Genomic DNA, 68432 nt, shown 5'->3' with positions numbered 1-68432 from the left:
TTATTATCATCATTATTATTGTTGTTGTTGTTATTATTATTATTATTGTATTTAATCGTTCTGGGGTTTATTTCTGTTTTAGTGAAACCAGGACTATCTCACGCACATATAGGCTACGTGGGCGCGCGCACAACATTTTCGTTCACGCCTCCCATCGCACTCATTCACCCCACCTCCACACACACACACACACACACACACACACACACACACACACACACACACACACACACACACACTGTTGCCTGCAGTGCATCGATGCCAAAAGCAGCGTGTTGTAGACACACCCACCTCCAACACACGAGGCGATTTTTCGCGCGTAAAAATACCCCAAAAAACATAAATTACAACCTTTTTCCAAACAATTAACAGCTATAAAATATATTCAACTCGTTTTTTTTTTCAGACACTGCTGATAATACTCTGCACCAAAATGAGCTTTAAAAAGAGCTAAACGACGTGTTTGAAACATCTGAGCTGTAAATTGAATTTCTGTTGCAGCTTTAAAATCATTTCGATGCTTTTCTGTGTTTCTATGAGACGTTTAGGTGTGAATCTGCTGCTGCAGCGCGCCAAACCCTCACAGCAGCCAATCACACGGCAACAATTAGAATAAAAAATACATATATATATATAAACGAAAAAGATTAAATAACAAACTGAGGATTTAGATGCAAAAACACAACGAGCTCCAGTCTGCGGGACGCTGAGGGTCTGTTTAATATAAAGACCAATTCATCGATTTATTTCGATTCTTCTCTGTGTAAAAAATAATAAAAACGAAATAATCAAACTGTGAAATAATTCAGCAGATTTTTCGCTTCAGATTTGATTTAAAAAACATCTAAACGACCCAAAAACAGACACATTTCTCTTTATTTTTCATCTAATTCCGCGTCTATTGTTTCTATTTTCAACATGATTTCTCCCGCTCAGTCTTCTCTCTCTCTCTCTCTCTCTCTCTCTCTCTCTCTCTCTCTCTCTCTCTCTAACAATAGCACCGAGGAGGATTCTGCGTCTTGAATAATTCAGTATATTCTCTGAAGCACAGATACACACTCACAGCTACACATCCGGAGCCCTCCTCCTCCTCCACACAGCGTCGTTATGCAATGCAACAGCAGAAGACAACAAGCAGCAGCGACCATCTTCAAAATCTCTCTGCTTTCATCACCTCAGATATTTGCAGCTTTTTTTTTTATTTCGTCCTCTCCAGATATTAGACGGATCCACGCAGAGGGGAGTTTTTCTCCTGCAGCGTTAAACCCACATCCAAACGACACGGCTGTTAAAAGCTGATCCTGATTTTATTATATAGTCTATATAAAAATAAAAATAAAAATGTGCAGGTTTTATTTTCTGCGGTGCACGAGCCGCTTTTTTTCACGCGTGCACACCGGAAATTAACCCTCTATAAATGAGCTTTTTCGATCTTGTTTCTGTTTTTTCGTTCTGCTTGTTTTTTTTTAATAAATCAAAGCAGCAGATATCCGGATAAAAATAAGGATAAAAAATGAATCACGTGATGATTGTTTTCTCTCTTCGTCCTTCCAGCGCGGGTGTGACGGTGCTGCTGCTGCTGCCGCCCCGCAGCTCCGCGCACTGCGGCGGGAAGAGGACGCATCCCGCAGAAAAAAAACAACAAAAAAACAGACATTTTTAACGTCTTCTTCGCTATTTTTTATTCAGGTTTAACAAACACCTGCACACATTCAAACAGGCCTCTGTAGCTGCTGCTGAAGGAAACACTGACAAACATGAAATGTGACCCGCGTGGAACCGAAACAACTGCGACGTTTTTAATAATAATAAAACCGCAAAATAAATCTAATTATAAAGGTGTAAAAAAAAATGCATCAAATGTCTCCAGTTTGGGACAAGTGAGGTGCAGAGAGGGAGGGAGTGAGGAGGGGGGGGAGGATGAGAGGGGGGCTGAGGGGAGGGGGAGGTGGGGGTGGTGGGGGGGCATTCCCCTTGTTAGCACACACACACACACACACACACACACACACATATGCACACGCACGCACTCGTGTCACACACACACACTAAACGTGAAGTGTAGCCCCGTTAAAGTGCTGCTGCTGCTGCTCACATGCCTCCACTGCAAAACCATCAACTGACTGCAAGAATAATATGAAGCATCATTAGAAAATGTTTACGCTCATTTAAAACCAATTAAAGTTTTTTAAAGCTTAAAAAAAACACCTGAATTAAATGTGATAATTAAATAAAACAGTTGGTTTTTTTTCTGGCGCTAAATTATAAATACGGTAAATAAAATAAATGATTTCTAGTAAAAACATAAAACACATTCATGCATCTGAATGAGCGACAGTTCAGCTTATAAAACGGGATTTTTAACCTTTTAAAATCATCTGAACAACACAAGAAAATTACATATTTTTTTTTTACGTAAAAAGATATTTTTTCTGCACACAAGCGGCGCGGGAAAAAAAAAACACAAGAAAAGGAGGATGGGAAAGCTCTCCTCCTCCTCCTCCTCCTCCTCCTGTCAGCTGTGATAAATAAAACAGACTCACCTATGTGTAGAGCTAGAAAGAGTGCGAGGCATTTGGAGGACCAGGTTACTCCCATCCTCTGCGTCCTCCTCTCACCATGAGAGCAGAGATTCAGAAAGTTGGAGAGCAGCTGAGGAGGAGCCGCACATTCCCCGCAAAACACCCGCAAACCTGCTACATCCAACAGCCCCCCGAGTCCTCCACCTGCTCGTCCCTCTCCTTCTTCTTCTTCTTCTCCTTCTCCTTCTCCTTCTTATTCTTCTTCTTCTTCTCCTCTATTCTTTCTTTAGTTCTGCTCTGCTGGTCTTCTTCTCTGCCTCCCTGCTCTCTGCCGCGCTCCGCTCTGCGCTTCCTGCCTGTTTTTACGCGTCTGGAGAGAAAAAGGAGAGAGAGAGAGAGAGAGAGAGAGAGAGAGAGAGAGAGAGAGAGAGAGAGAGAGAGAGAGAGAGAAAGCCCCTCCTCTCTCTCTCTCTCCTCCTTTTTATCAGGCCCGTTATTGTAGTGATTTCAGCCACATGTTTTATTTTTACCTGTATTTAGATATTATTTAGATAAATGGATCATTTATTAATATCTAGAAACTGAGAAACTTCTGGTTGCCCCTGCACAATAATAATAATAATAATAATAATAATAATAATAATAATAATAATAATAATAATAATAATAAAAACTTTATTTACTCCACCTCCAGCAGCTACAACAGTAACATGCTGCTCTAACACTGATGCTTCACTATTAATAATCTAATGATGTCATATATAATAATATATCAGTCAGAGGGACCAAACCACTACTTTTACTGCAATACTTTAACTACATCAAGCTCATAATACTTATGTACTTTTACTGCAATACTTTAACTACATCAAGCTCATAATACTTATGTACTTTTACTGCAATACTTTAACTACATCAAGCTCATAATACTTATGTACTTTTACTGCAATACTTTAACTACATCAAGCTCATAATACTTATGTACTTTTACTGCAATACTTTAACTACATCAAGCTCATAATACTTATGTACTTTTACTGCAGTAAAGTATCTGAATACTTCTTCCACTACTGAAGATAAATCTTTTCTTATCTGTCACTAGTTTTATATGTTTATGTTATGTTTTCTTTTCTTTCTTTTATTGAGTAATTTTTGGGGTACATTTATCTAATAATTCACAGGATGAAGATTAGAGGAAACTCTGATGAATTAAACATCATTTTGTCCGGCAGAAATATGTTTTTAATGCTCTTAATTATCTTTAGGGATCAGACGGCCTTCACCAGACTGCCAGGAGTGAAATTCTAGTGCAACAACTTTATTTTTTTGTTTGCCTTAAAACCATCAGATGAATAGTTTTTATTGGGCCGGAGAGACGGCCTGCAGCTATATACTCCAAACACAAACATACAGATAAACACACAATACATGAAATACATACTAATCTAGATGTACAAACACTAAAATACTAAAATCATGTTTAACTCTGAAGCTAACATGACAAACTATCTGCTGATGAAGATTGTGTGATATGACTGAAAGCTCCAGGACAGCTACTAAATGGACCTTCAGATGAGGTTGTTTTGTCAGATTCTGTTTCTGTAGAACGGATGTTGGGCTCCATGTTCACTGTGTTTTAACCTGAAATGATGAACAGTGAGGTCACTTTGGCAGCTCGGGGGTTAATCCAACGCTGCGTCTCTGTGTCGGTTTCCTCAGAGAGAATCATGAAAAACACAAAACGTTCTGTTCAGACGATTAACTCTGTTTGCTTGCAGAGGTTTCGTCATTTTTGCCTTTTTTTATTTATTCCTAATATTTGTTTTTGTTTATAGTCTCAACCAACCTGAAGGTTTAATAACAGCTGCAGGAGGGTCTCCAAATGTGTGACTGACCTTTGACCTTTACAGGAGAAACACACACAGCTCCAGTTATCCTGTAATAAACGCTACAGTATAAAGATATTAAAAGCCGGGAAATATCAGTCCAACTCTGTGAACGTGAATAATAATATTGTAAGAAAGAAGAGAAGCAGTTTAAAGTCAGACTCACCACAGAAACGTTACAGGAACATGAAGACGTTCATCAGGAGCAGGACCACACCTCAATTACACCACTTCCTGCATTCCTATAAATACCACCTAACCCTCTCCGCCCCTCCCTCCCGCCATATTCCTCACTTCCTGTTTCTTCATGATTCCTTCGTAGGGTCCTGAGGGGGTCTGCTGCTTCCCCACAACGCGGTCAGCAACTGGAAGAACTTTGCACATTAATTGTTTTCCTCAATAAATCATCCAAACACATCTGGTTGATGATGTGGTCCTTGCTAGTGAAATAATAATCATCGGTTCATCTCTCAGGAAAACATGTAAAAAGCTGCTGATTCACATTAAAACTAGTTGTTACGAAATATTTACAGCTACTAAGTGCCAGGTTAGTTAGGAAGAAGAAGTAACACAACATACATCACATTACTAAACCAATAACATGAGACTGAATGGCCAAATAGCATCAGTTAGCTTAGCATAATCAGATATCTCCTTCCCACTGTAAACATGAACACTACGAATATTAAATAACATCATACTGGATCAAATCTGCTTTCAATGGAAGTGATGGAGGTCAAAGTGTTGAACTGCAGGTGGAAGTATAGTAATAAAAAGACTGTAACGTTGAAAGATATCTACTGGATTTGATTCATTTGGATGCTGAAGCCTTCAGTGGGTTTTATATCTGACAGCACGTCTTGTTTTCTGGTTAAATATAGATGTAATATAGACGTATCTCAGTGCGGTTATGATCCGTATGAACACATGTTAGTGTTTGAACGTAGTAAAACGTGTAAAATGTGCTGCAGATCCACAGAGTTTCGTTTGCTGGTTTGTGTTTCATAATTGTTTTAAGGTGTGGACTCGGTATTGATCAGTGCAGGTAAGCCGATCATTAAAAGAAAAACATAATGACGGTGGAGAAGATGAAGGTCGACCGTGTGGATGTGGAAGTTCTTCAGTCTTAAAACACTGTTGAGTGTGAACATCAATTATTGATTATTCTTTGAGGGAAACTGTAAAAAGGAATCTGCACACTGAGGAGAGGCAGAGGATTTAATGTGTGTGTGTGTGTGTGTGTGTGTGTGTGTGTGTGTGCGTGTGTGTGTGTGTGTGTGTGTGTGTGTGTGTGTGTGTGTGTGTGTGTGTGTAAAAGAAAAAAAAAGGGGGGATCTCATCTCGTCTTCTCCTCCTCCTGCTGACGTCAGCTGAATCTGAAACAAACCAACTCTCTCTCTCTCCTGCATATTAACACAGATGTTTCCCTGAGGCGATGCAGTGCTGCAGCAGGAGAACACACACACACACACACACACACACACACACACACACACACACACACACACACACACATATACACACCACACACACACACCATACACACACACACACACAGAGTAATTGGGTCCCTGGATAGTTTTACAGCAACTCAAATCTGAAAACATTTAACTCCTGGACACACAAAGTGCTCAGCTGTGTGTGTGTGTGTGTGTGTGTGTGTGTGTGTGTGTGTTGTGTGTGTGTGTGTGTGTGTGTGTGTGACCTCTCTGTTTGACTTTGACTTTGACCTTCAAACACGACCGTCCTCCTCTCGTCCAATCAGATGCAGACACAGAGATGGACTCGCTTATTATTCTTTAAACAGGTTTTTTAGTGTGATCAGCGCCCCCTGCTGCTGACTGCTGGGAAACCTCCAACACGTCACCTGCTGGGTTTTTATTATTTCTTCTTTGTTGTGATTTAAACTTTAATCTTTAGACTTTTAAACATATATTTTACAGCATTGTCTGTTCTCTCAGCTGCTTGAGCCACAAACTGGAGGCGTGTAGTTGTCTATGTGAGCATTTATCATGTCTTATAATGAGATGCTGTAGAGAGTTGCATTATGGGAAATGTAGGATCCACATTCTTTCTTTGCCTCTTGTGAATTGTAATCTTATTTTTCTGAGTTTTTGTTTTCTTACAGCACTTATAATGAATGATGTAATCAATTTGATCTATATTTATCTTAATCTAATTTATCTATGAACAGTCAGTGGTGGAAGAAGTATTCAGATTCTTTCACTTGTCTCTTGCAAGTAACCAAACTAAATGGAAACATACTCGTCTTTTTCTTTGCACAACAAAGCGAGCTTTCATTGAAGTGCTTCACTTCCCGGCCTTCGCTTTACTGTCACCTCTGCAGATGAACCTGCTCGTGATCTTCTGCTGGGGTTTTAACCTCTAAGATTGCATCATTTGGATGTTTTCCCAGAGTGCTTTCTAAGACTGAGAGGTCTCTAAAGCGTGTAAATCACCACTAAAGTTGCAGCAGTTTGCAGCTGTATGTCTGTAAACTCGTCTCCTCCTGTCAGTGAAGCAGCACCGAGCGAGACGCTGGTCCCACTGGGATAATAAGGACACACCGTATATAAAACACCATAACTATAGATTCTAGTGGGGGGGGGGGGGGGGGGGGTGTGTGTGTGTGTGTGGGGGGGGGGGGGGGGGAGTGTGTCATCGACGGCTCGTTCAGCTGGAGCAGAATGAAGAAGGAGGGATGACGTCACAGGAGCGAATTCTTCAATGGGCCCGTGTGTGTGTGTGTGTGTGTGTGTGTGTGTGTGTGTGTGTGTGCAGGCTGCAGCATCATTTATCATCGCTGCCTCTGGTTGTTTTCTCGGTCGGTGGCGCCCTCTGGTGGCAGAAATACACCACAGCAGCAGCAGCATTAATGAGAGCAGCACTCATTCATGTTCCACTTTTATGCACTTTTAACACTTTGTTTATGTTGCTGTTTGTTGTTTATGTTGTTTATTACATAAGCAGTTGGGTTACAGAGCCCCTAAAGTCCCCAAAAAGGTGATACTCTTTTGTTTATTCATACAAAAAGCCAAAAGTTTAACCACAGTTTCTCATTCAAGGGTCTTTCTTTATTTTTTCTACATTGTGGAAAAACACTGAAGACATTGAAATTATAAAATAACACACATGGAATTATGTGGTAAACAAACCAAAATATCTTTCATGATGATTTGATAATATCTGAACCAGCTTCATGACATCATCACCTGGATGGTTATCAATTAACAGCTGAGCCTCGTTAGAAGTTAATTTGTGGATGTTTGTGTGTTTGAGAGCATCAGTCGTGTTGGTACTAGGGATGTGCAAAACCCAGTATTTGTATTTGTATTCAAATAAATTTGGAAAGAGGCTTAAAAATCCTCTTTTTTTGCTTTTATTAGGCTTTTAATTTTAGAAATTGTTCATGAAGCGTGTGTCAGTAGTTCAGCTTTATCTCTGGGGAACACTCCCAACTCCAGGAGTGATGTCCAAATTAGGAAATGTGCGTCATGTAGCAGGTGGATGTGACTCCCCTCGTTGAGACCTGCTGACAGATGTACCAGCAGAGCAGAGGAGAGACACTGAGTGATGTAACTGATCTGTGTGCTGGTATTTGACATGTTGTTTTGACATGTTAATCATTTTTGTATTCAGGCACACTCCTAGTTGGTACACAGCAAACAGCTCTATTACACTCCTGTAACTGCTCAGCTAAGACAAACTACAGTCCATCATTACTTTAAGACATGAAGAGTTCAGTCAGTCTGGGAAAAACTTTCTTCAAGCGCCGTCACAAAAAAAACCCATCAAACGCTGTGATGAAAGTGTCTCTCATGAGGACCGAACCAGGAAATGAAGACCTGAGTTCCTCTGCTGCAGAAGAGAGTTCATTAGAGTTTTACAGCCTCACAAATCAATTAAACAGCATCTCAGATTAGAGCCCACATCGATGCTTCCCAGAGTTCAAGCAGCAGACACGTCTCAACACCGACTGTTCAGAGGAGACTGAACAAAAGAAACTAAATAAAAGTGTTCAACAAACCAATACTTTAGTAAGAAGAAGTAAGTCAGCTGATTAATGTGTTTTATTCTTCACTTTTAGCAAATAATTTAGGCTTTTTGGGGGGAAAAAACTTTCACACTACTTTGTTGGACAGTTTTTTACCCTTTTCATTTTCCTTTAGCAGCAAAAATTACTTTCTTCTTCATCTCTTCTTTGCTCTTGTTTAATCTCCTTTTCTTCTTCTCTCTTTTTATTCCAGGGTCACAGGAACAGCTCCAGGCTTCATTTGACCTGTGACCTTTGCCCTCACCTCAGTGCTCAGTATGAGTAATACTCAAAAATATGCTTTATTAATTGTTGATAAATGTGTTTTTCCTCCCGTCTCTTCAGCAAATCTGTTATCACTCCAAGGTCAAAGGTCACAGCAGCCTGACAAAACTCCTTTCTTTACTGTTTATTTGTAGGAACTTGATTCTGCCACAGAAAATCATGAAATATACAGAAATACAATCCAAGCATTCATTTGTATACTTGTCATCACAAAAAAGTCAATAGAGTGAAAAAGTACATTAAATTATATTTTACATTTACACCTCCTGGCTGATGATTGATCAAAAAACTTTTTGTTAAACTCACAGAATTTAACCTTCAGAATGGATTTGTTGTCACTTGAGACTGAGAACAGCAATCATGTCGTCTCTTATTTATCAATTAGCCGTGTCTGTGTGTGCAGGAGGGTTTGATAATCCCTGCAGGATAATTACAGGGCTGCCTCGGCACAAAGCGCCTCTTGAGGCTGTAATTGGTTTGCGGGCCGGCGGCGGTGGCGGCGACGCTGACTCACTGCTGGGTATTGACTCGTACTCCCGTGGTGGCGATGTGCCTTTTTGTTTCTGCTTGCTCTGAGACGCTCGGCTCGTTCCTGGAACAAACCTCTGAGGACATTTCTGAAGTTGTTTTCTTGTAACGTGGACGTCCTTGGAAGGGGAGGTTGACTCTGCTGCTAAATGTGCAAACTACCAACAAGTTCTCCAAATTAAACATCCAGATACCTGGTTTGACCATCTGACTCCAGAGCAACACATGGAAGCGAATCAGCAGGACGACATCATCTGTCTGTGTTTTATAAAACCGTCACACATCACTGTTAATCAATAATGATGTTTTATGATGTGACAGCGCTGTGGTTCAGGTCTGGTTAAGTTTAAAGATGATGGTTTGTTTAGGTTAGAGGAACATGTGGTGGGTTCAAGTTACTACTTCCTTCAAGTTAGGCCGACTTCATCGTCATGGCTACAATAATAATAATAATAATAATAATGTTGGTTTGGTTTCAAGCGAACCAAAATGCATCAGTAAAAGCCAGATGAGAACATTCTGTCCTCTCATTGGTCAGATAAGCAAGAATGTAAACAAAGGTCTGTCTGCCCAAATATCAAGAAGATGACGTATGTCTAGTAGTCGGTCAGATGGAGACGTTCCCACCACAAACAAACTGCTGCAGAGTTTGTTTGTGACCAGACTGAGACTACTTCCTCCATAGGGCCTCTGCATGGTTGTTTTGGTCTGATTGGTACGATTGCTGTGTTCACATCTGCCCAAATTGCATCGAGAAGGAAAACCAACCAGACTAAACAACTCGCCAAAAGTTCCCCTAAATTACAAAAAAAGTGGTACGTTTAGTCAAATACTACACTCAAACCTGCAATAACTGAGTTTTTGTCCACAAGTTTTCCTCAGAAACAAGAAGTCAACTCAACACTGACACATCATCAGCTTTTAAGTTGACATGTTGAACTTGTTAGCAAACAGTTGCTTGTTTCCACATCCAGCAGTTACAACATGATCATCACATTGATAATGTCAATAATTACTTGTGGGGTTCCTCAGGGTTCTATTCTTGATCCTTTGTAGTTTCACTCTGGTTAAAGCTGCTTGAAATGATGTTTTTTTGTCCACTTGTTTTCAGCAGAATAGTCTCTAAACATGACTTCTGTCAAATTATCAGCTTATAGAGTAGTTGTGGCTAACATGTTAGCAAACAGTTGCTTTATTTCCACATCCAGCAGTTACGGAGCAACATTATCATTCATTTGGAGTCGTGTTTCTGTCCACCTGGTGAATGTGAGTTCAATATTCACTCTCTTTTAGCTCTGTTTTTACTCTCTACCAACTCCTGAGGGAAATATCTGGCTCTTTAGCTGCTAAATGCTCCACTATGTTCACCAGCTAGTCTACAGCTAACTGTGTCTGTTTGGTGCTGAGCAGGTAGTGTACAGCGACTTTTTACAGCTTTTTATCTGAAAACTATGCTATGAGACGCTGAGAGTGAACCAGAACGGTACTCAGTCTCCTTCTGTGCAAACAGAAAACCTTGTTGGATATAAATAATGTAAATTTCTAACTTTTTAGCCAATAATCACTATAGTTTAACTTGTGTATTTATCTTTTCTCATGAAAAACTGAAATGGAGTTCTGATCTTTAGAACATCAACATGTCAGAGTGTTTTCTGTCTTTAGATCACTGTGACCTTTTCTGCTCTCAATTCCTCTTTTAAAGCTTCCTCCAGCGGTTCAGACACACGTTGATTAACCAAATTATGTCAAATAAGACATTAGAGAGATGTGACTTTTCCGTGTCCTGTCATTTTGCCTCGTTATCTTCTCTGGTACATCCTGTCTTGTCCTTTTGTTCCTTTGAGTCCCTTTCTTGTCCGTACTTTTTTATTTTCTCTAAGGGACGTTTACAATTTCTCATGTGTGTCTTAAAACAACAGTCAGGAGCCTAAATGAACATTTAAACATGTTTTTCTTGCTGTAATAAGTAAGTGTGGACACACTGTGGGTTTTGGCCTCCATCACTTACATTGAAAGCACATTTGATTGATTTAATATCCAGTATGAACAGTTCACATGGACACCTGACTGATGGTTTAACACACACTGGAAATATTGTGAACCTGCCCTTTAACGAGCTTTATTATTTTTTACAGCCTTGTTTTGTCAATTAAACTCTGTCCTGTCCTTTTTATTTCCTCTCTCATCATGTCTTTATTTAATCCTTACGTCCTCTCCTTGTTGTCCTTGTTAGTTTTTGAAAACAGTGAGCTGGCAGGAAATCAGGGGAGAGATGAAAACAACAGTCACCAGGAGTCTTTTCTGTCCGTTCTGTCCTTCTTTTGGCTCATTTCCTTCCCTTATTCTTCTTGTCCTCCTCTCTACCTTCATCTCCTGCTGCCTGTTTGTCCATTTTTCTGTCCTGCTGGGTTTTTTCTTTGTATTTCTCTGGTCTTGTACCGCACAGTAAGAGACGAGAGCAGATCTGCTGACAGACCATAATAACCCTCAGTCGGTCCTGATGAGTCAGACAGATTAAAGTCGGTTGGAGGTGAGAGACAGTGACTCGTCCTCTGTAGGGGGGGGGGAGTCATCCTGAAACCTGAAGACTTTGGTTTAAAGAAGAGTCTGGCTCTCAGCCCAGAAAGTAAAGAAAAAAACACCTGATATTTCATCATGTGCTCCGGTGACACATCGGATGTCGCAGCAGAGGAGAGAGATGATTCACAGAGACTGACCTGATGAACAGAGGAGAAAACTTACCACCAGGTTCATCATACTTTGTTTCTTAACAACGGGAGATATCAGCGGGTTTTGGCAGTAGACGTACGTCAGCGTGTCTGGTCAGCCTGCTCGCCAGAATAAAACGTTGGCACTGGACGTTTCTGCAAACCACAGAAATGTTGAATATTTACGTTTCAACAATACGTATCATGTCAACATTTCTAAAGTGACGTAGTTCACATGTGATCTATATGAGTTGATCTTTGCTATATAGGAGGAGGAGGAGCAGGTGGATGGTTAGTAAGTTTCTTGGCAGCAAGTTGGAAATCAGCAGAGAACACGGTTCGAGACCACCTTGAAACCGAAACCTTTTTCTGGCGAGAAAACCGGCTTTTTTTAGTGAGACATTTGAGACATCGGCCATTTTTAACCCTAACGCTAAACCTAACCCCAACCCTGGCCCTAACCCTAGCCAAGCGGTCTTTGTGCCTAAACCTAACCAGACCTTAACCACAGCGTTGTCACACCATAAAACATCATTATTCAACGGGTAGAAATGTTAATATGCTACGTTTGTAGATATGTAATTCACATGTTGAAACGTAGATATTCAACGTTTCTGTGGTTTGCAGAAACGTTCAATGCCGACGTTTTATTCTGGTGACTGGGTTGGTCTGGTGCATCTGGTGTGTTCAGTCCACTAGAGCAGAAATTACATTTATTTACTACAAATTTACCACTGGTTGCCAGGTAAATTAGGTAAACAGGTAACAGTAGTTTTAGGGGGACTTGTGCGTTGTAAGTATTCAGCGCACAACTCCCCCTAAATCTACTGTTGAAGAAATCATCCAAAGTCCTGTTCAGAAGTCTGCTTATTATTGCGGCGGTTTCATTGTGTATGCTGGTAAACAGTGAGCTTACAGACACAGAGTGGGTGAGACTATGTCCATTCTGAGTAAACTAAATTCGTAAAATGCATCTTCTTCTTTCCGTTTTGTTCCTCTGTCCAGATTTAAACATCCAGTTTTTCTCCACGGTGTGTAAAGTGAAAACGCCGGTTTGGTGTTGTAGTGTGTTTGGGGAAAAACGAAGCTTTGTAGAAACGCTGTCATATCGGTTTCATTGGAAGAGGAAGAAGAAGAAACACAACAACTTAATCTACTTTGTTCTTTTCTATTCGATTGTATTCTGAACAGAGATGCCAGTCGGCAAACAGGAAGAAGAACACTGGGTCACGTGTCAGGATGACCTCACAGCTTGACGGTCGAGGTCAGAGGAAGTTAATTTAGCGAAAACAGCACACAAAGATAAAAAGCTACACTATGATGTTTTTAATGTTGTTGTTTTTTTAAATAAATTCTCAGGAGTTAAACCTGCATTAGTGCCTTTCTCATAGGATTTATCACATTATGCAACTTTATGTTTTAAGTTTAAAATGAGAATCTGCACAGTAACCAGAGACTCCAGCAGTCAGATAAATGTAGTCAAAAGTACAATATGTCCTTATAAAATGCTGAAAGTTGCACATTAAATATAAAGTGTAGTATCTCAACATTATACATGAGTACAAATCTTAGTTGTTAAGTTACTTTCTTGCTGTTTGATAGAAGAAGCTGAATGTCCAGAGATCAAAAACAAACATTTACTGTCAGTCCAGTTTGTCATCAAGTTAAACCAGACTGCATCAACACTCTGAGCTCATAAAGATGATTCAGCGAGATTAAAAACATTTATCACATTTCCTGAGATGATGACGCATTGTCTTAAAACTGTAAACACAAAAATGAAAATATATATAATGTATAATATCATGAGTATAATAAATATCGTTTCATTTCTTATGTTTTCTCCAGTTTTCCAGCCTTCATTTTGTCCTTTGTGTAATATGTTTATTTATGTACTGTTGTATGACGATCAATAAAAGTTTTTAGGGGACGAAAAAATAAATTGTTAGTGTTTTTATAATTGATACTTTTTTTAGATGATTATATTTAAGAAGCAGAAAGAAGTTATGACTTGTTCACAATCTAGTTTAAGTCATAAAAGTAACACTACATGTAAAGTTAAACATGATATCTATGGAAGATCAAAAATCTCTCAATTAAAACAACTTAAAGAAACAGTGAAATATAATAAACAACTTTATGTGGGTATTTACTGTGTCTTACGGACAATTATTTCGCTTTTTGTCTTAAATAAGTGAATGAATTGTGACATGAATTTTCCATGTCACATTGAAATCAAATCTTAAACGCACCGTCATTAAATACAAAGGAGTCGTACGGAGGTTCAGTAGAGCCAAAATAAAAAAACAACACATTCAGTTATTAAAGATGAAAAGTTGAGTAATTGTCCTTTCAACATATAGTTTTTATGTGATTATAAATTAATAGGTAAAAATGTGTAGTTATAAATAAATTCAAATCATTTTATTGATTTATTCTATTTGATTATTTGACAATACGGAGAAGGTCACTTAAAACATGTTACAATTAAAAAAAGACAAATATTTTATAATAAAATTGAAATGACTGAAATAAGATTTTAATTCTTCTTGATGGACATTTTTAACTTTAAACCTCAGAATCACTGAAAGCAAACTTATTAAGGACAATAATGTACTTGTAATCTACATTTTCTTTGTTGTACTGTTCCTGATGGTCTCATGCTTAATAACAGCCTCTTTTTGTGTTGTTATCTTTGCTATCTGTCTCTTTTTGTTAATAAAAAACTGTTGGACTTAGTAAATGATGCTCCAGCTTTAATGTTGTGTGAATTAAAGCAGACAGTGCTGGTGTTTTGGTAGAATAATGTGTTACTGAGACGTGTTTGCATTATTTTCTTGTAGTTTCTTGTGTATTTTGTGCAGAAACGTGGCTGTGAGTCGTTGCATATGGATGTATGAGATGAAGTGAAGAGATAATCACCAACAGAACATCATCTGAAAAACATTAACATTTTGAAAATACACTTTTATTTGGACTTCAGCCTCTTTTTAAAACTGACTACAGTTTAACTAAAGTGGATCATTTTGAGTAAAACTGATTGAAACTGATCAAAACTTCACAGTTTTTCATTTTACTGAGTTTATAGTTTCACTAGTTGATGTTTAATGTCACTGTGATCGTTTTGTCTCAGAATAAAGCAGAAGTCTCTCAGTTTGGGGTCGAGGTCACTGATACAAACACACACACACACTTCCTTGTTCTCCAGTTTTCTGCAGGAAAGTTCACACAACACAATCTGAAAGTGCTTTGGAGGAGATACAAATGTCATCTGCTGAAAACATTTATCGATCATTGAAGTAGAAAAGACAAATAAACTGTTGTTTTTTTTTTAATACTTTATTGCAAGAGTGCACAACATGGATTCACACTTGCTTACATATGATAGTTTTCATATAATATTTATATATTTTACCATGAAGGAGAAAACAAAAAAAAAATAAATGTGAATAAACTGAAATGGTTGGTGAGAAATACATTATAGTGGGAAAAACACAAGAATAACAAAAAAAAGACTAAAAAAAGTTTAAATTTTGAGTCATACTGTAACTTTTAATACAAGTTGTATTATTATTTTGAAAATGTTCCTTTCATATTAATACAGCTTCCTTCAGTGTTTCTCACATATGAAGTAATTTGTGTAGATTTATTTGAATTCAAAATAATAAATAATAAGTGGAACTGAATATTATTGTCGTGTCAGAAATGTGACTGTAATTTTCCAATAATAACTGAACTTGTCCAAACATGTCCATAAAAACTCTGGAGCTCTTATGTACTGAACATTTAGTGATTGTGTGTGTTTTTGGTCAGTGATTATAAGAAAATAAAGTAAAAATTAGAACCAGATGAAGTCAAATAATAACAATCATAAGTTTATTTATATAGCACTTTGTTACAAATTTCTTTTCAAAGGCATAAAACCAAAAATTACAAATTGGAAAAAATATATATATATATAAATAATAATAATAAATAAAACTACAAATAAATACAACAATCCACAAATTGTTTTTAAACACAGTTAATGTATTCACAAAAGTTACTATTTACAATTTAAGCTTAATTTTGTAATGTTTGTTTTATTTTATTTGTCATGTGTGTCCAATGGTGTGTGTGTGTGTGTGTGTGTGTGTGTGTGTGTGTGTGTGTGTGGTGTGTGTTTGTGTGTGTGTGTGTGTGTGTGTGTGGTGTGTGTTTGTGTGTGTTTGTGTGTGTGTGTGTGTGTGTGTGTGTGTGTGTGTGTATGTGTGTGTGTGTAAGTTGAAAAGAGGAAGCAGTGTGTGTATATAAACTGCTGTTAAAGTCGAGTTCGATCATCATCTGACCCGATCAGACGAACTTCTCTCCATCTGAAAGGTGAGACGTCGCGTTTTTGCTGCATTTTGAATCTGCGTTATTATTATTGTTATTGTTATTATCTCTTTACATTACAGTTTCATTTGTTTGTTCAGTTGTAATTGTTGTAATATGACTCACTGGAAAACATATCATAACAAAGCAGATTATACTTTAAAATAAATATTAGAAAAGATTTAAAGATTTGATTCAAAGATATTCAGATACACTCAGCGAGCACTTTATTAGGAACACCTGTGCAATCAAATACAACAGCTCTGCCATAAATTCTACATTTATGAAGCTTATATATTTTCACTTTTTGTTGAAATTATCAGAAAGGTGATAATTCTACTTTATGTTTATTATTGAGGTCATAGTAGCAATTATTAACCGTTAAATGGACCAGTGTTTGTCAATTAAGAAACACAGATTGAGCCGCAAACTATTTCGATGCTTTGACACCAAAAACGGGTAAAAACAAAATGTTAAGTATGTTCAATGTCACAAAATATATTTTATGTAACGCATGACAAAGGCAGTTCAACTTCAGTGACATTCCCTTTTCAGATTGTTTCCTTTGAATACTAAGAAACAACGTGAAAAACAATACACACTGTTATATTTATTTCCTCTTTATGTGAATTTACTGTGTATAATTACATGAAAAACATGTTCAAAAGACTTTTGGTCTTTAATAATGGAATGAGATGGAGATGGAGACATGTTGTCTAAAAGTAAATAATTGTCCTTTTAACATAAAAAGGAAATACATACAAAATGTGCATTTCACTTTAAACATTTGTTTAATTTGAAATTTTAAAAGTCAGAAAAAAATTTGCATGTATGATTTATGCAGCAGCTTCTCTTCACAGTTATTTATCAACTTCTTTTTGTATTTTATGAAGTAAAATATTTCTGTAAAATATTTTCCATCTCAGTGTAAATGTTTTTTCACTATTCAATTTTAAATCTGATCAAAGTTTTTTCCACATTTGACCTTCTGTAAAATCATATAAATATACTTTTTTAAAAATTTCCTGTCATATGGTTATAAAAATATTGAATAATTATATAATCCTTCTGCAGTGTTGCAGTGAATCTGAGGTGGGGTTTTTGACATTTTCATATTTAATGTACATTTTGCAGTTATTTACTGCTATTTATTTTCTCTATCGTGTGTTTATACATTAATGTGTACTGTTGTTTCAGATGCCACTAAAAAGTTCTTCTATGATATGTTTATATAGATATAACTATATATATTTTTCTATTTCTGTCCAGTGACCTCAGTGAAAACTTTGACCTTTGACCTTTTGCCATCATGTCTCTTCGAACCAATACATCCTACAGGGGGCGCTACAACGGGCCGGTATTACTGTTGTTACTACTGACTACATTATTTATTAAACAATTAATTACAATTTATTTTAAAGTTCCTCAGTCGTTAGGATTTGTTTTTTCAGTTGTTATTTTTTTCAGATTTTTTAATTTTTTTATTATTTACATTTATTGTAATTATTTTATTACTATTTATTTCTATTATTCTTTTTTTAGGCCATTATTAATCACTCTTTCTTTCTTTTTTTCTTTCTTTGATGATTTTTTAAATTACCTTTAGGTGCCAACCTCCAACCTTCTGAACGATGCCGAGGATTTTCCAGTATTTGAACCTTTTGAAGGTGGTTCTGGTGCAGAAGTCGCTCCCAGATCATATGCACCTGGGCAAGGTGAGCTCCCTTAATGTGTGAACATAATCTGACCGTTAACGAATGAAAACATGGTGTATTATCCCTTTACTCCTGTCTCTCAGGGTCTCTGTCGGTGGTGGACGGTGGTGTCGACATGTGTCAGCAGGTAAACGAGCCCAACCACCAAACAGCTGCCTACGACACCCCCTGCCTGGTGGTCCGACGCGGTCAGGAGTTCTTGATGCGCGTCACCTTCAACCGACAGCTGGCTGAAGGAGACGACTTCCAGGTCGAGTTCCTGATTGGTGAGTTTTGAATTCTGATCTCATCAACCACCTGGAGAGTTTGATGGACAGATGGTTTTGGACAGAAAAGGTTCAACCAGTTTAACCAGTTTCTGTTTGGCTTCTCTGATTTACTTTCTGGTTGTGAGTGGAGAATTTCCATCAGATGTACATTAGTTACAGGATCTCATCTTTAAAACATCCTTTTTAAAGGTATAGTTGAACATTTTGGGGTATATTTGAGTTAAATGAGAAGATGAATATTAATCTCATGTCTTTTTGTTAAACGTGAAATCCAGAGATTTCATTTTGTACTAACTGGTCAGTTGTTTTTAAAAAAGATTATCAAAATCGATGCAGCAGAATCATCTTTTTTATTTCACACATTTATCTTCCCTGCCAAAACCTGGTTCCTACATTACCCACAATGCAACTCGACTCAGACAGTTCAGTAGCTTGGAGCCATTTGCCTCAAGCAGAGATCAGAGTGGAAAGTAACTAAAGACATTTACTCAAGTACTGTACTTAAGTACAATTTTACCTTTACTTAAGTAAAAGTACCAATACAACAAAGTAAAAATACTCCATTACAAGTAAAAGTCCTGCATGAAAAATCCTACTGCAGTAAAAGTACATAAGTATTATGAGCTTGATGTAGTTAAAGTATTGCAGTAAAAGTACATAAGTATTATGAGCTTGATGTAGTTAAAGTATTGTAGTAAAAGTAGTGGTTTGGTCCCTCTGACTGATATATTATTATATATGACATCATTAGATTATTAATAGTGAAGCATCAGTGTTAGAGCAGCATGTTACTGTTGTAGCTGCTGGAGGTGGAGCTAGTTTACACTACTTTATATACAGTTAGCTAGTTTAGTCCAGTGGTTCCCAACCTAGGGGTCGGGCCCCTCCAAAGGGTCAGCAGATAAATCTGAGGGGTGGTGAGATGATTAATGGGAGAGGAAAGAAGAAAAAACAAAGTTCTGATACACAAATCTGTTTTCAGTTTTTGGACTTTTTCTCTAATCTTTGATTTTTGCTGAAATATTGGATCATTTGAACATTTATTGAAATGAAAGCATGTGAGAAGTTTAGAGGGAAAAATCACTATTTGGTGGAGCTGTTAACAACTCATAGACATGTGAAATGTGACCCCGACTACACACTGCTTTTTGTAAGACGTCAAAAGACAAAAAGGTTGGAAACCACTGGTTTCATCTTTAACAATGTGTTGTATTTTAAAAGCAAGTAAATGTAATTAGTTACTTTCCACCACTGTAGGGAACATACTGTAATGTATAAAGTCTTATTTTTCCTCCCAGTGAGCTCAGTTTGTTTCACATATGGGTTACAGGTGTGTGTGTTTGTGGGAGGGGGGGGGGCTCAGTGGCCACAGCTCGGCCCACCTGAGACCGACAGTTAAACTGCTCCCCCATTAACCAATTAACTGATGAAAAGGCTTTCGTCAACAGACTCCCACACCAAACAATTAGACGACTGTCAGTTCATTAGGCATCCTTGGCTGGCTAATTAGTACACACACTCCCCATGGCTCTGTCATTAGAAGACACACACACACACACACACACACACACCATGTTGAGCTGCTCTGTCTGACAGATGTTCACTGACAGATTTGATAAAAATAAACATACATACATCTCAAACACAACATTTTTTTTAAATTAACGTCTCTTTTTTGTCACATTTTTATATTTATTTACTTATACTCTCACTATTTTATATCATTCTTTTTTATTTTATTAACATTTTGACATTCATATTGAATACTACAATAACAACTAAATCAGTCTTCAATTCAAAATAGTCGCCCATCGATTTCCTGTCAACCGACAAATCTATTAATCAACTAATCACTGCATCTCTAATTGTTCCTTTTGTACTAATTTTTTGAGCGGAAGTTAATAATTTACATTGATATATGGAAGTTATTTAAGATAATTTAGTTTGAAACCTGTAAACAGTAGCATAGTAATGAAAGTTTCCAGATGCTGGTGTCATTTTTAATACAGTCGTGCTGTTGTAGCGTGAATCTCTTTGGGGTTTGTGTTAATTAAAAGCTTGTTAAGCCTCAGTGAAGGATTGATGTTTCAATTCATTCATTCATTGTCTTTATTAATTGTCTCCTTCTTTCTCTTCCCTCTGCTTCTTTTTGGTCTCCTTCTTCCTCTCTTGTCCTACCTTCCTCGTCTTTCTCCTTGTGTGCTCTCCTCCTCCCTCTTCCTCACTAACCCTCCCCTCCCCCCTCTTCCTCCTCCAGGCTCCAACCCGTCAGCCAGTAAGGGCTCGATGATGGTGGTGACCTTTGGCTCCCGTCCTGGTGGTGGATGGGCGGGGAAGATTCTGGACATGCAGGACACGACGGTGACACTGAGCATCACGCCCACAGCCGACGCCATCGTGGGGAAGTATCGTACTTACGTCGCCATAGACGCCGGGAGCGGCATGCAGCGCACTGCGAGGGACGCCAACACCGACCTGTACATGCTGTTCAACGCCTGGTGTCCAGGTCTGAGGACTCTTACTGCCTCCTAGTGGCTGAAAAAGTTACTGTTTGTACTTCAGAGGAGAGTTTTCTTTCCTTTTCTTTCCTTTCTAGTTTATAGTTTTAAAGTAAAGGCCTGAATATACGTCCACACAGAGCCTGTTCAACACGCTCTGATGACAAAATTTGCGTGCTTGCTGATGCAGAAAGTATAGTTTCGGCTTAAGGGGGGCCGCCAAAGAAAATCTTGTGTAGGGTCCCCTGTTTTCTAGAGCTGGGCCTGAGGTAATGCTTTATTTTTAATTTTGAACTTTTTTCCTGGAAAATTTTCTTTGTAAAATTTGCAGTTTTACAGCGTGGTGCAATTTGTAAATGCAATTTACAAAAATTCTTTAAGTGATAGAAAATGCTTAGTTTTCAGTGTGTCAAACAATATATTAGCTTTTTTTTTTCAATAATTTCCTAAAAGTAGCTGTTGTAACTTGATTCTCTGAGAAACATCCTAATATGTTAATATGTAGTTTGACACACAAAACTACACACTAAAAACAAAGTATTTTCTGTCGGTTAAAGAATTGTTAAGTCTAATTTATTAAGATTTTTTTTCCAAATTAACAACTTCATATGAACCCAGATATGATGTGTCAGCATTTACCAACTAAACCAACTTCATATTCTTTTCAGTTGTTTCAAATAATTTGCACTAAATTGCAGCACCTTCTCTGTAAAATGTCCCAAAAATAAATACCTGCAAATTACTCAGAAAATTTGCTGATTTGCATAAAATTAAAGGAATAACAAGTTAAGTCATCAGCACTTACAAATAAGTGTATATCACTTTTTTAATGATGCACATGATCAAAAAAACAACCCAAGGCTTTCCTCAGCGTTACTTATCTGTAAAATAAAGCAACCCAATCAACCCGACAATGCTGCACAACTGCAACAATTTATAATAAAAGGAGATATAATATTAATAATAATGGCTTTTTTGTACAGTGTTTTAGGATTGTAGGATTTTTCGGAGGATTTAATGACTTAAAAATGATAAAAATGATGATGATAAAAAAGAGTTTGATGTCCTGGGATAAGTCAAAAGAATACATTTTGATGTCAAAGAAGAATTTTGGTGATCCAGGCTGAATTTATTGGTTTTATGTCACATAAAGTCTCCATAGATTTAGTGTTTAATGAATGCTGGATTGCAACTTTACTATCCTGTGGTGTAAATATTGTAACTTTATGAAATTCTGGAAGATTTCAAGCATGATTGTTTAATTTGAGGGTAAATTGTTTGCTTGAAACAAACTCATTCATACACATTTTAGTTTTAGATTCCCTTTGTGTTTCTGACTGTTGAAATACTCGCTCTTTGACTGCCTGTCTGTCTCTCTCTTTGCAGCGGACGCTGTGTTTCTGCCTGATGAATCAGGACGGAGGGAGTACGTCCTCAATGACTACGGAGTGATCTTCCAGGGTTCAGTTGGAGCTGTATCATCCCGAGGCTGGATGTATGGACAGGTACATACAAATACACATCACGCACACATTATAAAAAGTATGAATATTCATGTGTTAACTCACACCCCCCCCCCCCCCCCCCCCCCCCCCCCCCCGTCTCTCTGCAGTTTGAGCAAGGTATTTTGGATGCCTGTATTTACATCCTGGATTCATCTCAGATGCCCATCTATGATCGTGGCAACGCCATCAAACTGGTCAGGAAGGGATCTGCTATGGTGAGAATTCAGAGTGGACAAGAAAATAGATTCACCACACAGTCATTTAGTGCAAATATGCATTTAAAAGTCTCTGTGAAGCTTCTATTCAGCTTCAGCAGTCTGAGTTAGTCATATCAAGTGGATATCTGACACATTTACAGTCTTTTTAGTTTCCTCGGACAGTGTTTCCCTGTTGAGCTGCAGGTGGAAGTATAGTAACAAAAAGAGGAACTTTGGCACTAAAAAGACTGTAACGTTGAAAGATATCTACTTGATTTGACTCATTTGGACGCTGAAGCTTCATATTAGCTTCAGATAAACTTTTAAATACATTTTTCATTGGTTTCACTGTTACTTTCAGCTGCTGGCTGTTGTTTTAAGACACACTTGAAAAATTGTGAACCCATCCTTTAATCCTAATTTCAATAAATATTGGATAGGGACCAGAGGATGTATCCTAATAACATCCAACAATCCAACTTTTCCTCAAGTGGCACCAAAAGGTCAAAGTCCACATTTGACCACATGTTCACTGTTAGCATGCTGATGAGCTAACATGTTTAATAATGTTTAATAATAATATTAACAATCGTGTTTTTAATAGTTTTTGGACAACAACGGAGGTCTATGGCATAGAGGAATAAGATATAACAGGCTTTGATAGGCACACAATACTTGTTAGTAGATCAGTTCATTGTTGGTTTGGATCCAAATGTAAGATTTGTTGACAAGAAGAAAAATATAGAAAATAGCCAGTTATCTTTTAAGCCAAGTCTAACTGTCTAAGATGTCCTAAAAAGGCAAGATAAACCCTCTTGATTTAGGTAATGCTGATTTTAGGTAATGCTAATGCTAATGCTAATGCTAATGCTAATTTTCGCAGGCGAAAATTAAAACAAAAGGTAAGTTTTGTTTTAATGGTTTTAAGCCTGTTATTTACTTACTGGAAAAACTGAACATCTGACTCCTTAGAGGGTCTTTTAGTACAACCAAACGCTGAACAAGACTTTTTTAGGTGACCAACATGTTACAATTAACTTTCATGAGCTGAAAACACACTGAAATAGTGACAGCTACGCCTATACTCTGTGAATCTGGGGTCACACCATGGTTACGTTACCTAACCAACGTTGTCACCGCTGTAGTGACTTGTCAGCTAGCCACACCTAAAGCATGCTCTCCTTTATAGTCTATTTTACTCTAAATGGGACCATAATTTACAAAATTAACATCATGCTGTATTGAAGACGACTTGAAACTAGCAACTGAGACCATAAACTCATTAGGAAAGTGTTTACTGAGGTAATAAATCAAGAGAGAAGTAGGGTCATTTTTTCACAGACTTCCATACAATCTGACTTCTTTTCGGAGCCGGTGGAGTCGCCCCCTGCTGGCCGTTAGAGAGAATGCAGGTTTAAGTCACTTCTGCATTGGCTTCACTTTTCAGACTCTACCCGCTTGGTAATAACTGATCTCTATCCCAACCCTTTCTGTCAGATCAACTCTCAGGACGATAACGGCGTGCTGGTGGGGAACTGGAGTGACGACTACTCGATGGGCACCGCCCCGACGCTGTGGACGGGCAGCGTGAAGATCCTGCTGGAGTACGCCAACACCGGTGTCCCCGTCTGCTTCGCCCAGTGCTGGGTGTTCGCTGGAGTCTTTAACACCTGTAAGAGCACACACTGTTACCGTGGTAACGGCTAGTAAGCTGGTATGATGTCATGATAACATGGAAAGTACTCTAAAAGTACTTAAATATAGTGCTTGAATACATTTATTTGATAGTTACTCTCCACCAGTGTAGTTTTACTAGTAATCTGGTATTTTGCGTTAAAACTACTTTAAATAATTAATCTCCTTGCAGTCCTGCGTTGCCTCGGCATCCCTTCAAGGGTCATCACCAACTTCAGCTCAGCTCATGACAACACGGGCAACCTGAAGACCGACCTCATCTTCAAGCCTGACGGCACGCCGGACAGACGCAACACCAGGGACTCCATCTGGTTGGTCCAGACGCCTGTCAGTCATGTCTGTTGCTAGGAGACCAGGCCAGGGTTTGCTTTACCTGCCATACACAGACTTTTACAGATTTATGATATAAATCAAAAACAGTTTTGGTCTCAAAAACACTGATTACTGAGAAAAAAATGGCAAACGGGCATTCACTTTGGCCTTGAGTGTTATTGACCAGAGAAGTTTTTGCAAAAATTGTCCCACGTTAATCTAATTTATCCCAGTATGTTGCTAGGAGACATTAGCAGGTGCTCCATATGATCCTTTAATTTATTTTTTATTTTATTTAAAGGACCACTTCGTCAATTTTCAACCTTATGTCTAGCTATCCAAATATCCGAATAATATAGTGTGAAAAATGCCTGCAGTTGTTGTCAATGCTGCAAAATCTGTTGTCCTTCCGGCACCAGCGCCGTCATTTGATGTGTACAGTGACGTAGTTGGGAGCGAGGAAGAACTACAGGCTATTTCAGCTTGGATTTCTAGTCTCTGCCTCTGAGTAGCCAGGGGGTGTGCTCTAGATGCCGCCCAAAAACAAACCTTCCTCGTTCTCTTTGCTTGTATTGCAAACTAGCTACGTTTCTGTACGTAACAGTGAAAATGGCATCCCAAAGTATGACTGCAGAGGATGTTATGGAAGTTATGGAGTATACAACAGAGTATACAACAGGTTTTGGGGGTTGGGCATCAGAAGCTCATGTACCTCCTGGTACATGAAGGCACTGCTGGCACGGCTCTGCAAGCAGGAAAACTCAGCTTTCTCTGTCAATATAGCAAACACTGATGAGTTTATTGTTTCAATTTACTACATTTACCTTCAAGACTGATTCGACATCCACAGAAAACATGGACAGTTGACGTTGACTGTCCCAGAGCGAGGTAATCAGTAAGTTAAATTTCATCAGCAGTCCCTGGGCAGGCAAATTTACAAAAGAATTACAGTATCAAATGTTACAATTCATACAGGGGTATAGTAAATAAACATTACATCATACAAAACTAAAAGTTTGTCCAATTTAAGCTAGCTGGAGAGATAGCCAAAGCTAGCTAAATATAACTACCTTCTTTTCTACCTGCTTCCTGTTGTTAAAAAAAAAAAAAATTGGTAATCAGACATGTTAGAAATTCAGTTTGCTATACCACATACGTGAGGGTTTAGTTAAACCCCATTATGATGGACAAAAAAGTCAAATCAGTTCAGCTAGTCCTGCTGAAAGCTAACTAGCCTAGCTTGAGTAGCAGTAACTGCTGTCTCAGCCTCTGAATCTGAATCTTTTTATGTGTTTACACTGCCTGAAACCTGCAATAACTGAGTTTATGTCCTTTAGTTTTCATCAGAAACAAGTAGTGAACACAACACTGACATATCATCAGCTTTTGCTCAGTGCTGAGCCGGTGGTGTACAGTTGCTTTTTACAGCTTTTTCTCTGAAAACAGCTGCCTGCTGCGGCCCAAAATGACGCTATGAGAGCACTGAGAGTGAACCAAAACAGTAAAGTTGCAGCCGGACAGATAAACAATGAGCTGAAACTCGCTTTAAAGCTCCGTAAAGCCATAATTTATACATTACTGTCTCTCTGCAGGAACTACCACTGCTGGAACGAGGTGTACATGGTACGTCCTGACCTGCCGCCCGGTCTCGAAGGATGGCAGGTGGTGGACGCCACGCCCCAGGAGACTAGTGATGGTACGACAGAGAGACAGATGGACAGTTCAGTGGACGGGTGGACAGACAGATGATAAACGTGTGTCTCTGTTTTATTTGCAGGACATTTTCGCTGTGGTCCGGCCTCGATCGCTGCCATCAAGGAAGGTCTGCTGTGCCACCCGTTTGATTCTGGTTTTGTGTTCGCCGAGGTCAGTTTCAACAATAAATATATTTTTACTGTCAAATTGCCAATATTTCATGCTTGTATAAATGAACATTTGACCTCTTTCTGTTTCTTTTAAGAGTTTTATTCTTCACAAAACTCCTCCGTCTCCCTCCTCAAGGTCCATTTTCTCACTTGTTCTGGAGTTTTTGATTGAATCAAACGGTCCTCATCACCAGATAGCGTTAGCTCTGTTGCCATGGAAATGTAGACATGCAGAACTCTATGTTAACCTCTAAGTTTTAATACTTTATTCTTGTTGGTGAAAAAGCCTCTGAAACAGCATTTAGATAATCTTATGCACCTAAAAAAAAAAATATGTTCCTGTGAATGTGATAGAGCAGTTTATAAATACTGTACCACCATCTTTAAACTTGCAGTCGGTCAGTGTTCAGAGTTAATTCTTGATAAAACAGTCCGTCTCGCTTGTTCTGGAGCTTTTAATAATATCACATGGTCCTCATCAGCAGACAGCATTTGTTCAAATGGATGTTGACACTTTTTGTGATTCTGAGCAGCTTTTGATACTTCAAGTAAATTTTACTGATAATACTCTTAATGACATAAATGATGTGGATACTTCTTCTAAAACTGGTTCCAGCTTACAAGATATTATTATTATTTGTGAATGATAAGTGTTAGTTGTAATGTCTTCAATACACTACTAATATTGTGTTGAATTTTATTTTAGCATAGATAAAAACTATAAGCTCAAGTTAGGACTGACTTTAACTCCAACATGATCAGTTCTGAGAGTTCATTTCTCCCTCCAGGTGAACAGTGACGTGGTCTTCCATAAGAGGGATCGCTACGGGACTCTGACTCCTTACAGGGTGGAAAAGGCTGTAATTGGACAGTCTATTTGCACCAAGGCTGTAGGCAGCGACGCAGCACAAGACATCACACACACCTACAAGTACCCTGAAGGTAACACAAACAGTCACAACATCAAAATGACTTAAAGGACACATATTCTGCACATTTCCAGCCTCTATATTTATATTCTGGGGCTCTACTGGAATATCTTTGCATGATTTACAGTTAAAAACTCCTTATTTATCTTCTACTGGTCCTTTATGCAGCCCCTCAGTTCAGCCTCTGTCTGAAACAGGCCGTTTTAGCTCCTGTCTCTTTAAGGCCCCGCCTCCTGATGAGCCCACTCTGTTCTGATTGGTCAGCTTTCAGGAAGCTTCCTCCGGCTCCGGAGGCTACGTAAACAAACTATAGTAGCAGGATTTCACTTCTTTTTCTCCTTCTTTAATACAAATGTCAACTTCTCAAATCCATCCGTACATGTTGGAGCTGAAATATGAGACACATGGAAACACCTTAGCAACCACCTTAGCAACCAAGGCTACAGAACGGACAGCTGTTAAATGATGTCACAAAGCGTTAAAAGCAGGTTGAAGCCCTGACTTTTGACTTACAGGCAGCATTTCTACATACCACAAAAAGCAGAATATGGCCCCTTTAAACAAAACAAAACAAACAAAATTAATGAAGTTGGGGGCCCTTCTGTACTGAACTGATCTCTGTGTGCAGGTAGCGCACAAGACAGCCAAGTTATGGCCCGAGCAGAGGAATACGGCTGTCAGAGGGATCACTCTGAGCTGTCCGATGGCGAGGTGACAGTCACCATCAACTGTGAACAGGTAACACTGCCCACACATCCATCCAACAATCTGTTTACAGGGAAAAATCACTATTTGGTGGAGCTGTTAACAACTCATAGACATGTGAAATGTGACCCCGACTACACACTTCTTTTTGTAAGACGTCAAAAGACAAAAAGGTTGGAAACCACTGGTTTCATCTTTAAATGTAGAAATGTAGCATCACATGGAAATACTCCAGTAAAGTACAAGTACCTCAAAATTGTACTTAACTGCAGTACTTGAGTAAATCTACTTTCCACCACTGCATTGACATTATTCCCAAAGCAACCAGGACACTTCTTCCTCTCTCCAGGTCGCGATGGGTCAGGACGTGAACCTGATCGTGGATTTCCAGAACCTCGGGGAACTTCCCAAAACGGTCCAAGCTCACCTGGCCGGATCGGTCGTCTTCTACACTGGAATCACAGCCAATCAACTCCAAGACAAGGACTTCACTGTCACTGTGCCAGCCCAGCAGAGTGAGTCCCCCACAGTCCTTTTAGAGATAGACTCAGTTATTATTATGGTTAAATAATAATAAATGTGTGTGTGTGTGTGTGTGTGTGTGTGTTGCAGCGGAGCGTGTGATATTGAAGACCACAGCTCAGGAGTACCTGCCTCGCCTGGGCGCTCAGCAGTGCCTGCACTTCATTTTGACTGGGCAGTATGACGCCCAATCATTGAGCGCCATCAAGTTGGTCGACCTGCAGGCACCGGCCCTCACCCTGGAGGTAAAATACACACACACACACACACACACACACACACACGCAGGCCTCAAAAGATATTTGACAAAATAATAATAATAATAATAATAATAATAATAATAATAATACAGAACCTTTTATATACAAAATGAAGCTCAAAGTGCTCAACAAATTAAAAACTGTTAAAATGTTTACATATTTGTTTACAATCGATTCAAATTGTTAATACGTCTACAGTTGAATGATTGAAAGTCAAATAATGTTGTTAATTAACTAAAATTCTCCAAACTTCAGCAGAAAGTTTTTAAGTTTTGACTTCCATCCAAATCATTATTGTTACATTTAGTTTGTTGATTTTATTTTTATTGATGTTTTTATTGTTGTCATTATTTATTGATTTTAGAGAATTTACTCTCTCAATCATGTGATCAGTTAATCAGTTTCAAAGTACTCACAGGTAAAAAAAAAAAAAAAAAGTTCAACGTTGGAGAATAAAAATAGAAGTAAAACCTAAAACATTCACATGAAAGTTTAAAAGATTTTACAACATTTAAAAAAGTTGACATGAAAAGTTATCTTTATGGACGGTAAATTTAAGGATATTTATTCCTTATTCTTGTTAAACTTAATTTACTGAGTGAAGTCGAGTTTTGAAATGGTGTTGAAATTTTAGGTTGAATTAACTTGAAATGATAAAACTTACAGAGGTTTGTTTGCTTTCGAGTGATCTAAAACTGGAGTGAAACTACCATCTACTGTTCTTCCCAATTAAACACTTCATTACCCTCATAGAGTGTATAAATATAATGGATCTAGCTGCTGTGACATCACCCGTTGGTTTGTGGACTCGTGTTTTGAAGCCTCAAGTTTGGCATTTTGACTGTCGCCATCTTGGCTTTGTGGAGCCAGAAGTGATGAGAAGTGACCATATTCTGACCCTAACGCTAGCTGCTAGCTTGGTTAGCATGATGCATTCACAGTCTATGGTTAACTGTGAAAAAAGCTAATGCTAATGCTAATTATCACTAGCGAAAAACAGGCTTAAGACCATTAAAACAAAATGTACTTACTGGACTCATTAGAGGATCTTTTAGCACAACCAAACACTGAGCAAGACTTTTTTAAGTGACTAAAATGTTACAATTAACTTTCATGAACTGAAAACACACTGAAATAGCGACGGTTACAGCTATGCCTATACTCTGGGGTAGGGATGTGCCCGAATACAAATACGTTATTCGGCAAAGCACAAATAGTGGGGTTTTTAGGAATATTCGTTTCATACAAATATTTTAAAAATTATTTGTTTTCAGGAAGAAAAAAAAAAAAAGTTAAATAACGGTGCACAGGTCGGTTACATCACTATCTCAGTGTCTCTCCTCTGCTCCGCTGTTACGTCTATCAGCAGGTCTCAGTGAGGGGAGTCACATCCACCTGCTACATGACGCACATTTTCTAATTTGGACATCAGTCCTGGAGTTGGGAGTGTTCCCCAGAGATAAAGCTACTACTCTGGGGTTACGCCTAACCAACGTTGTTGCTGTGGTAGCGAGTCAGCTACCACACCATAAAGCATACAAAGCTTTATCGTCTATTTTACTCTAAATGGGGCCGTAATTTACATCATGATGCATTGAATAAGACTTGAAACTAGTGATTGAGACCATAAACTCATCAGGAAAGTGTTTACTGAGGTAATAAATCAAGAGAGAAGTAGGGTCATTTTCTCATAGACTTCTATACAATCTGACTTATTTTTGGAGCCGGTGGAGTCGCCCCCTGCTGGCCGTTAGAGAGAATGCAGGTTTAAGACACTTCCATATTGGTTTAACTTTTCAGATCCAGAGCTTTCTGCTTGATTACACCGTACTGACTTCTTCTTCTTCTTCCGTTTTCAGGTGAGCGGCCGGCCTCAGGTGCAGCAGGAGATGTTTGTGACCGTTTCCTTCACCAACCCCTTCAACTTCCCTCTGCAGAACGTCGGCCTGGCCATGGAAGGATCTGGACTCATGAACTACAGGACACGTTACTACAGGTACGCACACCTCTGATTTACATGCTGATGTTACATTTTTCTAGGTGTGTGTTGTGTATTCATACCTGTTTCTCTGTGTGTGTGTGTTTCAGTGGCATTGATCCTCAGGCTAAGATCTCCTGGAAAGAGGCGTTCTACCCTCGTCTTTGGGGAACCAGACGCCTCTGGGCGGTGATGGCCTGCAGCAACCTGCATCAGGTAACCTCCACCACCTTCTACTGAACCATTTCACCTCAACATCATATCTGAAAATATGGATATAATATAGAAATGTCCTAAAATGGCCACCGTACGAGGATTAACCCTTGTGATTTAGGTCAAATCTTTAACTGGTATTAGTTCGTCTATTGATGCCCAGGTGTGTCCATTTCAGGTGTTTGGACAGGCTGATATCGAAATCAGTTCCTGAGAGGATTGGTTCACAGAGTTGTGACCCTGCCCACCATGTCTCCACCAATCACAGCAGCTTCAGGCGGAGTGGGCGGAGCCAAGAATCAGCGCAAAATGACTTCTTTGTTGAATTGTTTGCTTGTTTGACTTCATGTACACAACAGCAGAAAATCTCATTTCTAAAAAGTTTAAATAGTTTAAAATCAGCACAGACAGTTTAGCGAGTTTAGTGAGGGGGCTAAAGGGTCAAAGGTCACAGCATTCTTTAAGTATTTGACACTAGAACAACTGCATAGAAGAATTAAGATCTTTGCAAGTCATTAGGTACTTTTCTAATCAGGGAAATTTGAGGAATTAGAGTAAAACGTGAAAATCATATTTAAGATTCACAAAACACGTTGATATCAAAGAGCAAACTGGAAACATAAGAAAACATTTTTTTTTAAAGCAACAAACATTTGGTTTCAGTGTAAACAGACACATTATTCCAGTTACTATGAGTTTTACATTGAAATTCAGTTTAAAGTCCGGCTGTAATCTGACTCACATCTGATTTTTAGTGCATGATAAATAACCTGATGATGCACTTTCTGCTGATATATCAGCCTCCGCTCTTCTGGTTTCAGACTTTTCACCAAATTTTGCAAGAAAAAAAATAATATAAGATCAGCTGAGTAGTCTCTCCTGGTCCAACACTAGCTTCTATTTCCAAACAAGACAAAACTAAACCAGTGCAACGTGAAAATACAAAATAACTAAATACAACATTTACATATTTGTGTCTCAAGCGGTAAACAGCAAACTGTAGATGACAATTTGTCTCCCAAAATGACTCTAGATTTAAACAAATTGAGGTTTATGTCAGGATGTTTTAATTTTATATCGATGGTTCAGTCACCTACTGACAAAATCTCTACTTTTTACAAAAAATTGAGTCATTAAAAATTTAAAAAGCTAAATTTGGACTCAGACAAAAAGCAGAAGTCGGATCAGTCAGAGTGAGTTTGACAGCAGATCTCCTGCGTCAGATCTCTTCTCTGACAGAATGAGTCATTATAAAATATTAATCAATCATAATACCTGTCGATCAATAGACGCCACCGTCAGTGAGGCAGAGCTGACAGTGACGAGGCCCGGCAGCCTCGGCGCCGTCAGACTCAGTTTGACGACGGACAGCGACGACACGAAGAAAAAATGTTCAATTTCTGTCTGTTTTTGGATCAAATCAAATGTGATTGTCACCTTTTTTTTTCTTTGCTTTGTGCCTTTAATACTTTAATTATCTACTAACAATAAAAGCATTTTCAAAACGGCTGAAAGTGTGACTGACTGTTATGTTCAAATTCATTACTCAAGTACAGTTTTTCCACTTTATTCCACTTTATATTTCTATTCCACCACATTTCAGAGGGTTTTTATTCACTACATTTACAAATAATCATCAACTATACCTGTCAGATAAATGTAGTGCAGTAAAGTGGAGGTATGAAATACTCAAGAAAAGTACTGTACAAACTTGTACAGTGTAAAGTGCTTGTACAGTGCTTAGTTAGTCGTTGCTTCGTTAAGTGTAGTGAAACTGACACTAACTGTCCTTGTCGCCACCTCCGTCCCTCCTGTTGCTGTGGTTTTATAATAAACATGCAGCACTAGACAGAGAGGGAATCTGACCTTTGCACAGTAACCTCCATACTGTTTGTGTGTTTGTTATGCAACCACCAGTGAGCGGAGCTGCCGGGTGCAGTTCAACGGTGTCACCGCTAGAGGGAGCCGACAACCTTTTAAAGCTGATCTTTACTAGTTTACTTTATATTAAGCATCTGTAAAGTAAAGTTTTTGGGCCCCTGAAACAAAAAACAGCTCCTTGCCAGTTAAATAACAGCACTCTCAGTCAACACTTTTGCTTCTATTTAACTGGTTTGGTGAGTATATTTACTCAAACACTGTATTAAATTGCATAATTTTGATGTAGCCTACTTTTACTGGTGTGATATTGAAACAACAACATACAGAAAGATATTAAGCAGACAGCTGATTGATGGATGGAGGATCTTAGATTATTATGATGTTTCTCTGAAACCTGAAAAGATTTGTGAGCATTTGTGTCTCAGTGGTGGAAGAAGTATTCAGATCCTTTACTTCAGTAAAAATACTCCATTACCAGTAAAAGTCCTGCATGAACAATCCTACTACAGTAAAAGTACATAAGTATTATGAGCTTGATGTAGTTAAAGTATTGCAGTAAAAGTACATAAGTATTATGAGCTTGATGTAGTTAAAGTATTGCAGTAAAAGTAGTGGTTTGGTCCCTCTGACTGATATATTATTATATATGACATCATTAGATTATTAATAGTGAAGCATCAGTGTTAGAGCAGCATGTTACTGTTGTAGCTGCTGGAGGTGGAGCTAGTTTACACTACTTTATATACAGTTAGCTAGTTTAGTCCAGTGGTTCCCAACCTAGGGGTCGGGGCCCCTCCAAAGGGTCAGCAGATAAATCTGAGGGGTGGTGAGATGATTAATGGGAGAGGAAAGAAGAAAAAACAAAGTTCTGATACACAAATCTGTTTTCAGTTTTTGGACTTTTTCTCTAATATTTGATTTTTGCTGAAATATTGGATCATTTGAACATTTATTGAAATGAAAGCATGTGAGAGGTTTAGAGGGAAAAATCACTATTTGGTGGAGCTGTTAACAACTCATAGACATGTGAAATGTGACCCCGACTACACACTGCTTTTTGTAAGACGTCAAAAGACAAAAAGGTTGGAAACCACTGGTTTCATCTTTAACAATGTGTTGTATTTTAAAAGCTTGTTATATTATCCATTGTGTCAAATCTTCATCTGAAAAGTAACTAAAGCTGTCAAATAAATGTAGTGGAGTAGAAAGTACAATATTTCCCTCTGAAATGTAGAAAGTAGCATCACATGGAAATACTCAAGTAAAGTACAAATACTTCAAAGTTGTACTTAAAAACAGTACTTGAGTTAATGTATTTAGTTACTTTAATCACCAGTGTGTCTGTAGGTGTCAACACTCCCAACCCCCATGACAGTAACAGGTGAGTCGTTGTCATGGCAACTGTATCTAATGTATCAGCATCACAAAACTGGTCTGTCCAGATACCACATCAGTCTGACACACACGCACATTGGCAGTACTTGCCGCGACACCACTGAATCATTAAGTTACACCACACACACACACTTCAGAGGACATCAGAAGACCAGGAGACTTAATTTAACCTTAAACCAAGTCTTCACCCTCAACTTTAATGATTTATGTTATGAGGACTTGATTATTGTCCCCAAAAGGGAGGCAAGTCCCCAAAAGTGAGTAATACATGCACACACACACACACATCCCTGCTCCCATGCGAGTCCCATTTCACCCTGAAACAGACACTGTATCATAGCACACGTGTGTGTTTGGACATGCAATGAACATGCCTCTGCACATACATATGTTTGCACTTCTATACTTGCGAGGACCCTTATTGACATAATCCATTCTTTAGTGAGGTGTGACGACTAAATTGTGCTAACAGGGTAACATTAAACTTAATGAAATATTACCACAACAGTGCGACTCAGTGTGAGTCCCGGAGCCAGCTGTCAATCACAGCTGTCAATCAACACCCACACAGTGAGACATCAAAGCTACTATAAGTCCTCAAATCTTATTAACGGAGCAATAATTTCCAAAATGACCACCAGCACACTTATTAGAGCGCCTGAATTTAGAGATTGAGACCAGAATGACTCGTTGAAAACAATGATTGACTCAGTATTTCTAGAGAGAGGTTGAGGCTTTTTGAATGGGAGTCAGTTGGAGCAGCTAACAGCTGACAGTGACACTTTAAGATACTTAAAGACCTCGACAATATTTTTATTTAATGTATGTGTGTAATAATGTCTGTTTATCTTGTCTTGAGTTTTTTAATAGAGGTGTTTGTAAAAGGTTTTAGCTTCCTGCTCAAGCATGTGTTTACTTTAACTTCCAACAAGTTCTCCAAATTAAACTATCATGTGATCATGTGACTCCAGAGCAACACATAGGAGCGTTTTCTAATCCGGCGCCTCTATCAGCAGTAATCAGTTGGACGACATCTGTTAAACAATAATGATGTTTTATGATGTGACAACGTTGTGGTTAAAGTCTGGTTAGGTTTAAAGATGATGGTTTGGGTTAAAATGATCACTTTGTTAAAGTTACTACTACTCATGGCAACCATAATAACCACGGGGTTAAAGGTTAGGGAACGATTGTAGTTACGCTTTTTAAAAAAACTGTCTCGACTTACAGTTGGAAACAGGAAACAAAGTCCACTGTTGGGTCAAAGCCTCCATCCTCCCTCCTCCTCTGAATGAGGAAATGAGGACGGTTACTACGGCTGTTAGATGGCAGCTGGCAGTCATATGTAACTGTAGCTCGTTTTTGGGCGACTGACATTACGACCTGTTGTGTCATTTCTTCTTGGGAGGACAGTCTCATGATAGTTGGATACACTGCAGTGTTTCCCCTATAATAGTACAGGCATGGCGGGTCACCGGGGCAACGAGAACCTCCGCCAGGCCAAAAAATGTTTTTTTAAATGTCAAAAATAATGCTGTGTCGTTGCCTGAGAAACTGCAGGTATCGTAACAGGTATCGAGTGAGCGAGCAGCAGAAAAATAAAGGTGAATGCGAGAGGGGCAGGGGAAAAAGGTTAGCAGGAAGTTGTCAGTCTGGCAGTAAATGTACAGTACAGACTACAGAGTGTCAGTTAATAAATGCTGCAGCTTGTCAAGACCATGAGAAGTCACGTCTGTTGTTTCCCCAACTGCTGGAAAAGTGAAGGGAGTTAGCTCCAAAGTTAGCAACAACGGGTTAGCCTAGCCTGACGACGCTAAACAGATAAATAGAAAACTTCCGCCAGGCCAAACCACTCAACCTAGAGGAAACACTGAACTGTGTGTAGGTGAAAGTGTGTTTGTATATATGTGAATGTCTTTATGTACATATCAAAGCTTTTATGATAATTGTATTTTTTGTGTGCAAACTAGCGATGTGCAGAGATCCCAGTATTTGTATTTGTATCTGTATTTGTATTCGAATAAAAGTCGAAAGAGGCTTAAAAATCCTGTTTTTGTTTTTATGACACTTTTAATTTTAGAACAGAGGTCCCCACATCGAGTCTTGAACTGGAGTCTCAGATCAGAGACGACTGCGCTGACTACTGAGATAAAACTTTACTCATCAACTCATTGCAGACAGACCTCTACCTATTTATACACCCATAACACAGAGACAGCACAGCGTTTAACATGTAGGGAAGAACTTCAAAGGTGATTCTTGCTTTGCACTTTTCATTTATTGCCTATTTTTTTACAACCTAACTTTGTAGAAAGGAGAAGAGGAACAACAGGTTGTGTCAGTAGCTCAGCTTTATCTCTGGGGAACACCCTCAACAAATAACTTTTAAAATATCTGTATGAAACAAATATTCATATAAAACCCACTATTTGTGCTCTGCAGAATAATGTATTTGTATTCGGGCACACCCCCTAGTGCAAACAGACTAAATCCTCAGACGGCTGTTATGTTACAGTAGCTTCATTACAACACAAAGCACATGACTGCTGCACTAGCGGCGCCCCCTAGAGACTGACATTGTTACTACACTCCTGTTGAAAACGGGGTTTCAATTGCTGTTAGACAATCCGACAAGCGCAATAAGATCCTAACCAGTAGTTTAGTTTATCCTGATGGTGGCGCTAGAGGAACAGTACAGCGTGATTAAACTACTTGCAAAAACCAAAACGAAATGAATAAAACTAAACAAACAATAAAAAAGGCAAACAAAAAGTTGGTTGTGTGTGTGTAGAATGATTAATAATAGTAAATACAGAGGTCATCCTGGTCATGCAGGTCTAGGCTGAGCAGGGAGAGAGAGAGAGGGCGGAGGGAGAAGCTGCGAGGTCTTAATATGTCAATGAAAGGGCTGCCAAACCCGTTCATATTCGGAGGTGGAGCCACGCAGAGTATGTCTGACTTTCTCTTGCTTCATAAAACTGAAGCACATCAGCTAACCCCCATCTCGTATAAGCGTGGGGTCGAGGGCACTTTTCCAAATAAATAAAGTCTCACGGCCAAAAAGTGTTACAAAGGCGATAAAGTCACGCCAGCAGGCAGGTAGTGAAACGTCTGGTGGGAGAATATTGAATAGAGCAGTGATAGGAGACGGTTCAGAAGGGCTTGCAACAACAAGAAAGTGTTGCAAACGCTGATTATCAGGGGTGAGAGAGAGAGAGAGAGACAGAAGCAGGAACATGTGCAGGAAAGTTGCAACGCATACATGTTGGGTCTATTTTTGCTAACAAGTCTGCAACTGGTCCAAGTTTCTAGAAGGTTTTTTTTTTTTTTTAAAACAATTTCTGCGGAGCCGGATGATCTGATAGTGAGAGCTGAAGTGTTCAGGGGCTCTCGATGGCCTTCTTGCACCTTCGCATTGTGTCGTGAATGCGTGTGTGAGAAACTTTTAAAATGGCAGACAAAGCATCTCTCGCTGCTTCCTCTCTGACTCTCTCAGAGCAGCGCGTCGTCTCCAGCGTGCAGCGAACAGAAAATATACACGTACAGATTTCAGCTTTCATGGATTTTATTTTTTTTTGTTGTTATAGTGTTTAAGAGGGAAAACAAACTGAATTTCTCTTCAGTCTGTGCTGCATGCGCTCAGACCAGACTGCATGCTCAAAACTCTCTCTCTCTCTCTCTCTCTCTGGCTGAGCAGGGCAGGCCTCAGGCTGCAAGGCAAACAACTGTTACCTACAAATCATCCGTCACTATTGGAAACCGGTTTTTCACCCCCTCCTCCTCCTCCTCCTCCTCCCTCTCTTCTCTCCCCCCACACGCCACCATCCTCCCTCCTCAGCTCCTGTGTGTGTGCAGCTTTGACTTCAGAGCACATGTCTCAGCTGCATCTCAGAACTTTTTTCCGGGTTTGTAACACCAGAAATCTTTTTATGCTGCAAGAAAAAGAAAACAAGAGGGTTGAAGAGAAGCACATGAGAGTCTCTCTGTGTGTTTTTGTGAAGCCGGTTTGGGGAAACAGTGAGACAGAGCAGCATGTGCTTGTCATCCCCCACACTGCCGACAGGTGTTGGCTTCATGTGACTGCCTGCCTGCCTGCCTGTCCAGACAACGCTCCAATGAAGAAAGAGGAGGAGGAGGAGGAGGAGGAAGAGGAGGAGGAGTGTGTAAAGTTTCATCAACAACAACTGTGTCAACTCATAGTCGCTCGGTGGTTGGGAAACCCTCCAGCTCAGATCTGCTTTCTCCAGGCTGGTGGAGACTCTCTCGGCGGCTGAGTTTGGGGATGCCTCTCCTCCTCCTCCTCCTCCTCCTCCTCCTCCTCCTCCTCCTCCTCCTCCTCCTGCTCTCCGCTGGATGAATGGATGAATCCACCCTTTTGTTGGCGATGGTTTGTTCCTCGGCAACAGCTCCATGGTTACAGTCCAATAAATAACATCACACTCTCTTCTGCGTCTCTGGTTTTCAGGCCGGGATGCAGGACGAGAGGCAACTTCTTCTTTTTTCTGAAAATTTGTTTTTTTTTGTCCCTTTATGCATCACAGTTCCTGCAGAGTTACAGAGCTACATGGTTTTAAATTTAGTAAAATAACACAACTTGATTTGTTTGAACCTGAGGTGATATTTTAAACTGAGTGCAGATGGAAACAAACACGTGGTAGAAGTCATTTAACCCACTGAGTTTGCAGTAATCAGCCTAAGAAACAACCTATGCTGCATTTGTGCATCAATAAGTTATCAATTTAATTTTTTTTATTTACTATATCATATTCACACAGAAGAAAGAAAAGGAAAACACAGAAGATGTGATGTTTGGAGGAAGGCTCAGCCATGCTAGCAGCTCTGTAACATTAGCATTTAGCTCCGTGAGGCTAAATGCTAACACCAGTAAGCTCAATGCTAACACTGATGTTCAGCTGGTAATAATTACATTGATCACCATGCTTAGCATTTAGCTAAATTTGTTAATTATCACTAGGCCTGTCACAGTAATTACTTTTGTTGGACGATATATTGTCTCAGAAATACTTGTGATAAATGATATTATTGTCATTTTAAGACCATTTAATGCCGCTGATATAATGATAATATAATAGCATAATAATGCAAATCAACCCTTTCAAAGAGCAATGAACTTTTAATTCTTAAGAATATTCAGATATCTTTCCACTGAGCCGCAAGGTTAGTCAGCACACGGCTCCGACATCACATGTCAACAGTGCGTTTGGGAGGAGCTCAATCACCACGGTGACACCAACGCCGACCCGCCATCACGGGCCGGGACAGAGGTATTCACAGTTAATATGAGTTAACTGAGGACAAGGACTGGCGGCGAATACTTACTTAGCCAGTGTGACATGTGTAGCCTGTTAGCCGCTAATACGGAGTGTGAGAGATTCGCCTGTGATGTGGAGGCCGAGGAAGAGCGAGCCGTACGCGCCGCTTCCACAGCAGGACTGAAAATTATTTTTATGAAAATGCTGAAATCTTCTGGAAACAATTATTGGCCTCAGATAGACCAAACACAGTCAGTTTATTTTGGTATCATGTCGGCTAAAATGTTGGTGACATTCTTATGAAAACAAACACACAGGTAAACATATCGAGGTCAGCAAAAATGACATTATCATGTCCATATATCGACTTATCATACAATATATGGACATGATAATGTCATATGATTATGTTATCATATGATACGTCGTTAACTTAATTATTGTAACAGGTAAACAGAGCTGAGGCTTAAATTAAAAGTTTGACCAGGTGATGGCGCTAGGAGAAAAGTCGAGGGTCATCAGATGTTACAGTTCGTCCTGAGGGGGACGTGATGTGTTTCCTGGTAACTCAAGACATCAGATATGAACTCATGGTGGAGCTCAAGGAGAAGTCAGACCACGTCCACACTGAGCCGGCTAAATTCGTAAAACTCGTCTTCTTCTCTCCGTTTTGTTCTTCCGTCCAGACTCAAACAGCGTTTTTCTCCTCTGAAAACGGAGCGTCGTCCAGAGTGTGTAAATGTGAAATCGACGGCGTGGCGTTGTCGTGTGTACGAGGAGAACGGGGCTTTGAAACACTGTCATATCACTGACAGAACAGATGGAGGTGGTAGCGCAGTGCTTCATTGGAAGAGGAAGAAGAAGAAACACAACAACAACAACAACAACAACAACAACAACAATGGCGGATGGCTTCATGTGAATGTTGTTCTCTTTATTGTCTTCTTTGACAGCTTGTTTAGAGTTAAACGTATCTATCTACCACCTTTCTCTGCTCAGACTGCTGGAACCTGCTGCGATAAACTAACAGTATAGTGTTTCTTCTTCGCTGGTTTTCTGTGGCTGACTTGCTCATCTGTCCTCTGCACATGCCCAGTAGGAGGAGAATTACCCGTTTTGGCGTTTTAACGTGGACGGGGGTAGCCTGTTTGCAGAAAAGAGCTGGAACTCCTGCTGTTGAGTTTTTTTTTAGAGTTTATCCGTCTTAACGTAGACGTGGTCTCAGAGGAGGATCCATCCTCTGGGGAACGTTTCATTTCAACTGGAGGACCGTCTGACGCTGCCATCCCAAGAGCCACAGCGCTCAAAACCTGCAGGATAAACTTTACTTTAAACTGAAATGAGTTTATTTTATTGAGATTCTTAAAAGTAAACGTTCATATTAATTGGATTCTGTTGCCCAAGAGAGCAATTTATTACTGAGTTTAGGTACTTGAAAGCCAGACGGAAAATAAGCGACTTAAAGTTCGAGAATGTGTTAATGTTGGTGATTATCTCTCTCTCTCTATCTCTCTCTATCTCTCTCTCTCTCTCTGTGTGTGTGTGTGTGTGTGTTGGGGATGGGCTTGTTGTATCTCAATGGTTTAATTTGAATTGAAAAGTGGCCATGAAGTGAAAAGCAGTGATTGGATTAGTGATGTAATGCTGTTAGCTGCTTTCCTGGCTCTGTGTGTGTGTGTGTGTGTGTGTGTGTGTGTTTCAGCTGAGCTCCCTCTCACCTTTATTTCATCTGTCAACAGTACACACACACACACAGATCTGTTTCTGCTCTGCTTCTCTATCAGATTCTTCTCATCAGGAGGTTTTAAACATGCAGCTCTCTGTCTGAGAGGTGACCAGACGCAAGCTAACAGGACTAAATGTTTAAGGCTAAGCTAAGCTAAGCTAGCTTTAGATTAGATCAAACTGAACTTTGCTATTCTTAAAGGTGCAGTGTGTAGAATTTAGTGGCACCTACTGGAACGGACCTGTATGTATGTTTTAATTAGTGTATATTCCCATGAAACTAAGAATCATTGTGTTTTCTTTACCTCAGAATGAGCCTTTATATCTACTGAGGGAGCAGGTCTTCTTCCACAGAGCCCGACCTGTTGCACCGCCATGTTTCTACAGTAGCCCAGAACGGACAAACTAAACACTGGCTCTAGAGAGGGACTTTTGTGTTTTTTGTGAGTTTCGTGGCTACTGTAGGTTCTCCTACATGCCTGGAAGGGGATGGGGGGTGGGGTGGGGGGAGGGGTATTCAGTTGGTTGCAATCTGCAAACTCACCACTAGATGCCACTAAATCCTGCAGACCGGTCCTTTAATTCTTTACCACTAGTGAGGCAATAATTGTAAAACTTCGGCCTGATGGTGGCGCCAGAGAAGAGGTCACCAGAGGTCACTTCGGCAGCCTGAAGGTCTCAGTATGCTTCAAACAAACTAGGTCATATGATGTGTTGTTCAAGCCCGTCAGGTGTCCGTGTGAGCAGTGAAAGAGGTTTTTCCTCGCTGTAATCATTCCTCCTGTTCAATCTGGATATTAAAAGATCCTTCAAATGTCATTTAAAAGTCTGTGTGAAGCTTCTATTCAGCTTCAGCAGTCTGAGTTAGTCATATCAGTGGATATCTGACACATTTACAGTCTCTTTGTGTTTCCCTGTTGAGCTGCAGGTGGAAGTGTAGTAACAAAAAGAGAGACTTTGGCACTAAAAAGACTGTAACGTTGAAAGATATCTACTTGATTTGACTCATTTGGACACTGAAGCTTCATATTAGCTTCAGATAAACTTTGAAATACATTTTGTCCTCCATCACTTCCATTGTAAGGTCATTATGAAGGGATCTTCTAATGGTCAGTATGAACAGGAGGAATGATTACAACAAGAAAAAACATGTTTCACTGATCATTTGGGCTCCTGACTGTTGTTTTAAGACACAAATGTAAAACTGTGAACCCTTCCTTTAAGGGCAAAATGAGGTTGCATGAGTAAAAAATCTTCCTAAACAAAACTGAATGTACTATTTAAAGTTATTTACCCACTAACCAAACTCCTGGTAACACCCAAACCTCCCATCAGCCCCTCCTCCTCTTTTCTCCTTCATCAGCAACAGGCAGAACCAGCCCGAGACAGACAGAGAGGCTCTTCCTGCTCTGCTGCAGCCGCCTGGAGGGGAGGAGGGGTGTGATGGGAGGAGAGATGCCTGTGAGCTGCTCTCTCTCTCTACGGCAGGGGATGATGGGAGGAGGGGAGGAAGAGGAGGAGGGGTCTGTATCTGGAGATGGAGGGCTGGCAGGAATGTGGGAGAGGAACACGACATGCAGCGAGGAGTCGAACCGCTCATACTAAATTTAACAATGAAAAGTCCAAGCAGTTTAAATTTAAACTCTGCTGCCTTTAGTTTTTTAGTCCAACAACCTGGGCAGAGAACACGGGACACAGAGGAGCTGCTGCTGCTGCTGCTGGAGTTATTTATATCACACACACACACACACACCACATCCTCATCATCGCTGCCTGGCAGTAAATGGTGGAAAGCTGCTGATCAACAAGTGTGAAGTTATTCAGAGGGAAGCTGCGTATCTGACGTACAAATACTGGGGGGGGGGTTTCAAGCATCTTCAACTTGTATCTTTACTTTCACATCACATAAGAATGACTTAACTTTAGGGTTAAGGTTGAAACATTGCATACAAATAACTTACTTTTTAACAACTGAACTGTGTACAGAATAAAATATCTAACTTTAGGATGGATATACTTTACATTTTATGAGCTTTTACATGTAACTAAGTAACTAACTAAATGTTTTTAAAGCCCCCCCACCCCCCCCCCCCAACCAGAAATGTGTTTTATTGTTACTTCATGTTTGAGCTTCACTGTGCAGAAGAATGACGTGTTTTGTTTTCTGCCTCTAAATCTGAGTTTAAGGCGGGTTTAAGTGCGCCTACGATCACGATTTGTGACATCACAGCTAATTAAAAACCCAATCAGATATGCAACTGACAAGTGTGATATCTGAAATGAACAATATTAACGTGTTCATTGGTTCTGGGTTTTTACACGAGAGAGAAAGAGGAGACGTCGTTTTGAAGAATTTTAACAAGTTAACTTTTTTTGTAGAAAAATTATTCAAAGTTGTGTGTTTTTATATGTCTGGAGAGAATCTTTAAAGATTTATATACAAGTAACAAAGAGTTAACTTTTAAAATAGTTTTATTCTTGTAACTTAAGTCAGTGAAGAATTAATGAACATTTTAAGAATTTTACCTTAACCTTCACATACTGTTTCTGAACCACAAATCATCCATGAATACCTCAACAGTCATTAATAAATGAGTGATTAATCCTTAATGAAGCTTTCAGAGAGCAGAGAGTCACACTGTATAACGGTCCAACGTTACAGAAAACAGGAAAACGATGATTTTAAATGTGACAAATGCAACATACATTTGAATAGTGGTTTTTGATTTTTTTTTTTTACATAAATATGAGTCAAACACTCTACAAAAATGTTTTTAAAAAGTTGAAATATTTCCATTTCTGTATATTCTGGGTCACATGAGGAGACGTCATCAAATTTCAGGCTGAAAGAAAAAATTGTTCAGGATGTTTTTACTGCTCTTACATGTAAAATGGGTCAAATGGGTCGTCTTGTCCTACTTGCGCCTACATTACCCACGATGCAACTGGAAATCCCTGCTGTGAGGTGTTTACGTTTTTGAAAAATCTTCATCCTCTTTACGTTTTTTTAGGTGTGACGTTTTGTTTTTTTTTGTTGTTTTTTTTAGAATTTACAGGTGTAATTATCTACTTCCCATATTGATACAAGATTTTAGGACGGATATACTTCATGGTTTAAAATATTTATACATGTAATTACTCACATACATGATCTGTTGATGAAGAATTTTATACATGTAGCAAGTTTTACATTTTATACATGTAACTAAATAATTGCATTATATTTGAAGTATTTTTTAACATGTACCATGAAAATACTTTTTATGATGTTAAATGTAAAAGGAATTACTTTACTTTTTAATGTTTTATATGTCAATAAGAAATTACATTGGAAGAATTTTACAATTTTGCTTTTATATGTAATCAAGTAAAAAAGCAAGTAAAGATTTTTATGCTGAGTTTTATACTTTCTGATTTTTAATATATGTAACTAAGGAACTGACTGACTTTTTAAGATGCTATAGAGAATATAATATTCATAAGTATGTTTTAATTATCGTATAATCAACTATAAACAAGAATCGTTGAGTTTTCATCAGCTTACAATGAGCCCTTTATATCTACAGAGGGGGCGGGTCCTCTCCCACGGAGGCCGCCATGTTGCACCACCATGTTGCTACGGTAGCCCAGAACGGACAAACCAATCACTGACTCTAGAGAGGGACTTTCATGTTTTTTGAGAGTTTCGTGGCCACCGTATGTTCTCCTAGAAGCTTGGAAGGGGAGGGTGTGTGTGTGTGTGGGGGGGAGGGGTCACCACTAGATGCCACTAAATCCTACACACTGGTCCTTTAACTTTTTTTGATATACTGTTCGTAATTAAGAAATTACTTTAAATTTGAAGAATTTCATATTTTTTACATGTAACTAAGTAAAAGAAGTAAAAGATTACCTTTTAATATTTGAGATTTCAAGATGGAATTACTTTATGTTTTCAGAATTAATACATGTAAATAATAAAGAATGAAGAATAACTTTTTTAAAATTTTACTTTTATGCACCTGTAGCTAACTAAGGATGTATGTGGCCTGTTAAAGAGTTTTGTTTTATTTGCTATATAAGAAAGTAAAAAATTACAATTTTATGAATATATCAATATTTTTACATGTAACTAAGTAACTAATTAAAGGATTACTTTACTTTTTAAAGATTTGTATACATGTCACAAACAACATACATGACCTGAGTTTTATACTTTCTGTTTACACACACACACACACACACACACACACACACACACACACACACACGTATATGGATGTATTTATACATGTAACTAAAAACTACTTCTTTCTGCACTTTCATACGTTGTAAGCATTGACAGGTGGATGTTACATATATCATCATTAATCACCATGTATAAACATTGTTTAACTTATAAACTATTTTATTTTAAAGACATTTTGGTTTGAAACTACAGAATAACTTTAGTTTATTAGTATCTGAGGATGAAACTGTGCTTCCTCATAGTTTTCTGAAGTTTGTCTTTCATCCTGAAAAGCTTAAAAGTACAAAACAACATCAAAGTAAGGTCATTACTTTAGCAACACCTTCCCCCCCCTCAAGACGGTTGGCATCCTCTCTTCAGTCGAGATCCCGCGATAACTGCCTCTTCCCCGGCTTCCTCACTTCAAACCTCGCGATAGGTGCGCAGCCTCTTGCAGTGTGGCTGAGAGCAGGGAAGCCAAACATCGCGGATGGTTTCTTATCTTTCAGCACCTTAAACTCAACGGAATTGATCAAAAAAGCGTTGATAGCATGTTTTTGTAACACGTGTGACGAAGAGAAAGAAAGACGAGTCAGTAACAGTAACGGAGGAGAGATAGTTTTGGATAAATCAACTTTAAGGTTACTTAAAGTTAAACTTTAATTCGCGTAAATGTACATTTTTTTGTCCTGAGTGGTGAGATTTGTCGCTCAAAGTGTTCAAAGATAATAAAACTAAGACACAAACATATAAATAGTTTTACTTTTGTTCAGAATGTGTTGTTTTTGTGTTGAGATGATCAACAAAATGGGATTATTTGTCCCTGCATCACTGCTGCTGATGTGTTAACGACTCGTTACCGAGAGGAAAGAAGTAATCCAGTGTGTGTGTGTGTGTGTGTGTGTGTGTGTGTGTGTGTGTGTGAGAGAGAGAGAGAGAGAGAGAGAGAGAAAGAGAGAGAGAGAGAGAGAGTGTGTGTGTGTGCGTGCGTGCGTGCGTAAAGAGAGAGATGCTTGGTGGCCACGTCCCCTTGGAGACTGGAGAGACAACACGTGATGAGCTTTACTTATCAGGTTTAGAGGGAGAGAGACACCGAGACACACCGAGAGAGAGAGAGAGGACGGAGTTGGGAGTCCGGGGAGGAATTAAAAAAAAAATACAACTCAAAACCAACGTTTTCCTCTCGACGACTCCTTTCCTCGAGGCGTTTTTTTTTCCTCCTCCGGGAGAGGAGAGAGAAGGGAGGAAGAGAAGCAGCAGAAGAGGAGGAGGAGGGAGGGAGGGGGGAGGAGGAGGAGGAGGAGGAGGAGGAGAAGCCGGAGTAAAGTTTGTCCAAGTTTGCACATCCCTTCGGAAACGCCATTTTGATTCCTCTCCTCTCCGGAGCAAGTTTGCTGCCTCTCTCTCCCTTTCTTTTTTTTTCTTCATCCCTTTTATCATCCACCATCACCGCCGTTCATCATCATCATCATCATCATCATCGCCCCCACCACCAACCACCACCATCATCATCCTCGCCACGATGTCTCGGCGCAAGCAACCCAACCCCAACAAAGTCAAGCGTAAGTCTGCTTTTTCAGCCTCTCCATCGCTTCATTTGGTGCTTTTTCTGCCGCCGTGCGCTCGGCTGGGTCGCTGTGTGACGTGTTTGGGGGTTCGGGGGTGAAGTTTGGACTTGTTGCGGCTGTTTGAGTAAAGTTTAAGTTGAGATGTGTGGGGACGGTCAGAGAGGGGAGAGCAGTTTTTCTCTCCTCTCCGTGTTGCTTCCTAGTTTGATGCGCATCCAAGCGGTGGAATTCAACCCAGGTCTCTTCCTCATTCAGCTCATTGCAGCTAATCATCACTAACAACTTGTTTTTTCGACTTTTGGTGTAACTTTATCACCCGCGTGCACGACTCGTGCTGTTATTTGGTGGTTTTGCCTCGCGGGGAGGGTGGCAGGAGGGGGTTCAAAGTCTGCTCGCCGCCGGAGTCGAGCATCCATATCTCGGGTGCACTTTGGTCGAAGCCTCGCTGCTAGTGGCCATGTGTAAAGCTACCAGACACCAGCGTCAAGCCAACAGCAACCAGCAGGTCTGTTTCCTGTCAGCGCTTTCACAGTAAAACCACCTGTTGATGCACACAGTGAAACACAAACATTCATTTTTCTATGAAGCCATTCAGCTTTATTGTAAGGAAGGTTGTGTTTGCACATACGTGCGTTTACATGAATGGCTTCCGGGTGAGCTCTTGAATGCATTGATTTAGTGTTTAACTACTGTAAATCTAATCTGGAGGTCAATGAAAGCAGATTAGACTCGCCGTATAAATTACTACCACTTAATAAAGAAGGTTTGACTGAGTTTCGTGCACGCTGGTGATGCTTTTGGATGTTTGTCACCATCACCATGAGTGCACAGGGTTTCACAGTAGTACACCTGTATACGAAGACAAGCATTTTAAATCAGTTAGATTGGAGGTATTTTTGGTTGGTAAAGTTTATTTTTACACGTTTCACTCGTAGACTTGTTTTCGAGTGTGTGAGTTTTAATTTGAAGTTGTGATCACCTCTCTTCCGGTCGCGCACGCGCTAACCGCCGTTAACTCGACGCCGCTGCCGTGACCTTGCCCAGACACACTTAGCAAGAAACCGACCGCTGTTCATTTATAAAGTGCACCAACACGTCGCCGAGGCGCTCAGCTTCGACGCGTTTCTCGGTGTTTGACGGTTTTCGCGGCTGTTTTGGCGACTTTCCGCCGCGTTTCGGAGACTTTTCCACCGTCTGCTGTGACGCGCAGCCAGCAGCAGCAGCAGCAGCATCGACGTGACGCCTGTTGCATCCTCCTCCTCCCCCCCCTCCTTAGCCCCTCTTTTCTCTCTGTCGACATCACCCACCGCTTTAACTTCACTTTAAACGCTAACCAGCGGCTCATTCTCGAACTTTAAACCGTCTTCGACCTCAAACCGTCGACTTTGTGAACTTTTTCGGCGGTTAATTAGCCGTTAGCAGCGTCTTCGTGTTTCGGTACACGGAGGAGGATGCTGGCCGCGGCCGTTAAGCGTAATAATGTCGGTTTAGGGTGTTACACCGTATGTGGCGACCCATCAGATTCTGCGACCTGCAGAGGTGGAAGAAATACTGAAAGTACCAATACAGCAATGTAAAAATACTCCATTACAAGTCAAAATCCTGCATGAAAACTCCTACTACAGTAAAAGTACATAAGTATTATGAGCTTGATGTAGTTAAAGTATTGCAGTAAAAGTAGTGGTTTGGTCCCTCTGACTGATATATTATTATTATATATGACATCATTAGATTATTAATAGTGAAGCATCAGTGTTAGAGCAGCATGTTACTGTTGTAGCTGCTGGAGGTGGAGCTAGTTTACTTTTACTTGAGTACTTAAAGTAAATGTAGCAGGTAATACTTCTTTACTTTTACTTGTAATGAAGTATTTTTACATTGTGGTATTGATACTTTAAAGGATCTGAGTACTTCTATTGCTGCAGGTCAGAGAATCTGATGGGTCACCAAATCCGGTGTAACACCGGTGTCAAAGAGAGTTTCTTATCTGTGCTGCGGGTCAATGATTGATGGATCGGTTTGGATGTTTGAGATGAACTGATGAGTTTTTCCTCCTCTCTGTCTCAGGGTTGAACTGGTTAGATAATGGTTGCTAACCCCCACCTCTCCCCTCCTCCACACTGAGGAGTTTTACAACCAAAGTCCTCTTTAAGTCCCCAATATTTTACACTTTTACTGTATTTATGGTAATCAGTCGTGAATTTATGGCAACTTGACCTGATTTTTATGGCATCTTTAAACCTCACGGTGTCCGTATGTTGGGATTTAAAGTGTATTTTTGGTAGTTTAATGTGAGTTTATTGCAAGTTTATCTCACCTTGTGGCATTTTTAATCATATTATTGCATTATGGGAAAGTTAGTATGACTTAAACTCACTTCAGGGTATCTTATTATGTTCCTGTAATACTTCTATATGGATTAAATGTGTATTTATGCTGGTTTAATCTGAGTTTATGGCAAATTTACTGAACTTTGTGGCAGTTTTTACTACATAGTAGTTTTTTATAATATTCAAACAGGGACTTTTGGTGCATTATGAGAACGTTATTGTGACTTAAACTCACTTCAGGGTCTCTTATTGTGTTCCTATAATACTTCTACATGGATTTAAAGTGTATTTATGCTAGTTTAATGTGAGTTTATTGCAAGTTTAGCTCACCTTGTGGCATTTTTTAAATCATAATGGCATTATGGGAACGTCATTGTGACTTTAACTGGCATCAGGGTATCTTCTAGTCTTCCTATAATACCTTCTGTAGGGATTTAAAGTGTATTTATGCTAGTTTAATGTGAGTTTGGTGCAAGTTTAGCTCATTTGGGTCACCTTTTACTCATATTCTCACATTATTGGAACATTATTGTGACTTAAACTGACTTCAGGGTATCTTATAATACTTCTATATGGATTGAAAGTGGTTTAATGTGAGTTATGAATCATATTCTTGCATCATAGGAAAGTTATTGTGACTAGAAGTGACTTTAGGGTATGTTATGGATGTTCCTGTAACACTTCTATAGAGATTTTAAAGTGTATTTGCTCTGCTTAATGGTTGATTTATTATGACTCAGTCATGCTTTATGATATCTGTAACTTGTATGAGCTTTTCACACTGTTTGTGTGAAGTGTCTGTAGCGCTCACTAGTAGCTTTGTTATTTTTAGCTGCTGTAGTTTTTCTATAAAGCTTCTTCAGACACAGAACGGTGACTAACTGCTGGATTTCATTGTGTTTTTAAATATAGAAGTATTTGTAAAACACTCTAACGTTGTATTGAAGCAGCTCAGTAGTGAGTTTATGGTGTATTTATTGTGTTTTATGCTACTTTATGTCATCTTCAGCTACTCTATCATCCATATATTAGTATTCATAAGAAGATTTTTTGAGCTGAACGGTGTCTTTAAGGCGACCTCATCCTATATTTAGGTATATTTTAATCACATATAATAAGTAGAAGCCAACAGTCAGTGCTTTTAGGAAACACTGTAAATGATTTGACACATTTCTGACATGTTGTGTTCTGACATTAGCTCGTGTGTTTGCGGTGCAGCTCCTGCAGCCTGTCGGATGTTTCTCAGTGTTTTTTTAGATGAAAGTTTTTTCTGGGATGAAGCACCGAATATTCCTGCTGCCTTTTGGTCCTCCTCTCCTCTCTCCTCCTCTTCCTCATGACAGAGGAGGAGGAGGAGGAGGAGGAGGAGAGATCCGGATGAGCAGTTAGCATTCCATTACGAAATTCAACACTGAGGCCGAGCTGGGCCCTCGGCGACAGGCGCAGATCTCTCTCTCTCTCTCTCTCTCTCTCTCTCTCTCTCTCTCTCTCTCACGGACAGACAGGCACTTCTTGCTAAGGGGGAAATTTTAACTCGGCCGTCCACGCCTCCACTCCTCGACTCAGGGAGCAGCAGCACTGTTTTCAAATGGAGATGTGTGTGTGTGTGTGTGTGTGTGAGGGAGGGAGGGGCGTTAATCAGAACATCAAAGTGGATGTCTTGTGAATTCCTCGGGTGAGCCGAGGTGCTAAAACGTCTTTTTTTTTTTTTTTTAAAGTGTTTCCTTCTTCTTGGCCGCCGTGGCAACAGGAAAGGATGCTGCTGTGTGTGTGTGTGTGTGTGTGTATGTTTGTGTGTGTGTTTGTCTTTCTGTCAAAGCTCTTCTTCTTCTTCTTCTGTGGTGGTGGACATTTTAAAATGCTGACGGCTGATGATGTAGTCGATGATGTGTCCCGCTCTTGTACACAAAGAGTGTCTTGTGTGATGCGGCATCCTCCATTGTGAATGTGTGTTTTTTTTTTTGGGAAGTGAACACACACACACACACACACACACACACACACAGAGCCTGGAGTTACAGTCATGTAAAGGCATGATGTAGCATGAAGGGATGCTTGTTTTAACTTCTGTACAGGTGATAAAGCAGCAGGAGGAGGAAGAGGAGGAGGAGGAAGAGGAGGCTGTGACTTCATCACTGCTTTTAGATTCACAGAATCCTTAATGATCATTATAAAGAAAGATTTAATGACTCGTTGATGTCACATGTTTACTGTTATCAGTTTGTTTAATAAATAATATAATAAAGTTTATAGATACAGTTTTATGAATAGTTTTGTTTGTAGGAAACAAACGTATTTATTTATTCTGACTTTTGTTTAATATTTCAGTTCAATATGATTTGTGACATTAAAGATCTTTAGGAATAAATGATTAAAAATGTTTTTAATTAAAATATAATGAAAAATTAAAAAGTATTTTATTTATTTAGATTTAAAAAAAAAAAGTTTTTTGATTTAATCTTCAGAAAAATAAACATACCAAATTAAAAAAAAAAAAAAAATCTAATAAAATACATAAAATAAAAAATAAAGAAAAAAATGTTGAAAAAAATGTTTATAAGAAATTAAAACAGAATCCTGATCTGAAGAGAAAATGTCTCAACTTAAGTAGAAAAAATATTCAAATATTTTAAAATGATAAAAAAAAAGCAAAAAATTTAAATAAAAAATGTAATAAAATATAATTAAAAATACAGTATTAAAGTAAATACTGAATATTATTATTATTATTATTATTATTATTATTGTTGGAAATTTACACATTTTTAACATTTTGTTGAAATAAATAAATTAATTTAATTCTATTTTTTTATTCATGTGTATGAAGTTTAAATTTTGTATTTTTTAATATATTATTTTATTTTTTATCAGTTTATTTTTTTTTAGTTAAACAGCTTCAGTTTTCTATTGAATGTAAAAAGTTCAGCGTTTGTTACGTATCGAAATACAACGTTATTGATTATTGATTTCAGTTTCTACTTTAATGATTCTTTCTAGTTGATTGTATTGAAGCATCGCGTGCGTGTGTGTGTGTGTGTGTGTGTGTGTGTGTGTGTGTGTGTGTGTGTGTGTGTGTGTGTGTGTGTGTGTGTGCGTGTGTGTGTGTGTGTAACCAGTATGAATTAATGGGGAGTTTCAGTGAGACGTTTGTGTCCGCTGGGACAGAAGTGAGGCAGCTAATTAAAAGCTCTCGTCGTCCTCTGAGACTGTTGTTGTCTCCACATTAACCTCCATTTATCTCACACACACACACACACACACACACACCCCTCTCTCTCTCTCTCTCTCTCTCCATTGATTCCCACAGTTTCAGTCACATGACGAGCTCTAACAGCCGAGCGCTTCACTTCAGACGATACCTGAACTGCTTCTTTTCTCTTTTATGAACTGAAGACGTTTTTTTAAATGTAATTAAATCACATTAATGCAACAGTTAGTGAGAAACGTGCCGACACACATCTGCAGCTGGAGATCACCTTCTGTCTGATCACCTTTAGTGTCTGACGTGAGTTTAATTAGTTCACTACGATCAGCAACTTATTGATTGATCAGCAGATAATCCAAGAATCTTTTGATCACTTTTTTTAACGTTTTCTGTTTCCAGCTCCTCAGATGTGATGATGTGATGATGTCATAGCTGACAGTAAAGTCAATATCTTTGGGTTGTGGACTGTTGGTCGGACAATATTTTATATTTTATTGATCAAATGGTTAATTGAGAAAATAATCAGGTTTATTGATAATTAAAGTAATGTTTAGCTGCCTCCGCCACACGTCTGTAGAATAAATCATCAAATAACTGAAAAAGCTCCAGAAAGCACAACATGTGGATGTTTTGCGTGAACAGGTTGTTTCTCCGCCATTACGCCGTGTGTCAGAGCCAATCAGAGCGCGAGCTGGTTTTTACTACAACACGCTGGTTCCACATCAGTCCGTCAGTCCATCAGTCAGTCTGTGCATCGCTGACGGCCGGCTGAGGTTTTAAGGCAACTTACAAACACGACACCATCGGCTCCACAGACTCTCTGTGTGCCCAGCCTCTATTTATAGACCCGCCTTTTTTAGATAAGATTATGTTCCATCCCCCGACAGGAGGAGGAGGAGGAGGAGTTAACATACAGTTCAGAAAGGTGTGGAGAGGAGGAGGAGGAGGAGGAGGAGGAGGAGGAGAGGGGGTGAAAGTTGACTTCAGAAACTTGACCTATAATCTGTTGGCTTCATGTGTCGACATCATGAAATAAACCCAGAAACACATTTCGAGCAGGTCATTTCAACATCTGCAGGTGAAGAAGAAGAAGTTCAGCTTAGTTTACTAAGAATCAGCCTGCAGCTTATTACTGCAGTACAAGTACTAATAATGCAGTACAACAGTAAAAAAACACATGTTGTAGCTGCTGGAGGTGGAGCTAGTTTACACTACTTTATATACAGTTAGCTAGTTTAGTCCAGCGGTTCCCAACCTAGGGGTCGGGCCCCTCCAAAGGGTCAGCAGATAAATCTGAGGGGTGGTGAGATGATTAATGGGAGAGGAAAGAAGAAAAAACAAAGTTCTGATACACAAATCTGTTTTCAGTTTTTGGACTTTTTCTCTAATCTTTGATTTTTGCTGAAATATTGGATCATTTGAACATTTATTGAAATGAAAGCATGTGAGAAGTTTAGAGGGAAAAATCACTATTTGGTGGAGCTGTTAACAACTCATAGACATGTGAAATGTGACCCCGACTACACACTGCTTTTTGTAAGACGTCAAAAGCCAAAAAGGTTGGAAACCACTGGTTTCATCTTTAACAATGTGTTGTATTTTAAAAGCTTGTTATATTATCCATTGTGTCAAATCTTCATCTGAAAAGTAACTAAAGCTGTCAAATAAATGTAGTGGAGTAGAAAGTACAATATTTCCCTCTGAGATGTAGAAAGTAAAGTACAAGTACCTCTAGATACACAGCCTTCTTGTCCTGGTAGAATAAACATCAAGACTTTGTATGGACACTACATCTCCCATGATGCATCAGTGGACTTTTAGGTTTAAGTTTTCAGTCGGGTTTCATTTCCCAATTTCATAATTTTGTTGAAGATGAATCGATTATTTTCAGACCAACTCAAGACTTTTTGTGTTTGTACTTCCTGATTTTAAATAAAGAATTTAGATTAATTCTGTCATCACAGACACGTTGAAATCACGAGAGAATCGATGCTTTAAAAGCGACGTGAGCGCCGCCATGTTTCTTTTATTTTTAGCAAGTGTAACGATGCACGAACTTGATAAAACAAGCGTCAGACTTCCAGTCGTCCAGCAGCAGCAGGACGTCTGTGAGGAGCTTTAACAGCTTCTTGATCAGGCTGCAGATACCGCTGGTTGTTCCTGCTCTGCTCTGGGTGGAGGGGAGGGGGGAGGGGGAGGGGGGAGAGAGGAGGGGGAGGGGAGGGGGGATGTGTGTCGCTGAGGATGTAGACGCTGAGGTGTGGAGGAGGAGGAGGATGAAGGGTTGGGGGGAGGGGCGAGAGTCGAGCTGTTACACCTTCACATGGACCAAATGGTTCCTCACCTTCCTCGTCTGAACACAGAAACCAGATTTCCTCTAATAATAATTCAAAACAAACTTTATTTAAATCTTTTATTTTAGTTCCAGAGTCGCCGGCAACACAAGACGTCATCTACAAACGACTCAACTTAACAAACTACAAACTTACAAACTGTCTAACATCTAACGATGCTTCTGTTAGTTTAGTTTGACCAACAGTCAAAAACCCTCAAAGATACAAATAAAAGAAAAAAGCTCATCATTGTGAAGCAGAGATGCTGGAAAACACGACTCACAGCAGTTTAATCAGTGATGAGGATAGTTGCAGATTCAGTTTCTGTTGATTAGTAAACAGGTTTCAGTTCTGCTTTTGACATGCATCATGTGTTCAAACACTCGCTGCATCTTCAGCACAAAGACAAACAACAATTATCATCATTATTGATCAATCAGCTGGTTTACTTTTCTTCACTTTCAAATATTCACTTTATTTTGGTGAATGTGCGTTTTAGAGAAGCAGGAAGCAGTTTGCAGCGTTTTTTTTTTTTTTTACAGTTTATGACAGAAGTCGACCTCATAGAGGATGTTTGAGGTGAAACTTCATGAACATGAAGCTGTGTGTGTGTGTGTGTGTGTGTGTGTGTGTGAATCAACTCACAATCAGGTTTTGTTTTTTTTTTTATCAATAAACGGATCAATAGTTTAGTGAAAAAGCAGAGAAGTGAAGTCAGAGTCGTCCAGAGATGCAGCGAGACAAGAAGAGGATGAGTGTAACATGAGATGTGGGATGAATAGTGCTAAAGTAGGACACACACACACACACACACACACACACACACACACACACACACAGAGTTTTGCATGTCTGATGGGCGTCCTCCTGTGTGTGTGTGTGTGTGTGTGTGTTTTTGTGGGAATGGTATCACACACACACACACACACACAGTGAGTGCACCAGGACTGCCTTGTGGTTTCTCTGCTGGGTTTAAATTTAGGCGAGAGACAGCTCAGTTATATTGGTGCACGCACACACACACACACACTCTCTCTGTCTTTATATAGCAGTGAATACTCTATAGTTAGAGTGTGTAAATATTACAATCCTCTGTGTTTGGCTTGAAGCTTCACATCAGCTGTTGTCAGCTGGTTTACATGAAGCAGCCTGTTGTTTGCTGTTCTGAACCAGTCGAGCTGCGACTGTTAATCGATTAGTTGACGACTGTTTAGTTAATCAGCAACTGTTTTAATAATCCATTAATCACTCTGAGTCACTTTTTTTTAGTCCAAATTCTCTGATTTCAGCTTCTTCAATGTGAATATTTTCTGTTTTTTTTTAGTCTCTGTGACAGTAAATGAATAACTTTGACTTTAGGAAACACTGATCAACATTTTATAGACTAAACAACTAATCAATGAATAGAGAAAATAACCTACAGATGAATAGATGATGATAATAATCCTTCATTGCAGCTAATTATCAGTAGAGCTGTAATCAATAGTTGATTAGTTGATTGAAGGAACAGTGATGTCATCACCTGCTGCTCTTATATGATATTAAACTGAATATTTCTGATTTTTAACTGTTGGTTGAACAAAACAAGACGTCTGTTTTCACTGTTTTCTGACCAAACGATTATTAAAAATAATCAGCTGATTAAGTGATAATTAAATCAATGGTTAGTTGCTGCTGTGTGTGATCACAGCTGTGTTTTAAATATTGTATAATAAGATCAGAGTGTGACTGTGAAGAGTTAATATTTGTCATTTTCTATCATCACAGATGCTAAACATCAGTTCAGTGCTGCAGCAGCCTTGACCTGATGAGTTAGTTACATAAGTCAGCAGATAAGCCGACTCACATTTCAACCTGCTTCATCTTTTATCTCCTGCTGTTTGTTAGTTCAACAATCACACACAAGTTTTGACTCTATTTGGTGTCCAAAGTGGAAGTTTAGAGATGTTATTTCATTATTTCAACATCTTCTACAAGCCAGATGTTTTATTTCTTATAAAAGATGATTTACACTCAAAACTTGTATTCATTCAGCATCTGATCCCTAAAAGCTCTTAAAGCTCTTTGATTTTATTACATTTAAGGCCATAAAATGTCTTGAAAAGATCTTCAATTTTGAGATGATGTCAAGAAATAAATGAAGTCTCATGTTTGTTTGGTTTCAGCTGTTCCTCTGTTTTTAGGCCGAAATGAGACACGTAACGAAATGATTAAATATGTCTTAAAAAAACAGACAAAATATCACATAAATTTATCATTTTGTACATTTTTCTGTAAGGATTAAAAGGGACATATTATGATTTTTGCTAAGCTGGTTGCTAAGCTGGTTGCTAAGGTGGTTGCTAAGGCGGTTGCTAAGGTGTTTCCATGTGTTGTTCAGCTCCAACATGTACGGATGGATTTGACAAGTTGACATTTGGAGTAAAGAAGGAGAAAAAGAAGTGAAATCCTGCTACTATAGTTTGTTTACGTAGCCTCCGGAGCAGGAGGAAGCTTCCTGAAAGCTGACCAATCAGAACAGAGTGGACTCATCAGGAGGCGGGGCCTTAAAGAGACAGGAGCTAAAACGGCCTGTTTCAGACAGAGGCTGAACTGAGGGGCTGCATAAAGGACCAGTAGAAGATAAATAAGGAGTTTTTAACTGAGAATATATATATGGAATATAAATCTAAAGGCTGGAAATGTGCAGAAGGTTTTAGTTTAAGGTGTTTGAAGGGTTTTAGTTGGATGAAGGGTCTTTTAAAAAGCATAAAGTTTGAGTTCAGAAAGTGTCTCTGTTCAAATGTGAACTGCTGTTTAGTTGTTTTTTTTGTCTGGTGGGTGAAAATGTTGGTGGAAGCTCAGCAGCAACATCTCTGACACTTACGTAACTCTGTCTCTGATAATAAAGGCTTCACATGGTCCAACGACACAGACTGAAGTTCAGCACTCACACACACACACAGAGAGAGAGAGAGAGAGAGAGAGAGAAGCTATTGTTCATCCACTTCCTCCATCTCCTCCTCTGCTCTCCTGATGAGAGGCTGCCTCACTTCCTGTTAACCCCTCCTCCTCCTCCTCCTCCTCTCCTCTCTTTCTCCTCTTCCTCCTCTCTTAACAGAATAATTGGACATTTTGGAAATATGTTAATTTGCTGTCTGGCAGAGTTACTTCTTTAATTTGTCACACTGACCATCATTAATCTATGAAACTTCCCATCAGCAGCTTGTAGGAGACTCAGGAGACGTCACAGTGACGTGTGACAGAAGCAGGAAATCATGAAAGAACCAAACTTTCACTTTTTTTCACTATTTTTGCTTGAATAAATGACTGAAACGATGAATCAGACATCAGAGTAGCTGCAGCCGGTTAGCTTAGCTTAGCATAAAGACTGGAAGCGGGTGGAAACTGCTAGCATGGCTCTGTGCGAAGATAACAAACCCCTCCAGTTATCAGCTCCTCTAAAGCTGATTAACTGTGAGCAGAAAACCTCATAAAGTCACACCGGCTGTTTAATATCCTCACAACATTAAATACAGACGTGTAAACGTGCAAACGCTGCGGCTGAGAGTGAACACGTCCCAAGTCTTCCTTTTTAAATCTAATCACCAGCCGGCTGCTCTGTAACGTCAAATCATTAACAAACTTGTAGATAAGTTTCTGTGAGCATCACTCCTCCTCTTCCTCATCCTTCCTCCTCCTCTTTCTCCTCCTCCTCCTCCCTCCTCCTCCTCCTCCTCCCTCCATCCGTTGTGACATTCTTTCACAGCAGAGCCGCTCGGACTTTGGACCGGCAGTAAATACGGCTTTATTTGCTGCGAACAGGGTGAAGGTGGCTCTGAGTGAGTGTGTGTGTGTGTGTCAACCATCACACACACACACACTCACACACACACACTCATGCACTGGTAGTTTGCTCCAAGCTGCTTATCAGCAAGACAGTCTCACCACACCCACACCCCCCCCTCCCCTCCCCTCCCCTCCACACACACACACACACACACACACACACACACACACACACACACTCAGCTACTGGCATCCCATACAACAGGTCTGGCCTACATATGACTCTGAAACATTTCTGCTTCATTCCTGCACTCCTCCTCCTCCTCCTCCTCCTCCTCCTCCTCCTCCTTCATCCGTCTGCGTCTTCTGTGCGTCCAGGTGTTTCTCTGCATCCACTGAACTTCTGCCACAGCTGTTTTTAACATTTGATGGTTTCTGCTTCTTAAATGTGAGACTTTGCTGCCTTAATGATGATGATGTCATCTTGCCCTCTAGCATGTTGCCTCACTTCTTTCTCCTCTGATGATTTATTGACCACATGTAATAGATAATAAATATAGTTTCACAAAACACTGAAAGCTCATCTGCATATTTATGGAGCTGCTGCTGCTCTGTTAATCTGGGTGTAGATGCAGTGTTAGTGGAAGATGGAGAATGTGATGAAGCAGCAGCTCCGCCGCGACATAAACACAACACAACAAGTGCACTAAACTGCTCTCCTGTTGTTAAAGTCTGAACCACACACACAGAATCAGGAAGCTGCGTGGCCGCTGCTCGTCACCCCCCCCCCCCACCACCTCCCCCTCTGCTCTGTGAGCAGTGGAAGCTTCCTGCTCCCCCCCCCCCTCCTGCAGCAGCAGAGTGGTTCATCCCACCCGTCTGCAGCCAGGAAAGAGTTAAAACACACTTTAAGCATGATGGAGGCAGCTTCAGTCTCTCTCTCTCTCTCCCTCTCTCTCTCTGTCTGTCTCTTGCTCGCTCGTCCTCCTCCTCCTCCCCCGCTCACCTTTCTTGCTGACTAAACAGTTTTGTCAGCTGGCTGCTGCTCTGCTGCTGAGGATTGAAGAGAGGAGGGGAGGGGAGACACACAGAGAGAGAGAGAGAGAGAGAGAGAGAGAGAATGTAAATAGCAGTGTACTTTATGGCGGTTAAATCAACAAAGGTTAGATTGAGTTTTAACCGCAATCACAACCCCCGGGTCACTTCAGTGGACAGCGTGTGTGTGTGTGTGTGTGTGTGTGTGTGTGTGTGTGTGTGTGTGTGTTAAAAAGTAACTCCATCCTTCATGAGGCGGGTTTAGAGTTCGACCAGACTGACACGCTGCTTTTCTCCTTCACAGATCAACACAACAATATAAATCTGTATCTCACAATACAGAGCTGCAACTGATAATGACCTTCATTATCGCTTCATATTTTACCTTCAAACATCGAGATTCCAGTTTGTAACGTCTGTGCCTGAAGATGCTTCTCGTGATGTCAGAGAGGAGGAGGAGCTGCCGCCTGATTGGCTGGCTGGTTTTTTAATAGCCGTTAGCATCCCCCCGGAGCTAGAAGAGAAAAGATGCTGAACTGATCTGCAGCTCAGCGGCGGCATGTTAGCCTCACAGCTAACCTAGCCTCCCAGCTAACATGCTAATCTGAAGGAATAAATGATGTCTGAAGAGTTAACTCTGCTCTGGAGGACGAGTTTTAATAAACATGTAAATTAGGTGTTTAAAATGTGATGGGGGGGGATTATTGGTGTTGGATTAGTTTAGTGGATTATCTGCTACGTTAGCATCCGTCTCAGTTAGAAAACAACTCATTCTGGATACAAAGATTAACGTCTGTGTCTGGTTTTTAAATGACGTCTGTATTTGCAGTGTAAATATTTGTTATTATAAATTCTTCTTATTGTGTTTTAAAGTTGTAGTTTTAGTTGTTAAACAGTTAATTAGAGTGTGTGTGTTGTTGTAGTTCAGCGGTTAAGCAGCATGACGGAGCAGCAGCAGCAGCATGTGAATGGAGCGAACAGACCCGGCCTGCATAATCCCTATTAGTCTGACTGTTAGCAAGGCTGTAATCTGACACACACACACACACACACACACACACACACACACACACACACACACACACACACACAGACAGGCAACATCAGAGCAGCCATGAACACAGATTAACACGGTAATGAGAGCTCACACACACACACACACACACACACACACACACACACATACAAGTAGGCAGGAATGCATGCATGCAACTTAACACACACACACACACGCACACACACACCCCTCCCACCTCTGAAAAGGTACCACTGTTTGTTCTGCAAACACAGGACACACCTCGTTGCCGTGGTGACCACAGCGCCAACATGCCCCCAGACTTTTATTTAAGTCTTTTTGAGGTTTTTTTTTTCACATACGAGCTGACATCCATGTTTACCAGAGCATCTGCACGCGTGTGTGTGTGTGTGTGTGTGTGTGTGTGTGTGTGTGTCATCACTAAATACAATGAGACTGATAATTAGTTAACAACATGTCTGGGAACAGAAACACACACAAGATGGTTACACCATTGTAGGATTTAAGGGATTACACACACACACACACACACACACACACACACACACACGCTTACGCACGCTTGTGTTGCATGTGAAGATGCAGTTTGTAGATGACATGGTGTGTTTGTGTGTTTCAGAATGTGCTGGTTTCTGTCTCACACACACACACATAAGCCCATCATGCACCAGCACTAATTACAGGTTATTTGTTGTGCCCCGCCCACACACACACACACACACACACACACACACACACACACACGCAGTTATCATGATGACACACACTCAGTCAGACGAGATGCTGTGAAACATCCTGTCTCTCAGTGTAAAGTCAGAGTTGAGATGAGCCTTGAGAGCCACCGTTGACATTATAATCGTTATATATTAAATGACACTGTTTCCTGTTTTGTGTTCAGATAAATGAATCTTTAGAGGCTTTTCTGTTTGACCAACATAAAGTAGAATATAGAGACATCTCAGCTGGTTTATTTTCTAGCTGAAGGTGTTTTGATGAGTGAGAACGTCGTTCACAGTGGAAACAGCAGCACTAAGCTGTAGGTTGTTACCTGCTTCCCTCTGTCACACTGAATGTATAGTCTAGTTTCAAACTGATGAGGAAACACAGTGAATCATCACATACCAGATGCTGGAACCAGATAATAGATATGTAGGCTAATAGACGTTTCAGCTTCTCAAATTTGAAAATATGCATAAACACAGTTAGATGACAGGAAATAAAACATTCACACATTAAAGGCTTTAAAACGTCTTAAATCCAAGACCGTATTTAAAGCCTCAGTTTGTTTATTTTACATTTAAAACAAACAAAATTTAACATTTAACGCCAACGTTTGGTAGTTTTGAGACAGTTTGAGGTTGAATACTCGGCTTTAACTCACATGTTCATGTACATTTAATGTCATATATGGTCCTAGTTTTATTCTATACAGTACAGGAAAAACCACAGATAATGTGTAATTAAATATGTCCCTCGCTGAACGCTGTAGGAGATGTTTCTGTATGAGGAGAACAGACGGTTCTGGATGAGTCCGTCATGATGCACATCTGTCCCCCGCCGCGTCCGTCCGTCTGTCAGCTGATCGTACGCTCTCTTTCTTTCGTGCCTTTATTTCTATTCTTTTCTTTCTTTTTTCTTCTTTAATCTTAGTTTTTTTCTTCTTTTTCTGTCTTTTTTTTCCTGTTTGTCTTCATCTTCTCTTGTTTCCTCCTCAGTAAACCAGAGTCAGTGGATTTATTGATGTATTTAAGAATCCATCAACCTAAACTAACTGTTGAAGTGTGTGTGTGTGTTTTTAAAAGGGGTGTGTGTGTGTGTGTTTGATGGTGATGGGGGATGTGTGTGTGTGTGTGTGTGTGTGTGTGTGGGTGTGGTCTCAGGTGTGTATTGGGGGGTTTGCAGTAGGTGTGCCCACCAGACTCCATTCAGCTTTTAGTGAAAAATACAATAAAGGCTCCCATGGGAAAGTGCTCGGTGGGACACACACACACACACACACACACACACACACACACCTATGCATAAACACACAAAGCTGCACCTAAAGACTGTGTGTGTGTGTGTGTGTGTGTGTGTGTGTGTGTGTGTGTGTGTGTGTGTGTGTTGCCCTGGAGGTAGAGACACAAAGAGGCTCTGAGTCTTTTCACTCAACTGAAACCTGGTCCTCCTCAGCACCACGCCCTGCACACACACACACACACACACACACACACACACGCACACACTCATACACACACGCACACACACACACACACACACGCACGCACACACACACACCGACCTGCATCATTGGCGCCCAAATTAAGTGAACACCACTTTTAACGCTTCGTGCTTAAATCGCCGTGATGTCATCATCTACACACACACACGCTGGACACACCAGATCACCACGCCGCTCCTGTGTGTGTGTGTGTGTGTGTGTGTGTGTGTGTGATCACACAGCCGTTAGAGTTTTATTTTTCTATTGATTATTTTGATTTCTGTCTGTCCGCCATCTTTGTTTTTCTTCATTATATCTCCTCTTTTTCTTTTCTTTTGTCCTCTTTCTCTCCTCTCTCCTCCTCCCCCCATCTCTCCTCTCCTCTCTTGTTTCCTCCTCTCCTCCTCTTCCTCCTCCTCTTCCTCCTCCTCCTCCTCTCTGGTCTCTTATATAACTCTTATGTGGAGGGTCCAGTCATCCAGTGCAGATTAGACTTGAAACACACTTCAGAGAAACCGCTGTAGGCAGTGAGGCTGAGCAGGGGATTCTGGGTAATGTAGTTCAGAGGTGCAGCTCTTTAATGTTTTCCTGCTGTTGTGTTTGTTAGTTTCCTGGTTTAGTGAAGGGACTCTGCTTGTAGTTTCTACAGTTTCCTTCTTCAAAAACACTCTTTCTCTTTTTTTTTTTAAATCATCATTGTCCTGTAGCCTTTCAAAATAAAAGTCTTCAGAAGCTTATAAGGCTGAAGTCTGCAGATTCTGAGCTTTTGTTCATAAACTAACTCTGGGAGGGGGAGAGTCGTTTAAGTTGAAACAGAGGAATGCTCGATCCCTGCAGAGTCCCCCGCCGCTTCCTGCTTCCTCTCCAGACAGGAAGTGAAGGATACGACAGTGTTGTTTCAGCATCTCTGCAGCACCGATAAGCACAGACGAGAGACACCAGTGGTGCCTTAAGAGCCGGACAAAGTTTATCCCTCACTGTGTGTGTGTGTGTGTGTGTGTGTGTGTGTGTGTGTGTGTGTGTGTGCTCCTCAGTAACACATTAACTGCTTTATCTTGAGCAGCACTTTGCTCTCTGTGTGTAAAAGATGCTGTAAAACACACACGGCTCTCTGTGCACGAGTGAAACGCCATTTTGTAGCAGCATCACAAAATCCAAACCGTCCACCACCTCTGCAGAATCACACCTGAACTAAACTCCAGGAGTGTTTTCTCCACTTTGAGATAATTGATTAATTTACATCGAGCTGTTTGTTTCAACTTTGAACCAACTTCAACGTAAAAACACAACTTCTTGTTTTTCCTGAAGCTCAATTTATTGTTGAGCTGCAACGATTCATCAACACAATCATTCATTATCAAGGAAAAACATGTTGCTCGCTCCAGCTGCACAAGTTGTAATATTTTCAGAGTAAAGTCTGAATATTTTCAGAATAAAGGTGTAATTGTTTGATGATAAAGAAGTAAGTTGTTTTTTTACAAAACAGCCGTTAAAATTAAAAAACTGTCAGAAATGTGAAGAAGTGAAGAGTTAAAAGTGTTCAAACATACAGACAGGAAACAGCTCTGTCATGTTCAAACTACAGTTAACTGAGAGGAGACGTTTCTGATGTCAGGTGACACACACACACACACACACACACACACACACACACACACACACACACACACACACACACACAGCTGTGGGATGGGAGGGTTGCAGGCAGCGAGGGCTCTAATTGGCTGAATGTTCAGCCTTGAACTTTAGTCGTATCAGAGAAAGAGAAGGAGGAGGAGGAGGAGGAGGAGGAGGAGGAGAGAAAGTGGGAGAGAAGAAGAGGAAGAAGAAAAGGGATTGTGGTGGAGGAGAAGAAGAAGAAGGAGGATAAGGAGAGGGGAAGGAAGACGAGGCAGAGGAGGGAGAGATGGAAAGAGAGGAAGAGATGCAAGAAGGAAGGATGAAAGCAGAGATGAAGGAGGTGGAGAGAGATCAGGCAGTTTGAAGCCCTGAGTTTTGACTGGCAGGCAGCATCTCTACACACAGGAAACCAGAGGAAGAAGAATACGTCTCCTCTTTTTAAAGACGTAGTAGAAGAAAGGAGGGATGAGGAGGAAAATGAAAAGTATAGAGAGCGAGCATCTTTGGTCAGGCCTCAGCTGAACTGCATCATCTAATTACTGTGTGTGTGTGTGTGTGTGTGTGTGTGTGTGTCGACATGAAGGCTGTATTCTTCTGACACACAAAGACGGCCATTATAGTGAAAAGAGGGGGAGTTTCTCTCTCCATCATTATGTCTTCTCTTTCTCCATTTTTTTCATTCTTTCTTTCTCTCAACTTTTATCTTCTTCTCTCCATCACAAGTCCAGGTTCACTCCGTTTACCTAATTAATCCCAAATTGGTGATAAATTAGCAGCAGTGAACATATTCAGTTTAATATCCTGGAAAAACTAGAAAACTGGCAAATATTCACATGTGAGAAGCTGCTGCAGAGACTAAAAAATGACTCAAATGATTAATTCATTATCAAAATAGTGACTAATTTCCTGTCAGTATGATATTTAATATGAAAACACAGTTGAAGAGTCATAGTGTGTGTGTGTGTGTGTGTGTGTGTGTGTGTGTGTGTGTGTGTGTGTGTGTGTGTGTGTGTGTGTGTCGCCTTGAGGCCCCACAGCATGTTCATACACGCCAAAGCCGGTTTGAGCTTAGGCGTGTGTATGTACACACACACACACACACACACACACACACACACACACACACACACACACACACACACACACACAGTCGTCCTGTATTTCAGGTGATGAAAGAGCGGTGAGGTTTCCTTTGCATACAGAGAGATGGAGAGAAAAGAAAAGAAAAGAAAAGGAGGAGGAGGAAGAAGAGGAGGAGGAGGGAGACAGGAGGAGTCACACCCAGCTGCATTGTTGTTGTAACTCCAGCAGCAGGAGGAAGAGGAGGAGGAGGAGGAGGAGGTTGTTTTTCAGTCTTCATCTGCAGCTCCTCTCTGCTCAGCCACAATCATTTCATTATTAACAGATTTAAAGGAGGTTCCCAGTGTTCCCAGTGTTCCCAGTGTGTTAAAGCAGCAGTCAGGTGTCTGTAATCATTCCTCCTCTTCATACTGGATATTAAAAGATCCTTCAAATGTGCTTTCAGTGCATTTAAAGTCTGTGTGAAGCTTCTATCCAGCTTCATCAGTGGATATCTGACACATTTACAGTCTCAGTGTTTCCCTGTTGAGCTGCAGGTGGAAGTTTAGTAACAAAAAGAGAAACTTTGGCACTAAAAAGATGTAACGTTGAAAGATATCTACTTGATTCTGTCGTCCATCTCTTCCACTGTAAGCTGATGATGAAGGGATCTTGTAACGGTCAGTATGAACAGCAGCAGGAACATGATGAGAAACTGTGTTTAAAACCTCGACGGGTGTAAAAAGTTTCTCATGATGTTTCCAGATTTTTGGGGGAATTTCCTGCTGTTTCCACTCAGGTTTTTTTATTTTTTTTATTTTAATGCGTAAATTGAAAATGGAAATAAAAACAGGTGGATGGAAACACACTAACATGACACACACACACACACACACACACACACACACTGAGCAGCAGCAGCAGTTGTAGTCAGTTGGTGTTGAGATGAAGCATCTCTGCAGAAACACACACTGTCTGATAGAGAGAAGGATAACAGACACTGTGTTATAGATGTTACCAGCTGTGTGTGTGTGTGTGTGTGTGTGCATGCATGCACGTATGTGTGTGTGTGTGTGTGTGCAGACTTGCCTTTCCCTCCCACTTCTTCACTCTGACACACACACACACACCAGTATCTGTCAGCCTGCAAATATGTGGACTGTGAGTGTGTAACTGTGTGTAAGAAAGGCAAACGCACACACACACACACACACACACACACACACACACACACACAACAGCTGGCACACACACTGCCTGCATATCTGCTAACACAATTGAGAGAGTGTGTGTGTGTGTGTGTGTGTGGATTTATGGAGAGGATGAATGTGTCGCTTGTTGAGCGGAGAGACAACTGCTGGAGGATGATGGAGGGATGCAGGAGTGAAGTGATGGAGGGATGACAAGAAGGAGAAACAGCAGCAGCAGCTCTGACGAGAGGAAAGATTATTTAACAAAAAGTCAAATCAAATCAGCTTTTTGTGTTTTTAAATGATGAGGAAAAGAAGCAGCAGCTGTTTTTAAAGTCAATCAATCGTTTCAGTCTTTTTTTTTGAAAGCAAAAACATCAGAAATTCGATGTTTCAGCTTCTAAAATGTGAGAATTTTCTGCTTTTCTTGCTCTTAAATTCAAGTAAAGTGAATATATTGATGTTTTGGACTATCGGGAGGATAAAAAACATCAAATTTATCTTTATTCTGATGTTTTCTAAACCAATAACTGGTTCATCAGTAATGAAAATAAACAGTTGCAGCCTGACTTCATATCCCATCATGCACCTCTCTGTCTCCTCCATTCACGATATAATAACTATCGCTGTGACTGTGTTTGTATTTGACATCTTATTGAAGAGTTGAGAAACACACCGACCAACACGTCCTCAAAAAAACAAGTTCAATTACTGCGTTAATTCAACTCGTTAGTGACGAACCTTCAGAGACTCTGTAGTGAGTTTCTGCTTCACTCTCAGCGTCTCTCATAGCGTCGTATTCAGAGTCACTGTACACTAGACACAGTAAACAAGTCGAATACTGGACCGTGATTGGCTCCAGACTAGTTGTGATGTCACAAATCCTGCTCCAAATGAGTCAAACTAGATTCAGTTGAAAGTGTAAAAGCTGTGATATTTCCTCTTATTTTTCGTGTGTGTGTGTGTGTGTGTGTGTCAGTCATTAGCACTGCTGTTTCAGTGAAGTCATACAATCACACACACACACACACACACTTATAACAGTTTGTTGTCGTGCTGCCAGGTTAGCATCTGGTGACTTGCAAGTGAATAAGAAAAAAAAAAGAGAGAGTGTGTGTGTGAGGAGAAACACAAGTGGCTGGATCACACACACACACACACACACACACACACACACACACACACACACACACACACACACACACACACACACAGTGGCAGCGTCGCGGCGTAGCATGGCCAGGTTAGCATCTGTTAGCGTGGTGTGAATGAATGGAGGTCTCACAGAGGAGAGAGCAGAGGTCGTTGGCTGTCTCCAACACCTGTTTGTGTGTGTGTGTGTGTGTGTGTGAGAGACAGCTGCTCTGCACGTTGACAGGGACCCCCTGCTCTGACTTATTGCCCCCCCCCACCCTCACCCTCCTCCTCCTCCTCCTCCTCCTCCACCACTATGGCTGTAATTACAGAAGAAAAGTGGAGGATGGAGAGAAACGAAAAGTAACGACGGAGGAAGAGATGCGGACGGAGAGGACGAGAGAGAGAGAGAGAGAGAGTCAGCTGACGTTGAATTTTTCTGCAGGCTTTTCATTTTCTGCTCGTCTTTCCCATGATGATATGAGGAATAGACCC

General features: G+C 39.9%; 3 protein-coding genes across 7 annotated transcripts in view; 2 read left to right on the top strand and 1 right to left on the bottom strand.

The window, feature by feature from the left end:
• nrn1a (neuritin 1a) overlaps window positions 1-2834 on the bottom strand; it is an 18761-nt gene extending 15927 nt beyond the window's left edge. For both annotated transcript variants that reach the window (XR_006399688.1, XM_044339289.1), the window contains exon 1: window positions 2544-2834. Coding sequence is in view for 1 of the 2 variants with exons in the window: in XM_044339289.1 (XP_044195224.1) it covers window positions 2544-2598 (55 nt within the window). In the remaining variant the exon portion in view is untranslated. The remainder of the gene's footprint in view (window positions 1-2543) is intronic.
• A 13403-nt stretch (window positions 2835-16237) lies between these two features.
• On the top strand, window positions 16238-32135 carry LOC122972236 (coagulation factor XIII A chain-like). Its single transcript, XM_044339202.1, has 18 exons — window positions 16238-16321; window positions 17585-17672; window positions 17922-18030; window positions 18114-18296; window positions 20557-20805; window positions 22184-22302; window positions 22410-22517; window positions 23997-24171; window positions 24367-24505; window positions 26099-26202; window positions 26284-26372; window positions 27160-27313; window positions 27929-28038; window positions 28355-28520; window positions 28618-28772; window positions 30647-30783; window positions 30876-30981; window positions 31157-32135. The coding sequence occupies exons 2-18, from the start codon at window positions 17625-17627 to the stop codon at window positions 31190-31192; spliced, it is 2187 nt and encodes a 728-aa protein (XP_044195137.1). The 5' UTR covers window positions 16238-16321; window positions 17585-17624; the 3' UTR covers window positions 31193-32135.
• A 14333-nt stretch (window positions 32136-46468) lies between these two features.
• The window catches only part of rreb1a (ras responsive element binding protein 1a), a 71391-nt gene continuing 49427 nt past the window's right edge, over window positions 46469-68432 (top strand). For 2 of the 4 annotated variants that reach the window (XM_044339135.1, XM_044339134.1), the window contains exon 1: window positions 46469-47021. In XM_044339135.1, the coding sequence (XP_044195070.1) occupies window positions 46469-47021 (553 nt within the window). The remainder of the gene's footprint in view (window positions 47022-68432) is intronic. The other 2 variants (XM_044339137.1, XM_044339136.1) reach the window with 1 other exon arrangement.

This window comes from Thunnus albacares, chromosome 21, assembly GCF_914725855.1.
Source record: "Thunnus albacares chromosome 21, fThuAlb1.1, whole genome shotgun sequence".
Lineage (NCBI taxonomy): Eukaryota > Metazoa > Chordata > Actinopteri > Scombriformes > Scombridae > Thunnus > Thunnus albacares.
This window is presented reverse-complemented; position numbering and strand designations above follow the sequence as displayed.

Coding starts and splice junctions, on each gene's coding strand:
- LOC122972236 (XM_044339202.1), top strand. CDS start 17,625: ATGTCTCTTCGAACCAATACATCCTACAGGGGGCGCTACAACGGGCCG. Junction 22,303..22,409: donor GAGGCTGGATGTATGGACAG/GTACATACAAAT, acceptor GTCTCTCTGCAG/TTTGAGCAAGGTATTTTGGA. Junction 30,784..30,875: donor TACAGGACACGTTACTACAG/GTACGCACACCT, acceptor TGTGTGTTTCAG/TGGCATTGATCCTCAGGCTA.